General features: G+C 41.6%; 5 protein-coding genes across 6 annotated transcripts in view; all 5 read left to right on the top strand.

Annotated features, from left to right (window-relative positions):
- The window catches only part of LOC146975008 (glycine, glutamate and proline-rich protein-like), a 24,113-nt gene extending 11,562 nt beyond the window's left edge, over positions 1–12,551 (top strand). Inside the window, exon 4 of the mRNA XM_085798973.1 lies at positions 12,243–12,551. Within this exon, the coding sequence (XP_085655099.1) occupies positions 12,243–12,551 (309 nt within the window). The remainder of the gene's footprint in view (positions 1–12,242) is intronic.
- A 24,813-nt stretch (positions 12,552–37,364) lies between these two features.
- LOC146975007 (uncharacterized) lies at positions 37,365–41,265 on the top strand. Its single transcript, XM_085798972.1, has 2 exons — positions 37,365–37,482; positions 37,658–41,265. The coding sequence occupies exons 1-2, from the start codon at positions 37,383–37,385 to the stop codon at positions 41,263–41,265; spliced, it is 3,708 nt and encodes a 1,235-aa protein (XP_085655098.1). The 5' UTR covers positions 37,365–37,382.
- A 6,216-nt stretch (positions 41,266–47,481) lies between these two features.
- On the top strand, positions 47,482–50,061 carry LOC146975006 (lysozyme g-like). The gene is made up of 5 exons (XM_085798764.1): positions 47,482–47,522; positions 48,119–48,232; positions 49,287–49,498; positions 49,591–49,735; positions 49,828–50,061. The coding sequence occupies exons 1-5, from the start codon at positions 47,519–47,521 to the stop codon at positions 49,971–49,973; spliced, it is 621 nt and encodes a 206-aa protein (XP_085654890.1). The 5' UTR covers positions 47,482–47,518; the 3' UTR covers positions 49,974–50,061.
- A 2,912-nt stretch (positions 50,062–52,973) lies between these two features.
- Positions 52,974–62,098, top strand: LOC146975004 (lysozyme g-like). Its single transcript, XM_085798971.1, has 6 exons — positions 52,974–53,105; positions 57,657–57,823; positions 58,580–58,699; positions 61,425–61,627; positions 61,725–61,875; positions 61,959–62,098. The coding sequence occupies exons 2-6, from the start codon at positions 57,820–57,822 to the stop codon at positions 62,096–62,098; spliced, it is 618 nt and encodes a 205-aa protein (XP_085655097.1). The 5' UTR covers positions 52,974–53,105; positions 57,657–57,819.
- On the top strand, positions 52,991–54,295 carry LOC146975005 (lysozyme g-like). 2 transcript variants are annotated; one of them, XM_085798765.1, is made up of 5 exons: positions 52,991–53,105; positions 53,291–53,362; positions 53,540–53,742; positions 53,840–53,984; positions 54,065–54,295. In XM_085798765.1, the coding sequence occupies exons 1-5, from the start codon at positions 53,102–53,104 to the stop codon at positions 54,199–54,201; spliced, it is 561 nt and encodes a 186-aa protein (XP_085654891.1). In that variant the 5' UTR covers positions 52,991–53,101; the 3' UTR covers positions 54,202–54,295. The 2 variants fall into 2 exon arrangements, with proteins under 2 accessions (XP_085654891.1, XP_085654892.1); XM_085798766.1 differs by having other exon boundaries at positions 53,012–53,105; positions 53,301–53,362.
- Positions 62,099–72,089: the final 9,991 nt, after the last annotated feature.

Genomic DNA, 72,089 nt, shown 5'->3' with positions numbered 1-72,089 from the left:
ATATAGTTATTTTGGCCATCTAAATGTTCTATATGTTTCCATTCCTCCGTAGAGAGCTTTGAATCACCCTGTGTCTAAAGCCTACCACACACATAAAGATAATCGGGCTGATTATGCCCCGATTTTCCCCCTTCCAACCAAAGACAAAAATCGGCCGATTATCTTAAGCTCGTAAGATTATTTTATGAGATTCTCTTGTAGTGTGTGGTGTGTCAAGAGTCAAAATTCTCCCGACAATCAGCTTGGAAAACGTTCGGCGCCGATAATCGTAAATATTAAACATGTTCAATATTTACGATTGTCAGGGGCGATAACCGTGGCCGCCTCAATCAAAAGTCATCTTGTGTGTGGAAAGCCGGTGTTGTGTGGAGAAGTGCCTGCTTGCCGAGACAACACACAACACAACCCACAACACCGGCAATCCCACAGAGAGCCACGGTGCAGCCCTGGCATTACATGAGGTTCACACAGACATTCACGCATACACGGGAGATTTGATAGCCGATAGCAAAGACTTAGCGCTCGTAGCCGGCAACAGCCAGCAATACAGCAGCCATGTTTAAACGATCATGTGACCGCTGCTCACAGCCCGTCATGTGACAGCGCACGGCTCCCTATTGGACAGCCGCTTGACTGCTCGGCGTCCGGAGCCACAGACACACACAGATGGGATCGTTGTAAAGGCTGAAGTGTCCCGCTTTCATTAAAAAAAAAAAATTACGTCGCTCTCATTGTCCATTCCGGAAATAGACCCGAAAGAGTAGCTACAACGACACCCCTGGTATCGCTGCTGATGCCGCGGATCTCTTTCTGAGTTTTCTGACCAGAGGGTCGAGATTCTGAAAAATCTTAATGTGTGTGGTGTGTTGTGTTTGGAATATCGCAGCACACCACACACAATACGATCAAAACTGTCCAATCACAGATTTTTTATCTTCATGTTTGGGGTCTCTCACAGATAATAAATCGGTTGAGATTTAGAAAATATTTATGTGTGTACCAGGCATAAGTGGTTCCAGATAGATAAAGAGGCAAGGCCCTTTGCCTGTTACAGTCAGCTGGAGCTGTTTCTTGTAAATCACATGGTCCTTTTTTAACGCCCTGCTCCTCTGATATCCAGGGGAAAGGAATGCCTCAGCCAGGGAAATCAACCATTAACCACACTCATCCTTTAGAGTCATGCAGCATGCAGCAGCTCTGCTGGCCACAGCTCTCATACAAGTGGGCAATCCCTGGGGGCAAATATCATAGTATTCTGCTGCTATTCACCTGTGAGGACATTTAGGGTCAATGATCTAGACTTCTCTTACACACACTACAATACTCTCTTACACATCATCATCATTTGTTCCTGCTGCAATCGTTTTATATAACACTTGTTCAAATGTTTTTTGTGTTCATCTTTTTTGTCATTGTTGTGTGAGCTACTGGACTAACTTGAATTTCCCTGCTAGGGATGAATAAAGTATTCTCTATTCTCTATCTATCTATCTATCTACACACACTATTACAGTATTATACTCATATTCACACAGTGAGAGAGTTTAGTGGTGTGTGTGCATGAGTTTAGTGGTGTGTGTGTGTGCGTGAGTATAGTAGTGTGTGTGTGTGTGTGTGTGTGTGTGTGTGTGTGTGTGAGTGTGAAAGAGTTTGATTGAAACGGAAGTGAGTTTAAATTCTCACTTTCTGATTGGTTCTTTGCAACACTGCCAGAACTAGAAACTAAATTCAGTTCTGTGTTGTTGTTTTTTACATTGATCCATTCGATTGTTTTCCACCTTATAAAAATATAATCATATGGCATACAATATTCACAGAATTGAGGCATAAAGCAGTTATTATCCCCATTATCTTGTAGTGTATTAGTGATAAGACGTGACCAAAACATGGTGTTGTGATTCAGCCACAGCCGGTGTCCGCTGCTCAGGGCCATCACCGCCTGACGGCGGGGGACGAGCCGAGACTCAGTCGCAATCTTCTTCTTTTCCCTTCTTCTTCTGAGGAAATCCTACTACCCATTCATAAATAGTCGGAAAAAAACTTCACATACCAGACTTACTCCTCCAAGGACATGTCAATATTCCTCCTGGGGGGAATTTTGCTCAATTGACACCAAACTTGCTGGAGAGCATCTTCAGACTGTCCTCCACAAATGATCCACACAGATTTTTGATTTATCAAAAATTAAGCCTACCTTGCATGAAAATGTTTGACTGTAAACATATACCATCCAATTCTTGCTAAATACATTTTCAGTCTGCTCTCATGGGAACAACTGCAGTCAATCTAAGAGTAGCATTTTTAAACATCAGATTTTCTCTTACAGTATGATGCAAAACACTTATTGTTAAAAATAAATTACCAACATCTCCATGCTATCTAGATGCAATTTAGATACAGGACATCGCTGGTACCTCCCTCCCAGCACTACTCAACACAACAAAGAGAAGGACCTGGACCATTTAAATGCACTGGACTTATAGTAGAACATTCATTAAATGTGTGGTACCAAATTAAAAAAAAAAAAACATTTACAGTAATCTAACAAACACTACTATTTTTGCTCCCATTTGTCACAATCAGGCATTTCACCCCTCTCAGTCAGATTCTGTTTTCTCTATTTGGAAAGGGAAAGGCCTACTGTGAAAGACTTAACATAACGTATATGTTTTTGCCTCATTTGACCAACTTAAAGGCAAATTTGATTTACAACCATCTCACTTTTTCAGGTACTTACAAGTCAGGAACTATACTAGAGCAAACATTTTAAAATTTGAAACTTATAACTTATACTGGTTATTGCTAACACCAAACACCTTATACAGTATATGGAGAAAATTTGATTTGAGTTGTCAGGGACTTCAGACAGATTCCATCAGATATGGCAACCATTTCTTGATCATATCACACAGCAGAAAGGACCCTCCTTGATATCCTGATTATGTTTCAATATTTATTTGTCTGTAAATTTTCTAAGTATAATTTTATTACGGATGGCCATAGAAACCGTTATTACTGTATAGAGTACAGCTTTCACCCTTTTTTTCCCTCTAACCTGCTTTGGTGGAGGGGGTGGGAAGGAGGGGGTAATCGTTTAGGTTGTTATGTACTTTGATGTTTTGAAAATGAATAAATAAAGTATTTAAAAAAAAACAAACAACAACAACCTGACACCACCAATACCGGCGCGCTTTGGTTCTGCTATGTAAATAATATACAGTTCCCTTTTAACATTTGTGTGCTTTTAATTACATCCATATGAAATAACAAAAAAATGTATTCCCATATTTAAAACATTAATTATTTCTGTTTTTAACTCAAAAATAATTATTGATTGATTAGAATTGAATGTTGACCAGTGGAAAAGGAAAAGTTGATCTGCCATCTTCCTTACAAGTTCAAAGATTTAATGCGGCCAATAAAAGCAAGATGAAGACATACCATAAACAGTGTGTAATTGTAGCCTACAATAAATATTCAAGAGAGCAGTCATTGGCAGCCTTCATTTTTGTTACTTTTGGATCAAGTGATCAAATGCAGAAGCTTCTGCAAAGCTGAATTCTCTCTGCAAACAGAAACTGAAAGTAGGCTACTTTCAGTTTCTGTTTGCAGAGAGAGGATTCCGGGAAAGGGTGTGACTTACTGTGTGTGTTCATCCAAGGAGCTGTATAGAGCCAAGACAGAGTTGTTGGTTCCACTCTATCTGTGCTTGTTTCAGTGAAATTATTGATTGTGCTTATGGCTGCGATTTGTTATCACTTCAGCCTCTACAAGTTTACTTTTTAACTCTGAGTCTCTGAACACTGGACAGACAGATGTTGTTGTGAGTGACTGTAAGGACAGACTGGATCTTGTGTTTACTGCTGGTTTTACTGGTGTAGTGTGCGCCGACAATGCAGATGTTATCTCAAGTAATCATGCTCTGAAGCTCACAACTTATTAAAATGAAACACTCATTTTTTGAGTACTAACTAGGTCTACGTTTTTGGTCTATTAACAACCTACGTCAGACCGCCACAGGCTGACACAACAGCTGTAGAGAGAGGGAGAGAGAGAGATCATGTTTGCCTTCTGGCAAAAACAGAAACGAGCCGATTAGAAATGAAGAGGAAAAACCACAAATACATGTAAAGGAGACATTGTCCTGTCCTCAGAACCTGAGCGAGGATCAGATGGTGGCTCAGGTTTAGTGATGCATAAGGAAACAGCCACTGTCAGCTGCACATCTGTCAGCAGGTCTGCTCCACGCAGACACATCACAAACTTTATTTTGTGAGGACAGTTTTATAGATAGAGAGAGAGAGAAAATATTTTCTTTTTTATTGTTGCTTTATCTGTTTTCTTTTCTCGCCATGTTTTTAAAAAATGTTCTTATGTTCTTTTAAAGTCTGTGTAAAGTGAAATACGAAATTTGAATGAAAACATCATACATGTTAGAATATGGTTCTTGAAAACATGTGAAAAATTGATAACTATAGCCCTTAACTGTGGAGTTTGAGGATGAATTTGTTTTTGAGGAGCAGGAGAAATGGTGACGTAGTTAAATCCCAGCTGGAGTGCTGGCCCTGCCCCTAACAGCTCGATGCCAGCACAGCTATAAAACTGAGTGCGCATAGAAAATTAGCAGCAGATACACCCTTATCAGTGGGGGGACATGATACACAGACAACTATGAGGGCTGCTGCCATCAGCACGGGAGTCTCCGCTCGGAAAGGGTGTGACTTACTGTGTGTGTGTCTGATCCAAGGAGCTGTATAGAGCAAAGACAGAACAATTGTTTCTAAGCCTCATCTCTGGTAAGTACATGAACTCACTGAGTTGTTGGTTCTACTTTATCTGTGCTTGTTTCAGTGTCGAATGTCAGTTCTCAATAAGTAGTCACCTGTAAAATACAGATGATAGATTTTATTGATACCAATGCCATTATTGATTGTGCTTATGGCTATGATTTGTTATCACTTCCTGTAGATTCCCTGTGTACAGCGCAGTCAGCCTCTATAGGTTTACTTTTTACCTGAGTCTCTGAACACTGAACAGACAGATGTTGTTGTTAGTGACTGTAAGGACAGACTGGATCTGGTGTTACCGCTGGTTTTACCAACACGTTCTCACTCCCAGTGCGTCAACCCCCTGACGAACGGTCACTGTCCCTCCTCGTCACATGCCTGACTCATTAGGTACCCGTTTTTCGTCATGAGGTGACGAGCGGGGATTTCAATTCATTCCAATGCAACCCCCTTCGCGGCGATATGTGACGCTCAGAGTAAAGTGATCCAGCCGACCGGACGCGGCGCTGAACGACGCACTGAGCTGGAAAACTTTTTTTCCCCTTTGAAGCTTTATTGAACCTGGTGTGTCTGACATAGCTTTCATCCAAGCCGTCATTTTGGTTATTATTTATTTACTGATCTTGGCGTTGGTGCAGAATAATAAATAAACAAACAAACAAACAAACAAATAAATAAATTACATCCTTGTCGGAAGACCAGACGGGGTGGGGGTGTGTAATAAATAAAGAAAGAAAGAAATATTTTTGTCCCGTGCGTAATTGTCAAGATCCGCATTTCGATTAAACTCGCCTTTCTTCTTTTGTACGAGTTGTTGGACGACTGCATTTTCATTTCATTTACTTATTTCCCTGTCCTAAGTCATGTTTATGGATACACAGTTGAACATATTGTCATTTTACCCTCGGCATTTTCCCCTCACTTTGCTGAATATCTGTTGATTCATGTCATAAACACGTTTTGTTCATTAAAAATATGTGGTGTTTATTAAAAATATGTTGTTCATTCAAATCGGTTGTTGTTCATTGCAGAACAATAGAATATTAATACGGTGATTTATATACAGATATTGATCGCGCAGTGTGACCACAATCACTACGCACGGAGGCGTGAGGGACATTTGAAACAGCTGTATCAATCGTCCCTGCAGCGACTACTGACACTTCAACCTGTTTTGGCTCTAAACTTCAAAACTATGACACTGCATAGTTTAGGACCTGTTTATGTACGAATTCATCTGTTGTTAGGTCATATTATTATTGCATGAAACACACAATACAACTTTTGATCACAAAAAAACTACCGCACGTAACATTTTACTTTCCGTAGTAAAAAAAAACAGGTTCGCGCTAATAACTTTTGAATGGCGTGACGTAATTTCACAAGCTTTCCCAGGATTGGTCGGTGTTGAGTGCTGAACTAGAGGATGTGACGTCATTGCAACGGCGCCACCGGTCGCGACCATAGACTGCGACACTGCCATCTACGGCGTCTGGACGGAACTACAACACCTTAACAGTGTGTTTGTGATCATGAGGAGTGGAAATTAAGCCATGTTGATTTAATTCAACAGCATGTGAATAAACAGTGAGGAATCAGAACAGTTAGACAGCTCTTTTTCAACAAAGTCCAAATAATTCAAGTAACTCAAGTCATATAGGCCTTTTTTTTTTTTAATTGCAGAAAACAACATTTCTCCCCCCTTCTCCCTCCTCCCGCCCAGGAACCTTAGTTTATAATATAGTGTAGAATGAACCCGTCCACTGTAGTAATGTTTATGCACAACTGCACCACTTTAGCCAGCTCCTTTATTTCTGGTTTTACATTGGACAAACTGATTAAGGCTCCATTTTCAGGAGACACAGCTATTCTTTAATAACTTCCACATTCGTTGGGTTACGTTCAGAGGTTTATCAGGGCAGGGCCTAGGGTCATCCAGTGTTAGCAATTACAGACCCATCTGACCTTCACAGGGGTCACAGGTCAACTTTTCATGTGAAATTTGACGATTTTTGCTATCAATTCAGGCATAAAACACCAATACTTGGAGCTGGGAAGCTGAAATCTTTAGATTCTAGTCCAGACCTTGGAGCAGATTGACGGTGCCAAATATCAGAGCTCTGCTCCACTCGGAAGTGTCCAAAATGGCCAAAAAGCAGTGTTCATTTCTAATCCCCCATTGTGTACAAGACTAAATTCAACAGATAGTCTTTAATAACTTCCACATGCTTTGAGCTGGAAGTCTGAAAGTTTCAGGGTTTTGTCAGGGGCCTAGGGCCACCCATTATCTGAAATTTCAGACCAATCCCACATTCAGAAGGGGTCAAAGGTCAAGGTTTAGTGTGAAATTTGACGATTTTTGCTATCAATTCAGGCATAAAACACCAATACTTTGAGCTGGGAAGCTGAAATCTTTAGATTCTAGTCCAGACCTTGGAGCAGATTGAAGATCAGAGCTGTGCTCCACTCAGAAGTGTCCAAAATGGCCATGGTAAGTGTCAAAGGTCACAGGGGTCAAACATCAAAGTTAATCCTAACAAAACACACACGCTTTAAGTAATCATCATGAAATTTAGATGAGTTGTATATCAGAGAGTCCTCTATCATTATATTGTATTCCCATTGCTCTGGGGGCCACAGGGGGCCCCTGGGGGCCACTTCGCTTTCCCATGCTCTCACAGATTTGGGTGTCGGGTCAGTGGATAAGGGCCTCACAATGAGTCCACAGGCCAAGTTTCAAGTGATTCGGTTGGTTTCTATGGAAACAGCGGCCTCCTGGAGACAGAGGAATGCGGCTGTTTGAAGCCCCGCCTCTCGAAAAGTAATGGCTCAATCAGGACCGAACGCACATCAACGCGTTCGTCTTGGGCCCCCGGAACCACTGATATCAAATTCAGAACTGTACGACTTTTAGAAATATATTTCATCCATTTCAGCTTTTCTGACTCAGAAGGTCTCTCAGGCATTAAGTCTGAGACTCATTGTGAGGCCCTTATCCACTGACCCGACACCCAAATCTGTGAGAGCATGGGAAAGCGAAGTGGCCCCCAGGGGCCCCCTGTGGCCCCCAGAGCAATGGGAATACAATATAATGATAGAGGACTCTCTGATATACAACTCATCTAAATTTCATGATGATTACTTAAAGCGTGTGTGTTTTGTTAGGATTAACTTTGATGTTTGACCCCTGTGACCTTTGACACTTACCATGGCCATTTTGGACACTTCTGAGTGGAGCACAGCTCTGATCTTCAATCTGCTCCAAGGTCTGGACTAGAATCTAAAGATTTCAGCTTCCCAGCTCAAAGTATTGGTGTTTTATGCCTGAATTGATAGCAAAAATCGTCAAATTTCACACTAAACCTTGACCTTTGACCCCTTCTGAATGTGGGATTGGTCTGAAATTTCAGATAATGGGTGGCCCTAGGCCCCTGACAAAACCCTGAAACTTTCAGACTTCCAGCTCAAAGCATGTGGAAGTTATTAAAGACTATCTGTTGAATTTAGTCTTGTACACAATGGGGGATTAGAAATGAACACTGCTTTTTGGCCATTTTGGACACTTCCGAGTGGAGCAGAGCTCTGATATTTGGCACCGTCAATCTGCTCCAAGGTCTGGACTAGAATCTAAAGATTTCAGCTTCCCAGCTCCAAGTATTGGTGTTTTATGCCTGAATTGATAGCAAAAATCGTCAAATTTCACATGAAAAGTTGACCTGTGACCCCTGTGAAGGTCAGATGGGTCTGTAATTGCTAACACTGGATGACCCTAGGCCCTGTCCTGATAAACCTCTGAACGTAACCCAACGAATGTGGAAGTTATTAAAGAATAGCTGTGTCTCCTGAAAATGGAGCCTTAATCAGTTTGTCCAATGTAAAACCAGAAATAAAGGAGCTGGCTAAAGTGGTGCAGTTGTGCATAAACATTACTACAGTGGACGGGTTCATTCTACACTATATTATAAACTAAGGTTCCTGGGCGGGAGGAGGGAGAAGGGGGGAGAAATGTTGTTTTCTGCAATTAAAAAAAAAAAAGGCCTATATGACTTGAGTTACTTGAATTATTTGGACTTTGTTGAAAAAGAGCTGTCTAACTGTTCTGATTCCTCACTGTTTATTCACATGCTGTTGAATTAAATCAACATGGCTTAATTTCCACTCCTCATGATCACAAACACACTGTTAAGGTGTTGTAGTTCCGTCCAGACGCCGTAGATGGCAGTGTCGCAGTCTATGGTCGCGACCGGTGGCGCCGTTTGCAATGACGTCACATCCTCTAGTTCAGCACTCAACACCGACCAATCCTGGGAAAGCTTGTGAAATTACGTCACGCCATTCAAAAGTTATTAGCGCGAACCTGTTTTTTTTACTACGGAAAGTAAAATGTTACGTGCGGTAGTTTTTTTGTGATCAAAAGTTGTATTGTGTGTTTCATGCAATAATAATATGACCTAACAACAGATGAATTCGTACATAAACAGGTCCTAAACTATGCAGTGTCATAGTTTTGAAGTTTAGAGCCAAAACAGGTTGAAGTGTCAGTAGTCGCTGCAGGGACGATTGATACAGCTGTTTCAAATGTCCCTCACGCCTCCGTGCGTAGTGATTGTGGTCACACTGCGCGATCAATATCTGTATATAAATCACCGTATTAATATTCTATTGTTCTGCAATGAACAACAACCGATTTGAATGAACAACATATTTTTAATAAACACCACATATTTTTAATGAACAAAACGTGTTTATGACATGAATCAACAGATATTCAGCAAAGTGAGGGGAAAATGCCGAGGGTAAAATGACAATATGTTCAACTGTGTATCCATAAACATGACTTAGGACAGGGAAATAAGTAAATGAAATGAAAATGCAGTCGTCCAACAACTCGTACAAAAGAAGAAAGGCGAGTTTAATCGAAATGCGGATCTTGACAATTACGCACGGGACAAAAATATTTCTTTCTTTCTTTATTTATTACACACCCCCACCCCGTCTGGTCTTCTGACAAGGATGTAATTTATTTATTTGTTTGTTTGTTTGTTTGTTTATTTATTATTCTGCACCAACGCCAAGATCAGTAAATAAATAATAACCAAAATGACGGCTTGGATGAAAGCTATGTCAGACACACCAGGTTCAATAAAGCTTCAAAGGGGAAAAAAAGTTTTCCAGCTCAGTGCGTCGTTCAGCGCCGCGTCCGGTCGGCTGGATCACTTTACTCTGAGCGTCACATATCGCCGCGAAGGGGGTTGCATTGGAATGAATTGAAATCCCCGCTCGTCACCTCATGACGAAAAACGGGTACCTAATGAGTCAGGCATGTGACGAGGAGGGACAGTGACCGTTCGTCAGGGGGTTGACGCACTGGGAGTGAGAACGTGTTGGTTTTACTGGTGTAGTGTGAGCCGACAAGGCAGATGTTATCGCTGAAAGGAATCCTGGAGCTGGGGCAGGGCTTTACAAAGTTTCACAGTTTCAAAGGGACCCTCTGCCAGACTGGCGCAAAAAAAGTCATGAGGTCGGACTCTTACTGGTGTATTAAAGGGAGACGCTGACTTTTTTTTTTCCGTGTCTTGCCTCACTCCCGAGTCCATGACAAGCAGATAGACACCATCCTTTCGACTGTGCGTGCAGCAACAAGGGAGATACGGACATTAGCTTAGCTAAAACGTGTGGATGAATGGATGTGGATAAAGTGATATATTTACAGAGTTTAGAGCTAAAATGAAATCAGCTTCTGACTGCTGATTTCAGCTCGGGTAGGAGGCAGGCTAACACTACTTACACTTCCAGCGTTTGAGCTAAGCTAATTACGGGCGATATCTCCCTTGTTAACGCACAGTCGAAAGGATGGTGTCTATCTGCTTGTCATGGACTCAGGAGTGATGCAAGACATGAAAAAAAATGTTGGCGTATCCCTTTAAGGATAAAAGTGTCACAAAAAAGTAATTAAATTCCATTCATTTTTTAAATGTTCTTATGTTCTTTTCATGTTCCTTCTTTTATTGTTATTAACACTTATTAACACTTACAACTAGCTCCAATAATTGACCTATGGCTAAGCCCCGCCCCCTCCACTCACTCGGACAAACAGTCAACTTTTGGTGACAGGCTCTATGGCAGCTGTAGGAGACATTTCACAGGAGGCAATTGATGATTTGTGTGGGAACTAACTGCAGCTTCCGTGAAAAACGATGGAGGACTTCTTGCTGTGTCTTTTTCAGGTATTTTACTGACACAAGACTATCAAAGTACAACAAAAACACGACTACTAACAAGACAGAAACAAACTCCGAAACTAATCTCTTTTCTTTCAACTGTTTACAAATGACAATTTCTTCTTCTACTGTTTGTTTACTTGTAAGTTCAGAGGTCAACGTTCGAACAGTAGAACGCCCCTTGTGGTTTAAAAGTGCAACATCACATATCAGTATAGAAATCATGTACTTTATGGAACTTTACTTTTCCTCAGTACTTAACTTTTATCTTTTATCTATCTAATGTAATCAGGAAATATAATCTATTAATAAATAATGATATCTAAATAAATAATAATGATCAAGGATACAACATTAAAGGACAATTCCAGGTCTAAAAGAATGAATCTAAAGATTTTCAGTTTAATGTCTCCTGTTTTGCGGTAGTTGTATCTGTCCCCGCGTCCCCACGGCAGCGATGAATGGGTGTGGATGTAAGTTCCGCTGTTTAGGCTGTTTACAGCCCTCAAAGCCACAATTTTTTTCCACAGACAGCGTCAGATGGCGACTCAAACATGCACCGAGAAGTTTATTTACTTCAACAAGCCGACATGTTTGTAAAACTAGATCTAATTCAAAGTCTCCCGGAGTCTCGCGCGAGACCCAGTTGCCGTGCTCGGTGTGTTCAGGTGCAGTGGGAAAAGCTACCGTTTGTGTCATAAACACAGGAATATCAACTCTTTACTTGCTTCAAGTAAAAAAAACTTCTCGGCGCATCTTTGAGTCTCCACCTGACGCTGTCTGTGGAAAAAAATGTACACTTCAAGCAAGTAAAGAGTTGATATTCCTGTGTTTATGACACAAGCGGTAGCTCCTACTGCACCTGAACACACCAAGCACTGCAACTTCGGGCTCCCGCGAAACTCTGGGAGACTTTGAATTAGATCGACTTTTACAAACATGTCGGCTTGCTTGAAGTAAATAAACTTCTGGGTGCATGTTTGAGTCTCCATCTGACGCTGTCTGTGGAAAAAAAATGCGGCTTTGAGGGATGTAAACAGCCTAAACAGCAGAACTTACATCCACTCCCATTCATTGCTGCCGTGGCGATGCAGGGACAGACACAACTACCGCAAAACAGGAGACATTAAACTGAAAATCTTCAGATTCATTCTGTTAGACCTAAAATGATATGAAAATACACCCCCGAGTTGAATTCGCCTGGAATTGTCCTTTAAGGGCTCTATTTTCCTAGACTAGGTGCAGGCGTGGCGGATCTGCCCTGCGCTTCGCCTTCGCCTCGCCAACGGGGCGTGTCCAGGAGCAGTTTGCAATTTTCCTTCATTGCACGGTGAAGCGCAGCGGGGCGCATCCCGCCTACTTCCCTCCGACCGGCGCAAGTGGCATAGAGGGAGGAGAGAAGGCGTGGAGTGGGTTTAACACAGCTGAGTCAGATCTTCCTTCAAATGAGGTACTCTCCTCGCCTTTAAATCTGCCACACGCGAGGCGCAAGTTTGATTTCACTGTGGAAGAAGTAGGCAGCCGTGAGACGGGAGGAAACTGATGTTCTGGTCCGGTCCAAGCTCGCAGTGTCCGAATATATGGTCGCGCAAACAGACCTCATGGGCTGACTATGCAAAAGTAGTCTGGGAGGGAGGAGGTTATGATGTTATCCAGGTTTGCTCTGACATATTGAGAGCTGTTGCCCAGTAAAAAAAACAACAACAACACACACACACACACACCTTTTCCTTTAATAAAGACACTCATATTTATGGTGCGTTCCAGGCAGGCTTTTTAACCCGTAAGTCACGACTTCAAGTCACCAGTTACGAGTTTGTAGCGTTCCAGGCAAGTTACGAGTTACGAACTGGGAACTGGGAGTAGATCGATCTAGTACGAGTTCACAGGTGGGAAGTTACGAGTTTGACTGAACGTTCTAACGGGTAACCATAGGAACAGGTCGGAAAAACACGAGTTACGGGTTGCCTGGAACGCACCATTAGTAACCTATATTTAAACCCGTGTGCACAGATCACAACATAAACAAACAGCTGTGCGTAAAGGAGGCATCGCGGAGCGTCACTCTTTTTCTTTTTTCTTTAGAATTTACCTGAGATGGAGATGTGAATAATATCTGCTCACTATGATGCCGAGGCTGATTGTGGTTTGCTGTGAGAGATGATAGTTTATTTGTTTTCAGTTTTATTTGTTATGGTCGCGTGACGATGCGGCGCTGGCCCGCTAATAAATCAATAAGTAAATAAATAAATATAGCGGATCATCGCAACGGCACAGTGTGTAGTGTCAACACAGCAGCGACATGCAGTCATCACTGTCCTGCTCTTGGGACGTCCACGGCTGCTTTTTTGTCCCAGTTCCTCCCTGGTTTCATCTGTGTTAATTCAGTCAGGCTGAGTTTCCATTACGCATGCCGACAGCCTTTGATCTGTCATCAGTGTGACGGGACAATCGATATAGATATAGGTGTATGTGCTGATTCAGATAGTTACAATAAATAGTCGTTATTGTGATTATTAATTGCATTTAAATTAGTGCTGCACGATTAATCTAATCGCAATCGCGATGTCACGCCGTGCGATTACGTAATCGCACGAAAGAGTGCGATTGGCGATTTAAAGTCTACATAAATGTGCGACCGCGTGAGCCTGTAAACGGGACTTTAACTCCTGTAGTGTGTGGAGCGGAGCCGCTAATGTGTGCAGCATAGCAGACTCCGTCAGTAGTCATTAGAGGTAAGATCTTAAGCCCGAGCCCGAGCCCGAGCCCTACCCGACCCGAATTTCGGGTCGGGTCGGGTATAAAATGTCAATCATTACGTTCGGGTCGGGTCGGGCCGGGCTTCTCTCTCGCTGACTTTTTTTTTATTTTTATATATGTTTATAGAAATGTATAAACGATGTGTGGAGATACTAAACTGAGGAATACTTGTTATAAAATAAATAATTAGGGGAAAAAAAACAGAGAGGGCGCTGTAAGGTAATTGCTATTTAACTAAACAGGACAGGATGCTGAACTTCGTCAGATGGAGTTAGAACGGGCAGACAGAGAGAGGAGGGACAGGGAAGTGAGAAGCTGAAGTTAGACCACAGCTGTGACAGACAGGGTGACCGGGTGATGATCAGTAATGCAGCGCAGTCCGTGGTGGAAGATCAGCCCGACAAATACACACACACGTAGGCTACTATCAGACAATCAGCGATTGAGGACGATTATTTTTTTTCTTGCCGACAGTATAAAATAGCGAGCCTACACCAGCCACGTCCACTGTGCTCTGGCTCAGCTCAGCTGACCTGATCAGCTGAACTTTTAAAGTGCAGGCCAGAGAGAGAACTAGCGAGGCTCCTCTGACAGCTGCAAGTGCCGCGCTAGATTAAGGACGTACTCTGAGTCCTCACAAATAAAATATGAAATTTCGGGTTTGGTTCGGGCTTGGGCCTGCAAATCAAGTTAATTGCTCGGGTTCGGGTCGGGTCGGGCTTTAATCCCGCGGGCCTGGGTCGGGTCGGGCTGGATTTTTTAGGCCCGATCTTACCTCTAGTAGTCATGTGACCAGCAGGTCTGATCACGTGACTACCAGCTGGCAGACAGCGCTCCGTGTGCTGCAGGACCGTCTCCCCGTGATTACAGCAGGTGTGGAGCTTTAGCGTCACGGAGCGAACTGTGTTTTCCTCCGCAACATGTGCAGTGCGTTTAAAAAACGAGGAGGTATAGCTATGCCTGTTGGGGCGAACGACCAGAAAGCTCCGGTGTTTGGTTTTCTTTTAACTGTCTTTTTTATTTATTTTTTATTTTTATTTTACGGTAACAGCCACACTCATTTGCCGTCTCCTCTCGTCTCCTCCGTTGTGTGTGTGTGTGCGCGCGCGTGCGTGCGTGTGTCTGTCTGTCTGTCTGTCTCTGTGTTACCTGTGTACCTGTGTGCTGTGAGAGGAGGGAGGGGGGAGAAAGGCATTGTAATAAATGATGGCATCGCAGTAGACTATGAAACTGCACAAAAAGTTACCTATTTTTATTTAATACATAGATACTGTAAGGAAACACTTATTATTTGAGAAATACACTCTAAAATATGGTTATTTCCTGTGCTGTGCTTGATAATCAAGCAAATAGACTCCTTACAGCATTAATTTACAATATCGTAATCGCAATCGCAAATCGCAATATTTTCCACCATAATCGCAATCGCACATTTTTATCAAATCGTGCAGCACTAATTTAAATGTGCCTGGAACTGTGGAAACCTGCCTGTGAGGTCTTGGTGACGTGTCTGCACTGCGCTCTGGGCAGTCAAATTGCCACTGCGCTGGCTGCGCTTCGCCTTGCGCTGAGAGTAGACCAGGTTGGAGCTGGCGAGCTTTCGGCGCACTCTCGGCGCGGCCTTTTGGCAACAAATTGTCGCTGTGCCAAGCTGAATCTGTCGACACCTCCCCCTGCTGCACGACCACACCCATCTGGGCGCACAGCAGTCTGCCAATTTATCAAATCCGCTGCGCACGTTCTTGCACTGGAGGAAAATACCACTGCGCCGGCTGCGCCAGGGTTCGCCTCGCTGCGCCCCCCTGAGTTGCGCCAGGAAAATAGAGCCCTAAATATCATCTCGAAGTCACCAAAACTTAACTTAGCATTACTGCTATGGCTGTCGGTTGCCGCGAAACGCCGGGGTCCATGGCACTGGTCTGACCTTCCATTAGTTCGACCTCCCATTGGTTCGAACTCCCATTGGTCCGACAATCGGAGTAATGAGAGTTCGAACTAATGGGAGGTCCTCATTAGTTTGAACTGGACTAGTTATTAGCATTAGTCCAACTCTCCACTTTTACCGTTATGCATTTATATAATTATTAATATAGGCTCCACCTGTCAATAAGACACATGTGGAAGAAGAGGTGCAGTTTATTGTGTTTCACCAACGAGGAGCTGTCATTACGCACGACTTTATCGTATCGTATTTCTTTTAAGCCAGGGACACACCGAGCCGACCGTCGGGCGTCGGGCCTCATTGGACGGCGTCGGGAGCTCGTCTGTTTGGTGTGTTCACCTCCGTCGGGGAGCGTCGGGTCTTGTCGGATCTCGTCGGGGCCGATTGAACATGCTCAGTTGGGACTCGTCGGCCGTCGGGAGAGTAGACTCGTCGGGTACTCTACCCGAGATTAATGTTGGTCTCATTGATGAAATTAACTGTGGCAGTGGCATTAGTTTGTTTGAATGAACAGTGAGCAGAGCTGCCCCTGGTCTGTACTGGTCTGTATTTCTATGGGGGAGTCCTCGCCACTCAGTCGCTCTGGTCGGCAGTCGGGACAGTGTGTTTCACTTTTTCCTTTCTCCCGACGAGAGGCGACAGACTCGTCGGCCAAAGCCGTCGGCGTCGGGGCGCGTTGGGAAGCGTCGTGGCGGTGTGTTCCTGGCTTTACTCTGTACTCTGGGAGGGGGGGCTTTGATTATCAGTTTACACATCTTGATCAGCATTTATGATGGTTGTGTGCGATCTGACATGATCTGGCTCCTTTCTGGGCCGCGCGTGTGTGTGTGTGAGATGTGCGTTTCTGTGTGTTTCTGAGAGCTCTCTCTCTTTCAGTCATTCTCGTTATTTTGCTCTCTCTCACACACAGAGAGAGAGAGAGAGAGAAAGCTGCATGCTCCTATCAATGGAAGAGCTCGTCACAAAGTAGCGATGACAGTTCGAACTAACGGGACCACCCACTGGTTCCACCTCCTATTGGTCCGACTTGTGGTTGATTTTGTCTGAGTAACGGGAGGTCGAACCAATGGGAGGTCGGACCAGTGGGTATTTTGTCGGAGTAATGGGAGGTCGAACCAATGGGAGGTCGGACCAATGGGCAGTTCCCGAAACGCCGATAGCAACAGGCTAATTTCTGTTAGCCTGTCTATGGAGTTTTACATTATACGTTAGCATTAAGCTAGCGGACTTTATGCTTAGTTGTGATACTGGCTAACATCAAAACATCTCTGACAATATGTTGCCTCAAATACGTTGTTGATTTAACTTAGAACAGATGTAGACATCCTTGTTAAGTTTATCCAGGTTTAGTTGGTGTTGTGGTCTACTGCATAACTTTATCCAGAGCAGACACTTCTCTTGGTTGAGATGTGGTTTGGGAAAAGGTAAAAAAAAAAAAACACCCCGTCGCCTCTCGGGATATCTAGTGTCAGAGTTGCATGTACCCCATGCACACTGTTTGACCATTTTAAACTTAAAATGTCAAGAAAAAACATATAAAAACAAATGAAAACTGACTAACTGCAATGCATTTCAATGGACGTGGAAGCAGAGAATGTCCCAGTGTATGGGCTAGCTATGTGCACTGTGATTGGCTCATCGCGTTTGGGGGCGGGGCTTAGCCATAGGTCAATTGTATGAAATGTGCTATAAAAAATTAGGGGCCAGGCAGCATCAGCTGCCAGGACCCTATAGTGTTATTCTTCTTCTTCAATGTTTTTTTTTCTCCTCCTCTCTCCTCTTGTTTCTCCCCTTTTCCTCCCCCCTCTTATCGCCCAGTCATCCTGTTATGTCTGTCTTATTGTATTGTATGCTATATGGACGGGTTGATTGCTGTAATTTCGCTGTACGTAACTCTGTATAGTGACAATAAAGGCTGATTCTGATTCTGATTCTAAATACATTTCCAATTTGCTCTCATGGGAACAACTGCAGTCAATATAAGAGTGGCATTTTTAAACATCAGATTTTCTCTTATTTTTCTTTTTTCTTTTCTTTATTAGGATCCCCATTAGCACCTGCCACAGCATCGGCTATTCTTCCTGGGGTCCGACATACACACAACATACACATAAACATTCACATCAACACATAAGAAACATACATTCACATATACACATGAAAAACACACATTTATACATGACACAACAAAAACAAACAACAAGGCTCCCTAATAATGAACAAACCACAGAAAAAAATCTGACAAGACATTTGACAGACAACACAGACGTCATAATTTCTCTGCTCAGATTCCATTCAGTACTTCAATACCTTAAGTACAACCGCAAAGTAAATAAAAAATAAAATAAAATAAAATAACAACAAATGGATCATATAATAAGCATTGACTGTCTGAAGTAACTGCGACCATGCACTTCAACAACTCACACAAATACACTCCAAGAAAGAGGGTACAACCACAACTGTAGCGAGTCCTCTAATAACCTATATTAAATCATATTTCATTAAATTCTAAGAGATACTGTTTTAACAGCATTTAAACCGATCTTTGTTACTTTCATGAGCAATATGAACTGGTAGAGAGTTCCAGGCAACCATAGCTCTGTACAGAACTGTTCTCTGAATTATACCTGTTCTCACTCTCGGCAATATGAACCTCCCTTCTGATGTACTTCTTGTTCGATAACTATGTTGGGCAAAATGGGAGTGTAGTTTGTCATACAATAATTTTGGTACTTGTGTCACAAGTGTATTTCTTAGAAAATTCAACAAAGCATAGGTAGACCTATGTCTTATAGGTAGCCAACCCAGACTATCATACATGCTGATCACATTAGTTCGATAAGAACATAATAGAGCGCAACGTGCAGCTTTATTTTGAGCAACTTGTAATTTCCTCAAGTTCTTAACAGAAGTACTTGACCAAATTACTAAACAATAATCAAGTTGCGACAAAACCAAAGCATTCAAAACCTGCCTCCTGACATCTGGGGATAGAAAATTTGAAATTCTTTTCACTACTGACACTCCTCTTCCCATTTTGCCCACTACAGTATCGATTTGTTTGGACCACGATAAATTATGATCCAGAGTTACACCCAACAGATTTGTCTCATATACATGTTCAACCAAAATATTATTTATATTTAATGTAAGTGTTAGTTCAGGCTTGAACTGATACTTTGAGCAAAACAATATAGATTTTGTTTTGCCAACATTGAGAATTAATTTATTATTATCGATCCACTCAGCCACTAAATTTAATTCCTCTTGCAATATGTTGTTCAGTTCACCTATTAACTCATTGAGTGCCAGACCTTTTATAAAATGGTCAGTGCCAGGTGCCAGCGTTTTGGGGCATTCTGAGTAATATGTCAAGACCCAGAGAGTATTTTGTACTATGACTCTGAAAACACCAAACAGCCCAAAGGAAAGAGGAGACTCTCTATTTAACTAGGGAAAAAAACCATTTGTTTGTACCTTGTTCCATTCTTGATTTATCTAAAGTTGAATAGAGCCTGGTTGCACCAAAAAGACCACTTTTTTTCTAGAAAGCTGAGAAAAATGCATTTTTCTCAGAAAAACAGTGATTTATCCGTTTTAATTTTGGCTTCAAAAATATGTAAGACATCTGAAAATTTCATTTCACATGTTTTTTTCACCCCCCCCCCCCCCCCCCCCAAAAAAAAAGACTAAACAAAAAACATAACAACAACAACAACAACAACAACAAAAATACAACAAGTACGAGCAGTTGCTGCCCCCCTCAGCCTCTCCTACGCTCCCCTCCCCCTCCCCTCTCTGCCCCTCCCCTCTCCTCCTTCTCCTCCTGCTGCTTCCCCTCGTCTCTGAAGGAGGGAGGGAGACGTCGTGGCGTCTTCAGCCTCTCTGTTGGACGCGGCCGCGGCAGCGACGCACCGCGCTGATCTCTCGGTTCGTCGTCACGTCGGTTAGGCAGCAGCTGGTGAAACTGACTCCGTGATCCGCCTCCGCTTCGGCATTTTGGTGCTGATCATCTAGATGAGTTTACCTTTCCTGCCTCCTCCGATCACTTCATGCTGGAGCTATGCTAACAGCACCGTGGCTAAGCTTCCTCCAGCTCCACGTTACACTTGTTCCAGGCTCTGCCCGTCGTTTTCCTCTAGAAATAGAAACTTTTTCCGACTTTTTTTCTCTGTACCGATCGCGCTCGTCTTCTCCTTCCTCTTCACTTCTTGCTCTGATCTACAGTCTTCTTCGTTCTACACATCCCAGAAGCCCCAAAACTACTCACAGTGTGCGCGAGAGCGTCCCCATTTACCAGCCGCAGAAAACTGCATTTGACGTCTATGGACGTCAATGGCACTCAAGCGTTGGATTTTGATTGACGTCCATAGACGTCAATGGCACTCAATGAGTTAAAGGGGCAGTGGCATAAATTGTTGAATCATCCGCATAAATAGCGATGTTAGACTTCTTCAAAACAAAAGGTAGTTCATTAATAAATACAGAAAATAATAATGGTCCTAAACAGCTCCCTTGGGGAAGACCACATGTCACATGTCTCATTTTTGATGCACTTCCATTAAAATAAATAATTTGTTTCCTACTTGTTAAGTAGCTTTCCATCCATTTTAATGCAGTGACTGTAAATCCATAATGTTTCAACTTATCCAATAACAGAGAGTGGTCAATAATATCAAAAGCTGAACTATCTCAGATCTACCATTTATACGTAATGCAATCACACAGAAGGGAATGAAGGAAAATGAGATTATTAGAAATACCCTTAAAACCTGGCATCAGATACGTAAGCACTTTAGAATAATAGATCAGTACTCTATACTTGCACCCATTGTATGCAATCCTGACTTTGCACCCTCGTGTTTAGATGTAGGATATAAGACCTGGAATAATGTTGGAATTAATAAATTACAGGACTTGTTTCTGGATGGAACTCTCAAATCCTTCTCACAACTTATGTCTGAATTTGATCTTCCTCGAGCACAATTCTTTCGCTATTTACAACTTCGGAGTTATCTTCAGTCTATACCAACATATAAGAATGACTTGCATATTAACCCGTTGGAAAGAATATTGCTGAAGGCATCTTCTTTACAGAAAAAGGTTATAAGCTATGTTTATGATCAGCTATTTGTCAACATTCCTTTTATATATAGTAAAACTTCTTGGGGGGAAGAATTTGGATCCCATATTGACGATGACATGTGGCGGAATATCTTATTGAATGCAAAAAAAATTACATGTTCTAATAAGTCTTATGAAACTCAATATAAGATTATTCATAGATTACATGTCACCCCAAATATTAGATGTAAATACGATGCTACGTGTTCCCCATTATGTTTGAAATGCAAAAATAGTTGTGGTACATATAGTCACCTAATGTGGTCATGCCCCAAAATTGAAAGCTTTTGGAGAGCTATTCAAAACGAGATAAATAAAATTTTTGGGATAGCTATACCCTTAAATCCACACAATTTTGTATTGGGATTAGATTTTAATTATGGCTGTGGACACAAGTATATTCTTAGAGTTGCTCTTTATGCAGCACGCCTCACAATATTACAGAAATGGCTGGACGAAGATCCTCCGGATATAAAAACTTGGTACGAGAAACTAATGCACATTTTACCATTGGAGAGATTATCACATGTACTAAGAGGCTCTCTTGAGCAATTTGTAAGAGACTGGTCCCCACTGTCCATATTTTTGAAAGAAGAATGGTCAGAGGTTATTAGCATGGGAATTACAAATGTATCCCCCTAGGTGCGAAATTATTATAGTTTATTTAAAATAATATAAGGTTGTTATCGTCATTGATTTTGTTCGCTTGGTTTGTCTGTTTATGTTTGCTCGTCCCCTTTGTTTTGTGTGTTTTTTTTTTTGTAATGTCTGTTTATATGTCCTGTTATTGTGTTTTGAATTTTTTTGTATGTATACTGTATACATATGTATATGTATATGTATGTATGTGCGTATGTATGTATATATATATGTACATATATATATATATATATTTTTTTTTTAAAAGCTTTTTCGCCTTGCAAAATTGGATTATGTCTTGTTATGCCATATTTGTTCTTATGAATACTCTGGAATTATTACATCCGGATACACGGGCTCCTGGCTGATCGTGCACTTAAAGGTTTAGTCAGCGGGGGCGGGTCCGGGTATGGGAGCTGAACACGCAGCGGCCCGGGCCCGTCACTGCTAGGAAAGGTATAGTTGGTTAGGGTAGGTAGGTGAAGTTAGGTAGTTAGTGTGCGTGGTTAGCTGGGGGCTTGTGATCCCAAATTGTATATAAGGCGCAAAATGTTTATTTTCTATTTTTTATTTTTATTTTTTTACTTGTGTTTGTCTTGTTGTCTGTGTGGTATGATGAATTCCTTAATAAAAAGAAATGAAAGTGAAAAGCTGAACTCAAATCAAGCAACACTGCACCAACTAAATTTTTATTATCTAACTCCCTCTGCCAGTCATCAACCATCTGTGTCAGAGCAGTACATGTGGAATGACCTGATTTATAGGCGTGCTGATTTCCTGTATTTAAGTTATTCACTTCAAAATATGTTTGAATTTGATCAAAAATAATTCTCTCCATAATCTTTCCTAACGCTGGCAACAAACTAATAGGGCGGCTATTGGAACCACAGAAAGGTACAGCTGGGTTCTTAGACAAAGGAACAACTTTTGCTATTTTCCATGCCTGTGGACAGACACCTTTTCTAATACTTAAATTTATAATATGGCAAACAGGGACAGCAATAACATTAGATACCAATTTTAGAAATTTAATATCCAGATAATCTATGCCAGCGGGTTTATCCTTACATTTTTTGATTAGATGTTCCACCTCTGATACAGTTACACTTTCGATGTTAAATTTACACATTTTATTCTTTATAATCAATTCCCTAATTATTTCTACAGAAGTATCATTATTCGTTGATTGCATTTTACTTCGTAAATTATTTATTTTATCACAGAAATACTCACTGAAGTAATTTGCAATGAGTTCTGGTTTAGTTAAGAATGTTCCTTCCACTTCCAGAAATGTAGGGCTGGATTTTACTGCCCTTCCTGAAAGATTATTTACAAGTCCCCATAGCCTTTTCTTATCATGCTTTGCATCCATAATTTTATTTTCATAATACAAGTGTTTTTTCTTTCTATTGACTATTGTCACATGATTTCGCATTTTCTTATACACTTGCCAGTCTGACTCATAACATGATGCTACTGCTACCTTTTTTGCTTCCTCCCTCTGTTTAATGAGTTGTCTTAATTCTTCATCTATCCAGGGTGATCTACAATTCCTGACAGTATGTTTTCGAAGTGGTGCATGTTTCTCAATCACACTCAAAAATAAATCCATAAAAATTTGAAGAGCATTATCTGGATTGTCCTCGTGTAATACACATTCCCAAGACATGTTTTCAACATCATCTTTAAAGGACCTTTCACAAAAATTCCTCATTAATCTCCTGATTATTACTTTAGGCCCCGCTTTTGGAACCTTTGCTTTCCGGACAAGCACCACCAAATTGTGGTCACTACACCCGACTGGAATCGATAATGAATTGGAACATAAATTACTCCTGTTTGTAAATATATGATCGATAAGGGTTGAAATTTTAGTTCCATCTCTCCTCATACATATTCTTGTCGGTTTATCAACCATTTGTACTAAGTTATTTGCATTAGTTACTGAAAATAACTTCTCTTTAAGCGGACATAGGGGCATATTCCAGTCGATATTTAAATCTCCCAAGAAATAAATCTCATTATCAAAATCGCCCACTGTATCTAACATTTCACACATTTTCTCTAAATAATTTAATTTTGTATTTGGAGGCCTATAGCCACATCCTATCAGCAAAGGTTTCAAATGGGGTAGATTAATTTGCATCCATAGCACTTCAATATCATCATACATCAAATCATATCTCACTTTTGCTGGTATTTGATTTTGTACATACATTGCTACACCACCTCCATGTGCATTCCTATCCCGTCTGTAAATGCTGTACCCCTGAATTCCCACAGCTGCATCACTGAAAGTACCATCCAAATGAGTCTCTGATACTGCCAGCAGGTGAATTCCACATGACAAAATATCTTTGATTTCATTCACTTTATTTCTTAAGCTACAAATATTTAAGTGAGCCAACTTCAACCCTTTCTTGGGTAACTTAATTGAAGTCATCTTGGTCGTTTATTCTGTGTCTCATTTCCACCTATTTCTTTACATATGGGAGTCATAACTAAACACATACATAGTATAAAATCAAGCATACATAGACTGCAAACCATGAGTCCATGGACTAAGAGCCGGGTGATAACTCCATCAATTAATAATTTCATACTTAAATAAATTAAGGTATTTTACATAAAGCTGATAATCTCACTAGAGTTAAACAGGAAGAGCTCAACAACAGGTGGAATAGAGCTATACATCTATAAATTATAGTCATTCTATTAAATCATATTCTTCTTTATCTTTTCAACAAATTCCTGTTAATACTGTTTACATTATTTTTTTTTTTTTTTTTTAATAATTGTTCTTCGTGTCTTCCTCAGTTTATCTCACCTCATTCATTGTCTCATCTGTGAACAGACAGTTGATCCATGATTTATTTGTTTTTATCAGCCTTTAATCCAGGGCGTATTTCCGTTGTGTAGTACTTCTCCGCTTCACCACAGTCCTTGAAAAGTCTCGTCTGCCCGTTGTAGGTGACAATAAGTGTGGCCGGGAACAAGAGTCCATGTCTTACTCCAGCCTTATGTAGTCTGGTTCTGAGATCCTTGAAAAGAGCTCTTTTCCGGGCAATTTCAGGAGTTGCATCTGGAAATATTTTCACATGCATATCCCTGAAAATAAGCTCTCTTTTTTTCCTCGCCAACTTCAGGATAGCGTCCTTCGCCTCATATCTCTGCATTTTTACAATCATGGGTCTTGGTCCTGCAACTGACAACGGGCCAACCCGGTGCGCTATTTCCACAGTTGGCTCAAATCCGAGCTCTCCTTTGAACATCTCCTTGAAGCACATGATCATGAACGCCACAGGATCACCTTTCTCAATATCATTCTTCAATCCAAACACACGCAGATTCAACTTTCTGCTGTGTAATTCCATTCTTTCCATTCTGTCTTTGAGTTCTGCGTTTTCCTTCATTAAGTTATTATTTTGCGCTTCCAGAGTGGCTGCACGTGAATCAAGGCTTTCCAGCCCCTCTTCCATTTCACTTAGTCTCTGGCCACAGGTGCTGAGTTCAGTTTTTAATGTGTCAAACTGAAGCTGAAATTTATCAAACGCAGCCCCAATTTCTTCTCTCATTATGGAGCGTATCAGAGCCGGCAGCTCGGACTGGCTCACCTGCGAAGACTCGGCGTCCATGTGTTTTTCCAGCACAGCTGCTTCACCTGGCGTCCCCATTGAGTCCTGAGAGTCGTTACCGTAATTTGTCGAGTTTTTAGCCGCTCTCCTTTGATTTCTTCGTGGCATTTAGCAGCGCACCACTTTCAATATTTAGTTGCCACTGATAGAATAACTTAATGTTCACATAATAACCTTATTTTCCACAGTTTTTGACGAGGAGTCACCGGCTCTCAAAAACTTCACCAGCCACTTCCGCGCATGCGCAGTCCTTAAATTTTGATCATTTATGAACAGTGACCAATGTGACAGTGACCAATGATGCAAAACATTTATTGTTAAAGACAAATAACCAGCATTTCCAAGCTGTCTAGATGCAATTTATGTATTATCAGATTTTTGTTTAGATAACAGTATTTCTGACATTTTGACCATTTTTAAAATCTGCCTTGACAGCTTCTGCCTGGCTGATGACTCCCTGAGTCTATTTAATAAACCACACAACAAGCTTTACTTCCAGACAATTAGCTCAAAGAGTTAGGAGCTGATTTTTGGTGTCAAAGAGTGTGGGTTCAAGCCCTAGCAGCAGAGATAATAACACATAAAAATACCAGCTGGTCTTTGCTAAACAATTTAGAGACATGTAAGATGATGTTTGACAAATACATATCAGAATTTTACCTCAAAAACTGAATTTTGTTTGCGTTTCAAATCAGCCTGAACGACAGTGAATGGCTTACTCAATTTGTGAAGCCACTGTTAAATTGCCACTTGCCAATTAGCTCAGAGTGATAGATGATGGTATTTGGTTCCAGAAGTTGCTGTTTATAACCTCAACTGGTGCAAATTGGACATTATAAGGCCAACTGACTTTTGCCTGAATTTGCCTATAATAGCCCGGACCCGACCCATTGCTGTGCAGCAGCTATAATTACTGTTATTGTTGTTGCTTCTCCCGTATGGGGGTCATCCCTATGTTCCACACAGGCTTAAAAAAGGTTTTAAACAATAAATGTTATACACATTTTTATTTTTGTAAACATCTTAAACATGTTTGTATGTTCTTAAACATTTTAATCTTTATCTGTGTGCTTAAATATGTTTTTTTAAACACATTTCAACATCTGTATGTTTTTAACATCCTTTTTAAACACATTTTAACATCTCTATGTTTTTAACATCTATATGTTTTTAACATCTTTTTTAAACACATTTTAGCATCTGTATGTTTTCAACATCTTTTTTAAAGGGCCCATATTATGCAAAATCCACTTTCTACAGGTTTTGTAGTGGTCCTATGTGTTCCCGTGGCCTTTCTATGACGCCTGGAGGTGAAAAAAGTCTGTTCACTCCCTTCATTGATTTCTACACTTTTTTGAGATCGTGTCTCCAAACGGGCGAATTGGAAGTGCTGGCAGACTTGATGTCAGGATGCGCTGAACTCAAGTGACTCCACCTCCCGGTACTTCCTTATACTCCCCCTGGGCCAGTCTGGAAAAACGTGAGCTCCGCCCGCTGACACTTTTCCGGAACAGCGACACCCCCCCCCCCCACCCCCCACCCCCCAATCCACACACACGCTCTCTCTCCCTCCCCCCCGTCCGTCATTTGACATGAAGCGGTAGGCCTACGGGAGGAGCAGTCGGTACCGCGGTCGCCAGATGATCCTTTTGAATCATTGACTAAAAACAGCCGCCTGTCATTAAAAATGAAATCGCGGATCAGAGGGCCGGTTCTAGGCAGCATATATGAGGGGGCAGTCAGAAATGTGAAGGGGGCATCATGTGAACACATCATGCTCCAGCACTTTTTTTCCTCTGTGCTTACAGTAACTTCATTGAATTGGGTTGTTGACTATGTGTCCAACCCCAACCTGGAGAAGTGGATTGCACTTTGTCAGACCTCTACCTTCAGACCTGTCCAACTCGGGGCCGGGGGGCCAACCAGGGTCTTAGAGCCCAAATTTTTTACTGTTGTAATGCAAAGAGCCACATTATATGGGGGTGGGGGGGTGGGGTGCATATACCTGAAGATGCATTGCAAACCCAGAGGGGGTGAAAAAGCTGAGTAGCTAAACCCCTGTAGGGGGGTCTGGGGGCATCACCCCCAGAAAATTTTTGTGATTTTAAAATGTGAGTGAAGCATTCTGGTGTACTCTGAGAAGAGGAGGGTGGGGGTCTACTATGGTCAAGATTTACAAAACTGAAAGGTAGTCTTATGAATACTAAAAAAAAAAGAAAAAGGAACAGAACATTTTAGAAAAGAACACTGTTCCTTTTTCGGCGGATTTTTGTGCTACTGCAGATAATTTGGTCAACTTGTAGGTTACATGCTGCTATTCAGACATGCCGCTATTCCGACATTGACTTCTAATTGTCGGAATAGTGGCATTAACATTATTTTTCAAGCGTCCCACTATTTTTTTTTCATTGTCGGAGTAGCGGCACTTTACTATTTTTCAAACATTCCGCTTTTCCGACATTGATTGATTACGTTATAGTCAAACGTGTACTTCAGATTTTTTTTTTTTCATCTGAGACACTGTTTCTCATACACAAATACATAGGCCTATAAGAGAGAAGAAAAAACAAACCCGCCAAGTTTAAAAACACACCGGCAGCAGCGCCCACTGATCTGCAGCTACTGAGACTGTTATTATTCTGTCACCTGAGTTAACGAGGTGCACATGTGTTTGGAGCTGACGAGAGAATAAAGAGTGAGACAACGCGGCTCTGAGGAGGAACTGTGAAGGACTCAGCTGTAATGGAAAATGACCTAAACCGAGTCCAGTAGAGATGAGGTAGAGAGACGGTAGAGATGCCGTGTAGCCATCTCGCTTTCTTTCCCCCACCCTCCGCCCGTTGTCTTCATTGTCACTTTGTCACTTTGTTGTCACTCCACAGAGCGCACATGGCTAATTAATATGCACGTGCTGACCATATATGGTTTTGTCCAGGGGTTCCGGGAACGGAGGTGTGTTCACGTGTGCAACTGCGCACCATTCTTGGATCCAGTTTGATTTATCAAAGAGAAATTGCGGAGAGTTGTGCAGGCAGTTTGATAGATCTGAAAAAGGTGTAAATATTTTGGGTGTCTTTTCACCATAGGCCTAAGCAAAACATTTAGTAGCAGCAGTTTTACACTGCTTACTTACAGTTTTGATAAATGAGGCCCCAGGCCCTAAGCCCAGAGCCCAGACGCTCACAGCTGCAGCTCCGCGGCTCATCCGCGGCGCTGGCGCTGTCCGTGGTGCTGAAGGTGACAGGTTAACCCTTTATGGGGCACTCATTGATTGTTATTCTAGGACATAACAAGACTTAATTACAATTTTGACATTTTTCAAAATTTTTCATTTTCATGTAGAAATTGAAGGTCAACGAAGTGACCATTTTTGGTTCCTTGCCCGTTTGTGGTAAAGAAAAATTCCAATAAGTGTATGTATAGAAAATATAAGAAAAACACATAAAGTGCAAAAATTATTAAGTTTTAGAACATGTATGGCTTATAAATTGGAATTACTATAATATTATTGTAATAATAATAATATATATGTACCGTATTGACCCGAATATAAGACGATATTTTTTCCGTCAAAAAAAGTCTGAAAAAGACGGGTCGTCTTATATTCGGGGTCTAGATATTTATATGCAAATCAGCGGGTGACATCAAACAACGTCTGTCCAAGCAAGTCAGGGCTTTTCTTCCTCACTCACACACACAGTGACCTGGAGAGATGCAGCTGCGTCTGAGAGGATGATCGCGCGTGTGTGCACCAAGTGTGTGTGTGTGTGTGTGTGTGTGTGTGTGTGTGTGTTGCCCCTTCGCCACACAGCAGAGCGCTGCCACACAGTTACAGCTCAACTCGACTCGGTTTAGGTCATTTTAATCACAGCTGACTCCTTCACAGTTCCTCCGGGGGCGGGGTCGTCATATCACAGCGGCTACGGCCGCGTTGTCCCCGGGGACAGGGACACACCGGACACACCGGACGCGGAGGCGCCGAATAGCTGCGAAGCGCCGAGAAGCTGAGCCAGTTTCCTTTCGGGGCTCATGTTAAACGATTGTGTCGTTCACACCAGACGTCCTGCAGCGATCGTTTCGGTGTCTGGTCTATTTTGTGCGCGAGCTGCGAGCGATGGCGTCAAGCCAGGCAGGTCAAACAAAGAAACATGAGAGAATCCGCTCAACTTTCAAAATCAAAACAATTTTCAAAATAAAACACCGCAATTGATGCGTGTGCCTTTTTGTGTAAACAGAGCGCAAGAGAGATGGACACACACCTACACACATTCAGAGAGATCAGTGGGCGCTACAGTCTACCAGAACGTTATTTCACAGATACTGAAAACATGATTTTAAAAAGATTAATTTTTTCTTTGATTTTGTCTGAAAAAGGTATTTTTCCAAAGACAGGTCTTGAAAAAGGGGGGTCGTCTTATATTCAGGGTCGTCTTATATTCGGATCAATAGGCATTTGTATATATAATATGTATATCGTATTTTATACGATTATAAAGTCACTCAAATTCACTATTTATAGCTTCAAAATGTCTTGAAATTAGTTAAAATTATCTCTGAATTACTGAATGGTTATATAAAAACCTTAGACAACATTAATTAATCTAAAGAATTTTACACAACTGTTTATAAGTCATAAACTGAGAAAAATCACTCATATTCACTATTTATAGCTTCAAAATGTCTAAAATTCTCTCTAAATCACTGTTAAGTTATATAAAAACATTAGGCAACATTAAAACACAATTTCCTAAGTTTTATTGCCTTATTTGTGAGGGAAATGCACTTATATGGTTTGTTACCTGAATAGGGCATATGTCCAAAAACGGACACTTCAGTGTTTACCATAAATGGGCGTATGATCAAATATGGTCACTGCATTTTTCATGGTGTATTTTCACTCATTTCACTAACATCTCCACAAACAATACTTATGTCATGACTTAGCACAACTAATCAACTGTAAAATGTGTGAGTGTCATCAACTTAGCTTGATTAGTTGTGATGTATCGATCTAATTACTACCACGAGCCGAGCCGACTGAGCGTCTTTTTCCGCGGTCGAAAAAAAGAGAAAGTTAGCGGCATTCCTGGTCTCTGCTGATTGGTCAAAGGCTATGATGACGTATACCGTAATGTGGCCTGATCTTTGCTGATTGGCTTGGTGAAGACCACATGTTTCTTGCTCTTACTGACGGGGAGCACGGGGCGGAAATATAACATGTGCGGAAGTGTCCAAAAATAGTCACTTGCCCGGTAAAGGGTTAACTTGACAAACAAACTGCTGTTTGTTTTTGAGATTAAGAACATCACTCCCTCATTAAGAGAGAGAGAGACATGCCTGGGTATCGCAGCTGTAAAAAAAAAAGAAAAAAAAAAGACGACGTGTCGGAATAGCAGTATCAAAAAGTGTCAGACTACCGACATGTCTAGATAGAGGGATGTCTGAATAGCGGGCGGACCCCCAACTTAACTTCTTTCTCTGGTAATATACACATTTTTTGCGTAGAGCCGGCCCCGCTTCTCATCAGCGCAGCGGTCCGACTCCTCATCACGGAATGAGAGACATCTGAACGAGGAAGTCTCCTCTCCCGGTGCAAAACCACGTCAATATTCTCTGGTAACTTCTCATCAGTCCATACAACAGTGCATAGTTTGTGCTGCGCTCCTCAGTTTCACTTGTTTTTTTTATTTGACAGTTTCACACAGAACTTTCTGATGGTAGTAGGAGTCTCTCCATGTTTCTCCTTCTGCCACAGTAAAAAAAAGAAAGAAAGAAAGAAGGAACATTTAGCCTAAATTTTTTCAGACAAGATGCCATGTCTCAGAATTTTTTATTTTTTTTTTCGGAAATCAATGCCCGACCCCTGTCCCAATGTCAACACTGGCACATGTACCTGTAGTGAAAACCACACCCTCTCCCCGTGACAGGTGTGGAGTGGACGTGGTTTACACATCTTATTTGCATTTCAAGGTGCAGACACAGAAATGGCTTGTTCTCAGGAGAGCTCTGGAGAGCCACTTTTAGATTACTGAGATGTAGAGCGGCAGATTGATTTGGGGACAATACACTAGGAATACTATATGGTTGGACAACTTAGAACCATGTGAAATAGTTGAAAAACAGCATAATATGGGACCTTTAAACAAAGTTTAACATCTGTATGTTTGTAATATCTATTTTAAACACATGTTAGCATCTGTATGTTTTTAACATCTTTTTTAAACACATTTTAGCATCTGGATGTTTTTACAGTTTTTCTCGATTGCTAAGACACATTTCTTGAAAGCTGCTCACCTTTTCTCTAAACTGTGAACACAAACCCCAATTTTCAAGCTACATTCACAAAACCTCAGACTCTTCTTGCAAAACCAAACTTTCACCTCAAAACAGTTTAATCTGTGCTCAAAACTGAACTGTGTTGTCAAATTCTGCCCCGAGTCAATCAAAATTAAAAACACTACTGAGCAGTCACTAAACACTACCTAGAAAAATAGAAAACACAACGCTCAGCACATGAAGCTGTAGAAATAACTGTTTATTGTTCACTGTAGGCTAAATGCATGTTGCAAAACAAAAAACCTGTGCATTTAGCACTTGTACAAAAAGACAAAAAACAGAAATCATGTGCATTTACATGTAGCACTTGTACAAAACAAACAGAAATCGTATGCATTTGCCACTTGTGTAGTAAGCCCATGTAAAAAATAAAGCCCAAAAATATACACAGAAGTGCATTACTCAGCCACAGCATCATGTCTCCGTACTGGGTCAGGCCACAGGACCTCATCCACATCACAGGCCACATTTTGCCTGGCCAGGCAACGGGGGAAAAACCCCTGGCATGCCGTATCCAGGCTTGGCATGCCTCCACCCCTATGTCACCACAGGCTAGTTCCATGGCTGGGAGGAGATTCACCCTGGTGTAAGGTTGCCGGTCGTAGACCTTCCAGCGCCACGAGGAGAAGAATTCCTCAATTGGGTTTAGGAAAGGGGAGTATGGTGGGAGGCAAAGATTTATAAAGCCTTGGTTCATATTGAACCACTCTCTAACCTGGAGGGCTCTGTGAAAGCTCACATTGTCCCACACAACAACATACATGGGATGCTCATCCTGCTGCCCCAGCAGAGCATCTCGCATGTTGTTAAGGAAAATGAGGAGCTGGTGAGTATTGTAGGGCCCCAGGTTGGCATGATGGTGGACAACCCCATGATTGCTGATGGCAGCACATAGGGTGACATTGCCACCACGCTGCCCGGGGACACCAACAATTGCCCGATGTCCAATCACATTACGGCCTCTCCTTCTCCTTTTGGTGAGATTGAACCCAGCTTCATCCATGTAGATGTATTCATGGGGTCTTTCCATTGCATCCAGTTGAAAAACTCTCTGTAGAAATAGATATAGTTTTGTAAGTGATACAGAAAAAGTTATTTAGGCCACTACAGTAAATCACTACTTACAGTAATCAACATTGAATGTGTCTGGATATATACCAACCTGTACATACTGGAATCTTTGCTCTTTGACTCTGTCTGAGTTCCAATCAAAGGGCACTCTGTACAACCTCACTGATCTTTCACTTGCTACACCATTGATGAAAAATCATATGTTTGTCCCGTCAATGATGGATGAAGCTTTTAATGTCTGGGCAAGAAGTGGTTTATGTACATTGTCTGATCTTTATATTGAAAATAAGTTTGCTTCTTTTGCACAGCTGCAACAGAAATATGGCCTTAACAAATCACACTTCTACAGGTATTTGCAGCTTAGAGGGTTTGTGTCTTCCAACTCTGACTGTTTCCCACTGAGCCCTCCTGAATCTCTGCTTGAAACAATTTTGAAATCTAAAGTCAACATAAAAAAAATAATAGGCAGAATTTATACATTACTCAATACACATAACATGAACAGTCTGGACTGCCTTAGAATAAAGTGGGAAACCGACTTAGATCAAACGATTTCAGAGGAAACATGGCAAAAAATTATTCAGCGAATTTACTCTTCCTCTATATGCCTCAGACACACTGTGGTTCAATTCAAAATAGTCCACCGTCTTCATTGGACCAAAGATAGATTGTCTAGGATTAAGGCAGGTTTTGACCCTACATGTGATCGTTGCAGACAAGCTCCTGCTACACTAATGCACATGTTTTGGTCATGCCCTATGTTATACAGTTTTTGGCATTCTATCTTTGAGGCATTCTCCAGAATTTGTGGGAAAACAGTGCACCCATCTCCTTTGATTTCACTATTTGGTGTGGCTCCGGTGGGTGCTGCTTTTTCTGGGAACCACCTAAGTATGATGGCCTTCTGCTCTTTGTTGGCCAGGAGACTTATCCTGTTTAAATGGAAAGATGCTTCCCCCCCAACGTATGGCCAATGGATAAGGGAAGTTATGAGTTATGTTCATTTAGAAAAAATTAGATATACTGTAAGAGGGACCACTAGAAAATTCTATGTCATATGGCAGCCATTTATCTCCTTTGTGGAAGGCACGGCAGCTATTAACATATCTATGTAACCCAAATGTATGTTTTTTTTTTGTTTTGTTTTGTTTTGTTTTGTTTTGTTTTTGTTTGTTTTGTTTTTTTTTCTTCTTCATTTTCACTTCGTTATAGTCTTCTTTTTTATTCACCTAGTCTGTGTATGTGTCAATCTGGATGTATTGAAATTTTCTTGGGTTCCAGTACAAGTGGGTGGGGGGCACGGGAAGTTTGTTTGTTTGGACAGGAACTAATCTTGTTTGTTCCATGTGTGAATTGTATTTCTTGTATTTGTTATATTTGAAAAATAAAAAAGACCTTGATCAAAAAAAAAAAGGGCACTCTGTACAGCTGTTTCATGCGCAGTCTGTTGCGCTTGAGGACACGATCAACAGTAGTGAGGCTGACACTGTTGATACCCTCAAAATTTACATGGTCTTCAATGATCTTCTGCTGAATTTCACGCAGTTTAATGGCATTGTTCTCACAGACCATATCAACAATCAGGGTCTCTTGGTGTGGGGAGAACGTACCTGTCCTCCCACCCCCATGTGGCAGTCTTTCAATTCTACAAAAAGAGAACATGCAGTTACAAAAAATATACATGGAATACTAGGCCTACAAACAGTTAGACTAACCCTCCATTACAATACTACAGTACATTGGCACAGTGATGTACTGAAACATATATTTACTTACAGTATACTGTGGTACAGTATATACTGCAATATGTCATACAGTAATTTGCTCTCAACATTTACATACTGTACTATAATGTCAAAAAAGATAATTACCTGTTCTCTTCTCTAAATCTTCGGATTATGGTGGACACAGTGAATCTACTGATGTTTGGTTGCACCCTTTGTCCGGCCTCCCTCATGCTCATACCATGGACAAGAACATGGTCAATCACAGTAGCTCTGATTTCATCAGATATTACTGTTCTTTGTCTTCGCTGACCACCTTGACCACCTCGACCACCTCGACCTCCTCTCACACAAACTCTTCCTCTCAGATTTCTATCCATTGTAGTGCCTCACAAACCAGTGCTCTCTGCACTGGCTTTATATGTTCCCTCACATCATTAGCCACAAATGTGATCAATTTTGAGTTGTTGTGTTCAAGTGGTGACACCTGTGCTTTACTTGTGTTTGACTTTTGCCACCTGTGCTCAGCATTATGCAGCACAGGTGCATCACAATGAAAATGTGTTGGAAAGTTGTGTCTAAACAGGTGAAAAGTGCTGATGGTTTTGCCAAAAGAGACTGATTCAATCAGTGGGTTCAGGCAACTGAGAAATTGGTTCAGACAACAGGGTTTAGTGTTTTAGCAATTGAGAAAAACTGTAACATCTTTTTTAAACACATTTTAGCATCTATATGTTTTCAACATCTTTTTTAAACACAGTTTAACATCTGTATGTTTTCAATATATTTTTTAAACACAGTTTAATATCTGTATGTTTTTAACATATTTTTTCATATTTTAACAGTTTTTGTTTTGTTTTGCTTTTTACATCTTTTTGAATACATTCATGTTTAAGGCCTCTGTGCAATTCCTCAAATCAAATAATAAACAGATCAACATCTGAGATTTTTATCATCACTGTGAATCATGTAGCTACAGCGCTGCTTTTCATATCACGGTCTCAACATCATGCGTAAATCCTTTCCATTAACGGCAATAAACCAATCTTGCCACCTTATTTTGCTCACCTCTGTTTTAGTGGGAACATTGAGTCTGTGTATTTAATGTGCACAGGCGGTTGATGCGGGGATGCACTGTGGAAAGGAATAAACGCAGATCATCCTCTACCCGCAGCCGTGACCGGTACTTGATTTAATCATTGTCAATGCGGAAAACCCACACTCACACAAGTAAGTGGACGTGATGGGGATGAACACCTTTACAACCTTTTTGGTGAGGTGGGGGAACTCAGTCTCCACAGACAGCCAGAAGTGTGCAAGTGACACCTCACTCAACTTATGTTGTGGCAGAAAGAGGTGCATCAAAAGAGGAATCAGACGATCGAGACACAGGTATCAGATGGGGATGTCTTTATTCCAACACGGCCCCGTAACCAGCGTAGGGTCGACATATCTTCCAACATTACAAAGAGTGACATGCCTTTTTATACCAGACCCAGGATATGTGTGTGTGTTGGGAGTATTGACCTCATCCTGTTTATCAGAAGTTTTGGCAATCCTAGCCCAAAAGGGAAAGAGGGGGAACAGCTCAATATCATTTATCTTGAACTTTGGCTCTTATCACTATGTGTGTGCGAGTGTGTGTGTGTGTGTGTGTGGTGCATTTCCAAATATTTCCTGGCTCTCCTGATGTTTTTGTCATCTTGTTCTGCACTTGTACGGGTCATGGCGACCTGGCTCAAATCTCGGGTGTCCTGGGTTTCGCAATCCTAATGGTGCCTTTCGCGAGGTGATATGATTTGCACTTTTATTCTCCTACAGTTTCAAGTTCATATTAGAGTTCAGGTCAACAAGAGCCTCCTCCTCTTGCATGGTCAGTCCATCATGGGGTGTCACTGGGAAAGAAAACGGATTTGTCACCTACTGATTTGCCAAGGTCTCCTCCCCAAAATAGTCTCCAAACTGCTCACGCAACCCCTTCAAATGTGCAATGACCACTTGTTGCACACAGTCCAGTTGCAGTCCTGTCTTCTCCACAACATCTTCCAAGGTTGGGAACATTTCCAACGAGCCCTGTTCAACACGAGCACACCACAGATCCAACTTTTTCCTGAATGCAGAGACTTGATCGTGTGCATGTGGCACTCTTTGCCTTGCAGAGAGGTGTTCAGTGTGTTTATCCAGTCGAAGATATCAGACAGATAGGCCAGCATTGCAACCCACTTGGCATCCTTCATATGTTTCACCAGTGGGGAGTTGATTTCGGGCGAAGAACATGAGGACTTCCTCGCGCAGATCACACAAGCGGGTGAGGACCTTGCCCCGTGACAGCCACCGGACCTCGGAGTGCAGGAGTAGCTGATGGAAGTGAGCCCCCATCTCATTGCAGAGGGTGGAGAAGAGACGGGCATTCATGGCGCGTGATTTAACTCGGTTGACAATTTTTACTGCCTCATCCAGCGCAGCTATTTGGGCATCCTCTTGGTCGCCAACGCCTGGCGATGGATGATGCAGTGCGACCAAACAGCGTCGGGCGCAACCGCTTGCACCTGTTTCACTAGACCGCTGTGGCGGCCTGTCATTGCCCTCATGCCATCAGTACATATTCCACAACAGCGGCCCCAGTCAATATGATTTTCCTGAATGAAGTCGATCAAAGCCTTGAAAATTTCTGTGGCTGTATCAAAAAACTCCTGCGGCTTGGTCGTTAAACTTTGGTGCTTGGTTTCAGTGTGACGCTGGAGTTTACATGGTCGCATACTGTTGTTAGCTAGCACCTCTTTGCAGATAACACACTGTGGCAGCGGAGCATCGTCAGGACCAATACATGTAAGCCTAATCAGGGTCATACTTCCTGGCTGAGCTGGGGGGGTGGGGGGGTGGCTGGTGTCTGAGCGCCCTCTATTGACCAGCCACCACTGCTGACATCTGTGCTGAGTTTCTCTTTGGGGGGGTCAATAATTTTCTCTGTCTGAAGCTATTGAGGATTAGTTTCAGCTGCTGATAATGTCAGGGACCAAGCAGTAAGGAAACCGAACATAGTCACTCAGTGGGTTTTTATTTTACCCAAAAGACAACAAAATCAAACTTACAACTCAGTAGTTTTTGTGTTTGCTTTCCAGTTGAAACTTGGTGACATCATGGCGTCAGCTGGTTATGAGACCATAGAGATTGCAGCCCTTGGAAGACCATTCCAGCTTGGCATGCTGTATGACTGCAGGAGGGACCTTCTTATTCCAGGTAGGACCTGATGAATGTGTTCAGAGCCACAGAATCTCAATATGAATACATGTAAATATACAGCTTCAAAGCTATTGTGACAAACACTTCAGAACCTGTTGTATGTCATTTGGATCACAGACATTTAAGTTTCTGAAGTCTTTGTTGACTTAAGATTGTGTCATTGTGTCAACAGGTGTATCTCTGTGGGATCCAAATCAGCTGAAAAATAATGCAAGTGTGCATCACCAAAATAACACTGAGTTCAATGTCACCACATCAGATTCAATTGAAGACAAGTCAAATTCATTAAAGATCTCTGGCTCTCTGAGGATGAGTATCTTGGGTGGACTGGTAGATGTGGAGGGGTCAGCAAAATACTTCAAAGACACAAAGAAATCTGACAAACAAGCCCGCATTACTCTTCAGTACAAAACAACAACACGATTTGAATCATTAACAATGGCTCACCTGGGTCGTGGACAGGTGACTCATCCTAAAGTGTTTGAGAATGACAGAGCCACTCATGTGGTCACAGCCATCTTGTATGGAGCTCGTGCATACTTTGTGTTTGACAGAACTTCATCATCAGAGGACAATAAGAAAAAAGTGGAGGTGGAGACGGAATTCATGTTGAATGAACTGAAATCCAGTGGAAGGTTGGATGTGCCTTACAACAAAAATGAAAAAACAGTAGTAGAAAAATTTAGCTGCACATTTCATGGAGACTTCAAATTACTCTCCAACCCATCATCCTTTAGTGATGCTATGAGTGTTTACAGAGACCTTCCTAAGATGCTGGGAGAGGGTGGAGAACATGCTGTTCCTCTCAGGGTGTGGCTCTGCCCTCTGGTGGAGCTGGATTCAAGAGCAGCAAGACTCCAAAGAGACATCAGCAGTGCTCTCATCCAAACATTTTCAGAAACCATAGAGAGCTTGAACCAGACAGAGATGAGATGCAGTGACCTGATGAGAGACACCGCAGCAGCAACATTTCCTGCCATGAAAAAGAAGGTTCAGGATTTGATGCAGATGTGCAAACAGTACCAGCTGGACTTCATGCAGAAGCTTGGGTCAGGGCTTCCTTTAATCCGAAGGGGTGGAAAAGAGGATAGTGTCCTGGAGGAGATCCTCAAGGCACACCAGAAGTCACCATTCAACAGTAAAGACCTGGATCAGTGGCTAAAAACCAAGGAGAAAGAATCAGACACACTGAAGTCCTACCTTAAACAGTTGGTGGAACTAAATGTGAAGATGGATGATGAGCTGGATGACCTCTTGTGTCATGTAAACATCAGAAATGTTGTGTGCTTTTCATTTACCTCAGTAGAGCAGCCTGATAGTTTCCTGGTCAAACTGTCCAAACACCTGAAACCAACAGGAATGAAGGACACAGATGGAGAACCCTCTGATCTAACCGCCAGTGACTCAGACTGGCTCACCACTGATATCAGACAGACTATGAGGACACAACTACAACTGTTCAAAGAACTGAAGATGAAGAACAGCAGTGATGACACCAGATTCATATCTACAGCAAAATATGATGAACTTCATCCTGGGGCTTGTATTTTCATATATGAAGACGGATCTGAACCAGTCCGCTTTGTTCTTCCATCAAAACCTGCCACCCCAACAGCTGCTGCTGTTTCATATGACACAATAACAGTCAGAGCAGCACCTGAACCAGACCCCAGCTCTGTAGATTACAGAGTGGAACACAGAATCAAAACAGGAAACAGTCAGTGGGCATCTGAACCACTGAAGAAGAACCAGGAGGAAGTGACTCTGTCAGGGCTCAGGCCAAACACTGAGTATGAGATCAGAGTCACAGCTGTGGGCAAACTCAGCTACACTGTCAGCAGCAACATCTGTACAGCTGTGACCCTCATAGCAGCTGGTCCACCAACTCAGGTAAGAGTCACCGAACTGAAAGCACACTCGATCACTCTGTCATGGATCAAGCCATCCGTCCGAAAGTGTGCTGTAAGGAAGTACATCATTGAGTTCAAGGAGCAGAGCAACAGTCATTGGCAGAGCACAGACACTGGGGAGGAGGTGTACTCTTTCACTCTGAAGAACCTTAAACGTAACACGGTCTACTCCATCAGGATGTGCACAGACGTTGGTGTTGGGCTGAGTGAGCCTGGAGCAGAGCTCAAGATTCAAACTAAGAAAGAATTAGTGGATAACACAGAGTTCACTGTCCACCCAGGTGATCCACCTGTCAACCTGTTAAATCTAAATCCAGCAGGACCTGGTCAGGTCAACAAAAAGATTTTCGGAAGGACACCAGCCAAAAACGTATCAAACAAAACCATCATGGTTGTTGGTGCCACTGGATCTGGAAAGACCACCCTGATCAACGGCATGATCAACTACGTCCTAGGAGTTGACTGGGAGGACAACTACAGAATTAAACTGATAGGTGAAGAAACTAATAAAACACAAGCGTGCAGTCAGACCTCAGAGGTGACAGCCTATCAGATCTACCACAGAGATGGTTTCCAAGTTCCATACTCCCTCACGATCATCGACACTCCAGGGTATGGAGATACAAGAGGAATCAAACAGGACCAAAAAATAACAGACACAATTAGAGAGTTTTTCTCTGTCAAAGGTGGAATTGACAGCATTGATGCAGTGTGTTTTGTAGTTCAGTCGGCATTAGCTCGTCTGACACACACACAGAAATACATCTTTAATTCCATTCTCTCAATTTTTGGGAAGGACATTGCCAGTAACATTGTTGCTCTGGTCACATTTGCTGATACTAAATCACCTCTAGTCCTGGAGGCCATCAAAGAAGCTAAGATTCCATGCGCTACAAACCCTGATGGCTCTGTTCTCCATTTCAAATTCAACAATTCTGTACTTTTTGCCAAAAACACAGGAGCCAAGACTGGTGAGGACAACTATGATCACATGTTGTGGGAAAATGGGAAAGACAATATGAAGACATTCTTCACTCATCTATCCAGCATGGATCCCCAGAGTCTGACCCTGACGAAGGAGGTTCTCGAAGAGCGTAAACGACTTGAAGCGACTATTCAAGGTTTGCAGCCAATGATACGAATGAGTTTGTCAAAACTGGAGGAAATTAACACAACAAGCTCTGCACTCAAAAACCACGAGACCCACATGAAGGAGAACGAGGACTTTGAATATGAAACAGTGGACGAAAGTATCATACAGATTGATCTTGAACCAGGAACCTACGTCACCAACTGCCTCACTTGCAACTACACCTGTCATTTTCCTTGTTACATACCAAATGATGAGGAAAAAAGGGAGTGTTTTGCAATGGATAATGGATACTGCACAGTGTGTGTGGGACATTGTGTGTGGAGTGTCCACCGCAATAATTCATTCCGAATCGACACAAAACGTGAAACAGTAAAGAAGACATATCAGGAACTGAAAAAGAAATACGAGGAGGCGCTGGGAGAGAAGATGAGCAAAGAGGAAATCATGAAACAGCTGGAAGTAGAATATAAGCAGGTGCAGAGAGATGTCGTAGAAATGATGGACAAAACAATTAATTGCCTGAAACGTTTGAGAGAGATTGCACTCTGTCCAGATCCGTTGTCTACTCCAGATTACATTGATCTCCTGATACAAACAGAGGAACGTGAGGCCAAACCTGGATTTCAGCAACGAATCAAAGAGCTACACAGTGTCAGAGAGCAAGCAATTCTTCTGCAGAAGGTGGAAGAGGGAGTAGTGAATCTCACTGGAGAAGACAAGTCAAAGACGACATCTTTCTTCAAGGTGTTAGTCAATGGATTCAGTCGGTCTAAATAACTTGAAAACCTTCTGACTGCTGTGCTGCACTTTACATGAGAAAAAGTTGTGTGAAAAGTTTTTTTAAATCATATTGTATATATTTTGTTTATTTGAGAATATTTAATTAATTGTAAGGCTTATTATATATATATTGTTTATTTGAGAATATTTAATTCATTGTAAGGCTTATTATATATTGTTTATTTGAGAATCATTCATTGAACTTATTAGGCAGCACTTTACAACAGTATTCTATTTAAGCAATAACACACGAGAGGGAGTACTGTTGTACTGTGTATCAGCACGGGTGTGATTCGGTCGTAGAGGCACAAGGCCAGGCCGAGTGCCGTAGATAATCACACCATGCTGATATACAGTACAACAGCACTCCCTCTCGTGTGTTATTGCTTTTATACAACAGTGCTACGAGCGCATCTTTTTACTCGATCAGAACCGGTCGGAACTAACTGTTGTATAATTTTTATTTTATATTAAAGCAGAAGTAAGTGATATATTTGTGTTAATATAAGTCTTAAATAGTTATATCTTCCGACAGCAATCACTTCTATAGAGTGTTTGGTCTGAAACACGGGTCTGTCAGTCACTCTGCTCTGCTCTGAGCCGAAGAGAAAACATTTATCGTATCCTACAGTTTTTATCCAATGAGGAGAGAGAACGGCATGCAGGGCTGTGTGTGCAGCCAAGGAACGCCGTGAATGTGGTGACGTAGGGACGAGGACCAATAGATCCATGACGAGGGCGGGGGCTGCTAACTCCATCGGCTGACAAGAAGTTATGGTGCGTTCAAGGAAACTCGTATTTTTCCGACCTGTGAAGTGGTACCAGTTCGATCTGGTACGAGTTCACGGGTCGGAAGTTACGAGTGGTCGTTATAGTGACTTTCACCGGTAAAACAGGTCGGAAAAACACGAGTGGGTTGCCTGGAACGCTACAAAGTCGTAAGTTGTGACTTGAAGCTGTAATTTACGATTTCAAAAGCCTGCCTGGAACGCAGCATTAGCCAAAACGACCGGACCACTTACTTCTGCTTTAATATTTTGTATAATAATTACATTTGACTAAAATGTGTAAATTTGGTTTAGAAAAATTCTTAATAAACAATAAGCAAATTTATGTTTTGCATTTTTTTCCCTTACTGTACCGAAAATTAACTGAACCGAGACTTTCAAACCGACATTCGTATCATACCGTGATTTCTGTGTATCATTACACCCCTAATTTAAACATTGTGAGCTTCACTGCTTTGTTTCCATTTAGATTTTTGTGTTAATGTGACAATAATGCACCTTGTAACTTTGTTAAGAAAGGTGCAATACAAATAAAGTTGATTATTATTATTATTATTATTATTATTATTATTATTATTATTATAAATTTAAAACAGCAATTAATCTTTCCGTTTCTTTCTTTTTTTAAAGTATTTTTTGGGCTTTTTCGCCCTAGTATAGTCAAGAGAGAGACAAGAAACAAGAAACAGTGAGTGGAGGAATGACATGCAGCAACCACCTGAATCAAGATTTGATACAGATGCCTGAGGCGCCTGCTCTGAGCTAAACAACAACCCTAGACTTTCCTGATGATTAATTTGTTTTCTTTTTCAGCTTCATTCTTACACTTTTAGATTTGAAACAGCAAACATATAATATTATTAATTCATACACTTTATTTCAAACTGTGTAGTTACACTATTGTTTGTAAACTATCAGTATATTAAACATGTCATGGCTGAATATACAGTCTGACCTCTGAGGTGTTGGAGTGTGTTTGAGAGAGTTCAGTGTGATTGGTGTGAGGGACTCCTCATTACTTTAACCATTTAACCAAGCTGTCATTATATTGTGGTGATTACTGTATGTTGACATTAGTACCGGTAATCATATGATCAGTTCATCATTTTTTTGTGGTTTATTTCTTTCTCCTGTTTTGCTCTCATTTTTATTGTAACTTTTTGTTTTTATCCAGTTGTATTAAAGTGTCCTACATGGCTGCTGTAGAGAAATGATAGTTTTCTGTTCTCATGTTCTTCCTCCAGTCCAAAAATAACTCAGACAATCATTTTATTGAAATTTTGTTAATACTTGTATGTATTCAGGTCAAGCAGCTTTTACATCTGAATGTTCATGTCCACCCAGGGCCGGCTCTCGGCATAGACGACATAGGCGGTTGCCTAGGGCGCCAACTGCTGGAGGGGCGCCGCCAGTCACCCTTGGCCTCGAGGGAAAATAATAATAATAACCTAATACTAATAATTTACGTCCGGTGGCGCCCCCATAGTGTTTTCTGTGTAGAAAATAAACAATGACAAACATGTTCCTAAATTGTGTGTGTGGTCACGACGACACGTGTCGGTACAGTCACACACACAGAGGTAGGCTACCTGTCTGCTGTAGGAATGCTCAAGCCGTTTTCTTGTTAGAAACGCCACATTTTAATTAGATGTGTGGATACTTGGTTGCATTAATCCTTAAAGTCGGCGCAAATGCCGGAGCGTTTGCGCGACCGTCTTGAAATGTTTTTTTTGTTTTTTTTTTCCATATTTCGGTCATTTTACGCCGTAGAAAAGCGGTTCACTACTGTGATCGGGAGACTCTCCTCTTTCAAATACGCACACCCTTGACAACCTGTCAATCAAAACAACTGTGAAACGCTTCGAATCCGCAGAATCGTTAGGAGAGAGAGAGAGAAGCAGTGAGGATGATGACGGTGCTTCAGAGGCTGAAAGTTCTGACTCATTAGAAGAGGAAGATGATGGAAAAAATGAAGAGAGAGTTGAAATTTCAGCCTGCTCAGACAGCAGCAGGGCCACAGCTCAGTTCAGCTCCAGCTCTGTATAGGTACCGACCTGCTGAACTCTTCAAACTATATATATATTTTTTTACCTCTCAAACAGTTCCACAGTGACAACAGTAGGGTAGGCTACATTATATAGGCTAAATAATGTAAATTGTGTGCTTTTTTTTTGTCTGTTTAGTTGATATTTTGTTTGGAGAGAAAAAAATGAGCTAATTTCTCATTTAGGGCTACACACATCTCATGAAGTTTGAAATGTAATGTGAAGTCAATATTCAGCTTCTTTTATCTCACATTTGAGACATTTGGTGAAAATAGAATGACAGATATGCTCAAAAAGGGATTTCACAAAATTTCATTTTAACTTGTTTTCTACACTTATCTATTAGCCTTTATTCATACAGTATATTCCACTGCTTTTGTGAAGTCAAGACTAACCGTATACCCATTTCAAGCACCACAACAGGTTGTTAGGTTAGGTTAGTTTATTGGTCTCCACCAGGGAGAAATTTGTTGCGGAGACAGGGAACATGTTGCATACATAAAAAACACATACAGTACAAAAAGAACATCAAGTTAAAAGACTGGTGGAGTAAACAGACCACACTGGACAATCCTGCACATGCAGCAAGCTGATGTGAACATCATGCATTCACACCGCTACAGTAACTGTAATCATAAATATACATTCATATCAGCATCACATAACCTCAAACATACATTAATCCATTCACTCACATATGTCCATAGTTTGACTCATAGCCTATGTTCGTATACATATACAGAAACGTCACAATCATTTCCTGCTGTTGAGAAGCTTGGTTGATACAGGCACAAAGGAATGTTTGTATCGATTGTGCCTGCACAAAGGAAGCCTATATCTCTTTCCAGAGTTCAGGAGAGTATATTTGTTAGAGAGACACATTTTTTTAATGTCTTCATCCAGGATTTACTCAATGAAATTTTACTGATTGTTGTGCAAGTTGTGTAGAGATACACTGCTATGTTATCGTTATGACCATTATTGATCATTGTTGGGGGGCACCTGGGAGTAATCTCGCCTAGGGCACAAAAATGGCTAGAGCTGTGTCCACCAGTTCTTTGTGGGATTCTGGTAGATGCTGATTTGGAATGAGAAAATGATTGGCTTATAATCATGATTTTTATATTTTGTTTCATTTTGGGGACACTGGAGCATTTGGTGATTAATCATAAATGTGTGTCATGTATTTTAAATAAATATATACAGGATGTGACAGCTCTGGTCTGTTGACTGATTATTTTTTTCCATATGTGGTAAGATAACTCAGCCTATAAAGGAAGAACCTGGGGTCTGTTTCATAAAAGTGGGTTACAAAGTCTGAGTTAAAACCTGAACTCTTAGTTGACTAACCCTGAGGTCTTAAACTCAGAGTTTTGGATTTCAGAATGGGTGATAGCAGTTAGTTCAATCAACTTAATTCGACCCTCGATTCTGTAGCAGCTGCACTATGTATGTATGTGAGCTCTTCATCGAGACAATCGCCTAGTGTACGTGAGTATTAATCTTAAAAATTAAAAAATTAAAAACTTTGAGTGTTCTTCTAAATCAAAATTTAGCCTGTGTGTTTGAGCAGATGCAACTCAACACGCACAAACAAACTTGGCAGCAACTAAAGATGAAATATTTCATCTATCTGTTGACAAGCAAGTTATCAGAGAGAGGAGAATATGAGAGGAAAAAACACTCAAAGAGGTGAAAACGGCAACCAGGAAATGCCAGGAATCTCAGAATAGCGCCGCAAGTTTGTGTACGTCCCTCGATAATTTGATTGGTTTGGATTCTGAATCAATAGAATATACTTGCGACAAAATCGTCACGCTGCATATCAGGACACCTTTGCGCGAGTTTTTGTTGCCGCTTCGCTTGCTCGCTGTATGTCGGGACGAGGTGTCAGCCATGGTCGACGAGAGAATGAAATAGTGGAAGAAATGTTCGCGATGCCGCGACGAGGTGTTTTTTGCATATTGGACCAGCGTCAAAGCTGGAGCGTGTAGCATGACGCGATTTCATTTGACGCGCGTTTACATTGCGTTCATCGCCTTTGGTGGGAACACGGCATAACACTTCTTGCACCTCACAGTACAGGTAATAAACAAAAAATACACAAATTCACACATAACTAAAAAAAAAAAAAAAGGTCTAACAATAGGAATGCCTCAGCCAAACCACACCCATCCTTCTAAACATGCAGCATGCAGCAGCTCTGTTGGTCATAGCTCTCATACAAGTGGACAATCCCTGGGGACATATATCATAGTATTCTGCTGCTATTCACCTGTGAGGACATTTAGGGTCAGTGAACTATACCTCCATATGGAGAAAACACTGGACTGTTTGTGCTACATATTATTTCCTCAACTCTATCTGCTGAAGATCTTGTTTAAATGGATCACATCTTTCCCGCCTTGTATGTTAATTATAACTAACAGACAGAATATCTGTAGGACATGAGGGTTTAAACTACTGGAGTTTCAGAGATAAAAACTTTGAATACTCAGCTACATACACAAGTATCTATCCATATCTTTGGTGTAACTATGTCAATACATTTTGCCTTTAATTGACAGGACAATAGAGATATAGTACAGGAAATGGGGAGGCAAAAGAGGGAGAATGACACACAGCAAGTGGCTGTGGGCTTTTGAACCATATCTCAGTTATATGACTGTTTCTTTATAATCTCAAGTTTTCTTCAGCAATCACTGTTTTGAAGGTATCGATTTGGCATCGGTATTGAAATAAACCTTATCAATACCCAACTCTAGACTGAGGGTGTATATATTTTTATATATATATATATTTTTTTTTTACCACTGTGTGGAATTGAGCACCTAGAAAGTGATCTGGTGTGATTTCTAAAGTTTTTCTAGCTGTGTTCATTGAAAAGAGCAAAGGTTTAATGGGTCTCTTATCTGGATGTTAGAGTTTACATAAGACTTCACAGAATCATTATACATTCTGTTAGCCATGCATTTGCTTTTGACTGTATCATCATGACACAGACTGAAACTGAAAGAGATAATCAAAAAAGCAAAAGCAAGCAAAAATTATTTTGATGTTTAAACTGTGAGCTTTTAGCTATCATCAACTGCAACTGATTTGATGTAGCTTATTATAATTTATAAATATTCCAATATTGCACAAATGGGAACTGGAGTTTCCTAATAAAGACTTAGAAACCAGGAAATCAGCTGGTTTATTTGGGAGAGTGGGAGAGGTTCTGCAGGTGAATCACAGGCAGATCAGCAACATGGTCATTGTCTTTGGCTGGACTTGAACCTGAATGTTACATGTTTATTGGTGGGCGTGGTCATTTCTAGGTGAGTATATAGCAAGCTCCACACAGGTTAGTCTGAGCGACTACAGGAGCAGCAGTGACTCGTCTGAAGAGGTCATCTACACGAGGAAACAGAAGCAATGGGTGCGTTCTCTGTGTCATATATACAGTACATACATTACTGTGGCTGCTGTGTAAGAATGTAGAGAAAATCTGTGGTGGAAATGTACTGTGATTGGTATTCTCCTTGTAATAAGTGGTAACATAGTCTTCGAAGCAGTTGTAGTAAACCCTGGGGGCAGAGGAAGGACACTAGGGTGACCCACATACAGTACAACCTTGTTTACTAACTGATCTAGGTTCATATACGTAGGTACAACAACAACTGGGGTAGCCATTCGTCGAGTGACACATCTGACTTGGTTTATTGTCTGGGAAAGCTAGAAGTGCTTGCAGTAATGAAGTAACCAGAGCCATAAAGTGGGGTATAAGAAGGGACTCTCTCTCTGTTCTTGGGACATTACTCAGAGCTGCTATCTGCTGTGCAGTCCTGAGAACTGTTCCCTTCTCTATAGAGAATAAACTTGAGTGCATGCTACGTCTCCTGTCTTGTTCTTTGACTCTCCACCAGCAGAACCAAAATTTCCACGACAAATCTAAACTTCTCCCAGGTCCTCCTACTTCAAGTGCTCATGTCAATTTGCAGAGGAAACATATTCTAATAGCTCCATCATTTGTAGGTTCTTTCGCCTCTTCTATTCCTTCTTCTTCCTCCAAATACGGAGACATCAGTAAAGTGAAAACTACCGGAGCTTCATCTGTCACAGCGAAAGCAGACCATCAGTCATCCTCAGGTAAACACTGCATTGGTTTATTAGTTGTGATATTTGATACATTAAATATTCAAAAACAATGTCAGAGCAGCTGTCCTCCTGTGAAAATAATCTTGTTGAACAACATGTCTAAGTAACTTCATCTTATTTTCTGATATTCTCTCAAAGCCTAAAATCCCATTGGCCTTTTGTTGAGGTTACCAGGGTGATGCTATAATAATAATAATAATAATAATAATAATAATAATACAATACAATACAAGCAGAGACATTCCAAAACAACAAAATACAGAACATATTTAAAACAGGGCAGGACTTTACTAATGAAAAACCTAAGACCCATATGCAACAGTAAATAAGTGGGTCTTAAGCTTTGTTTTAAAAACCCCAATCGAACAACCTCCTGGCTGGTCTGTTCGAATGGAGCCCACTTTTCTTCGTCCAAAAAGACACACCAAAAAACATCCAAACACCTCCATACTGCTCGTCTGTAATGTCCCTCTTGTATTGAAGCCCCGACATGAGAAATTGAAGTGAAAAAGTGAAATTTGAATTTTGTGTGAACTATCCCTTTAACACCACAATGAATAAAGAAATCCCACATTTTTAAAAGATAATAAAATATATTATGACTGAAATATAATTACTTGAATTTCACGATGTCACACTGATGACTTTATTCTCATAAATGGGAATTGATGATTTTTTTTTTTAATATGACTTTTTTTTTAGTGTTATGGCTTTTCTCAAAATTGTAACTTTTTTTCTCAGTAATAGTAGCATGACTTTATTATTTGGAAGTTGTCTGCTCCACATGATGACTCTTTGGTGCATTCTGGTTTGTGTCAAGATGCTCACCCCCCTGTCACCTGTTGAAGTGTTGCCCATGGTCAGGAGGGTGATGCTCCCTCACTAGAGGTTTTCTTCTCTTCTCTGTATTTGTCACACACATGCACACATGTATTATATGGTGTGAGACTATAATTAAATGATGTAGCTTCTATGTCAGTGCAAACAGATGCATTTGTTGCATAAATGTAATGACCCTGTTTTCTGTTGGATTTGTCTCTACAAGGTGTCCGGGCCTCAGAGGACATGGCAGAGCATGACAGTGGCCCAATGGAAGATTACAAGAACATCATTTACACAGCTGCAGGAGAAAAATCCATCCATCCAGCTCTCATTGCTGCCATCATCTCCAGAGAGTCTAGAGCTGGAGAGGCCATCAAAGACAGTCGGCCTCGGCCTGGTTTTGGAGACGGAGGAAATGGTTTTGGACTGATGCAGGTTGGAACAACTACTGTTTACTCACATCCTCTTAGTAAAGATTCACATTACAATAACACAAATGTTCATCCCATTGCATTCACGGTCTGTAGTTTGATGAGAAAAGAAGTGGTGAGAAGGCAGAGGGTAAATGGAACAGTGTGGAACACCTCCGACAAGCCACTCAGAAGTTGGTTGAAAAAATTGGTGAAATCCAGGAAAAATTTCCACAGTGGAAGAAAGAGCAGCAACTGAAAGGTTTGTTTCACCCAATCATTCGACTTGTGCATCAACTTACTGTACTTCACATTTTGTTTGGCTCTGCTCTCATTGCTGTTTGGTCTCTGCAGGAGGGATCGCAGCCTACAACATGGGGGCTTCGGCGGTGGAATCTGACGACCCAGATGACGTGGATGAAAATACAACAAATAAAGACTACGCCAATGACGTCGTGGCCAGAGCTCAGTGGTTCATAAAGAATGGTTATGATGACTGAAACTGAAACAACAAAAGTGCTGAAGTGAATGAAGCATTATGTAATACATGATCTTCTATCAGAATATTACAAAAATAAACATGAATCAACAAGTTGTATGTCTTTGCTTATAGAGAATGATTGTGATGACTGAAACTGTTCACTACAGAAATTGTTTAAAGAATCTGCATCTGTTCATTTGGCTCAGTGTGAACTAAGTAACAAATTGCTGGATTTTCATTTTCTTTTAATTTCATTCATTTCAGTTTTTTCTGTTATGTGTAAATAACAGTAAATTGCTTCCTCTGATCTGTCTGTGGCAACTCCCTTGTTCTTCTACTCAAGTGCCTGTTCAAATGCCAGTAAATGATATCTGACTGCCACCTAGTGGCCAGTCGTTCGTTGATGCAGCAAGGTATTAAAAGTGAGGAGACTATTGAGTCCTGTAAACTCCACCTGCGCATCTCATCACTTTGTCCTTTGTCTCCATGGGGTTGACCTGGCGTGCGTGCTGCTGGGTTTCCTTTGTTTGGACAGTTGTTGTGGTTCCCTGAGTAAATTTCCTGGAATATGTATTGTATTTATGGATTATCCTTTTGCAGATTAGGTTCCCGGATGTCTTAAGGGTCAACAGGTAGATCACAGACAGAGCCAGCCCAAGGCATAAGCAAACTAAGCACCTGCTGAGGGCCCGATGACCACTGGTGGCCCCCAAGAGCAATCCACTTTCTGAAATGTGTAACCTCTGTCGACCCCTCGAGAAATCCTGTGTATTTACAAAAACCCTTAATTGTTGAGGTTGCACTTTAAGTTGTTGTTTCACATTGCTGTTGCAGTTTATTTAAAACCAGAAATAAATGATGACATGTTTACAGCAAATGCATTAGCTATTGGTTTATTTTGTTAATTTTAACTATATCACTTTGGGTTTGAGATCTTATTCTGGATCTTTTTACTTATCTGCTAGAAATCCTTTTGTGTTTTTTTATTCAATGGTACATTATTTAATTACTATGGATAGAGGAGGCAATTTGACACCACAAAAGTGTAAAAATAACACTACATATTTATCTGTGCAGTGTTAATCATATATCTCCACAGTTATTTAACCTGTAGTGTTAAAGCAGATATCAGTGGAATGTTTTTGTTAATATAAGTCCTAAATAGTCCTATTTTCCGTCAGCAATCACTTACATGAAGTATTTCAGCCTAAACACGAGTCTCTCCGTCACTCTGCTCTGCTGTAACCCGAGGAGAAAATTTTCCTTGTGGGATACAAGTGTTATCCAATGAGGGGAGAGAACGGCATGAAGGGCTGTGTGTGCAGCCAAGGGATGCGCGTGAATGTGGTGACGTAGCACGAGGACCAATTGATGCCTGACAAGGGCGGGGGCTGCTAACTCATGGTGCGTTCAAGGAAACTCGTACTTTGTGTTTTTCCTTCCTGTGAAGTCATACCAGTTCGATCTGGTACGAGTTCACGGGTCGGAAGTTACGAGTGGCCGTTATAGGGAACTTTCACAGACAACAGGACGGTAAAAACACGAGCTACGGGTTACCTGGAACGCTACCAAGTCGTAGTTGTGACTTGAAGCTGTAACTTACGGTTTCAAAAGCCTGCCTTGAACACAGCATTAGCCGAAACGGCCGTGCCGCTGTTATCTGCTTTAAGTTTCATTATCACTGTGTGACGGGTATGGAGTGAACCCAATTGCAGCACAAATGAACCAGGTATTCGTATTTAAACAGTCTTTATACAGCAGGTTAAAGCAGGTACACAGCAGACCAGAGGATGTGAGCTGGAGAGGTGAAGCTGATCAGGTGGGTCTCTTGGTGAAGCCGGAACAGGCCAAGAGCCAACCAGCCACAGGCAGACGAGGAACAGAAAACAGGCAGGCAATACTCGTGGTCGGAGACAGAAGGCTGGTGGATTTACCGGGGCTGAGACGAGAGGCGATGGTCGGAGGCAAGCCGGGTCGATACCAGGTAAGTAGTCCGGAAACAAGTGCTGGAGAGTCAGGCATGGGAGCGAAGACAATCTGGCAAAGAGTGAGTGGAGTGAGGCTGCATATATACTGGCTTGATTGGAGATGGTGAGCAGGTGAGAGCAGCAGGTGAAAGCTGTTAGACTGATGAGGGGTGTGGCTGAGCAGCAGAGCAGGGGAGGAGCAGAGCAGACTGTGACACACTGTCTAGTGTTAGCCAGTGATAATTTCTTATTTTGACTTAAAGCAGAAGTAAGGTGAATGTTTGTGTTAATATAAGTCTTAAATAGTTGTATCTTCCGACAGCAATCACTTCTATAGAGTGTTTGGTCTGAAACACGGGTCTGTCAGTCACTCTGCTCTGCTCTGAGCCCAGGAGAAAACTTTCCTTGTATCCTACAACCTTTATCCAATGAGGAGAGAGAACGGCATAAAGGGGCAGTCCTCTCTGTGTGTGCAGCCAAGGGATGCGCGTGAATGTGGTGACGTAGGGACGAGGGCGGGGACTGCTAACTCCATCTGCTGACAGGAAGTTAGTCAAAACGACCGGATCGCTGACTTCTGCTTTAATTTTACTCTCACAGACTTTTGTGTACAGTGTGACAGTCCATCACTTGCTAGATAAAATATAGTAGTTATAGTACTACTTACAATGAAACCTCTTTTTGCTGGACTGATTTTCTCTCTCACAAAGTAAGAGGAAATTTCCACAGCACTCCATAACTGGCATCCAGACCATCAGACAGCGACACCAAGCAAAACTCCAAAGATATTTGAAAACAGTAATAAACAGAGAACCATCCAACAAGCACAACTTGTTGATACCACTCTGTCATTCACAACCTCCCTCCCCATCCCCTAACCCGCCTCTGTCCATGACCCAGTAACTGAGCACACAACACAGACCACCAAACACTCACACACACAAACAGTATTCACAAACACTTTCTGTTTCTCTCTTGAACGTACCGGCCCACATACATCCTCCTCCCTCCAGAGTCCTGCTCCTCCCACCTCCCACCAAAAACCAAAAACCAGCTAAACCTCCAGGCTCAGTATCTCTTGTGTTGTCTTGTGAGTCTGACACAGAGCGACTACAGGAGCAGCGTTGACTTGGCTGACATCCCCGTCTGAAGAGGGCACCCACCCGAGGAAACAGGAGCAATGGGTATGTTCTATGTGTTCTCTGTGTTATTTCGTTGATAAATTATTATTGATTTATTATTAACTAAACTTCTCTCAGGTCCTCCTACTTCAAGTGCTTACGTAATGCCAATATGCAGAGGAAACATATTCTAATAGCTCCATCTTTGTTCTTCCTCCTCTTCTTGTCCTTCTTCTTCCTCTAAATAGGAGACATCAGGAAAGTGAAAACTACCGGAGCTTCATCTGTCACAGCGAGAGCGGACCATCAGTCATCCTCAGGTAAACACTGCATTGGTTTATTACTTGTGATATTTAATAATAATAGATATTCAAAATTGCCCATGGTCAGGGAGTGGATGCTCCCTCAGTAGAGGTTTTCTTCTATGTCAGTGCAAACAGATGCATTTGTTGCACTAATTTAATGACCCTGTTTTCTGTTGGATTTGTCTCTACAAGGTGTCACTGCATCAGAGGCCATGGCAGAGAATGACAGTGGCCCAATGAGAAAGTACAAGAACATCATTTACACAGCTGCAGGAGAAAAATCCATCCATCCAGCTCTCATTGCTGCCATCATCTCCAGAGAGTCTAGAGCTGGAGAGGCCATCAAACACACCGGAGGTTTGGGAGACCATGGGAAGGCTTTTGGACTGATGCAGGTTGGAACAACTACTGTTTACTCACATCCTCTTACAGTAGTAGAGAGTCTAATTACAATAACACAAATGTTCATCCCACTGCATTCACACTGTGTAGATCGATGAGGGAAACAGTGGTGTGAAGCCAGTTGGTGAATGGGACAGTGTGGAACATCTCCGCCAAGCCACTCAGATGTTGGTTGATCATATTCGTGTAATCCGTGATAAATTTAAAGATTGGAGCAAAGAGGAGCAACTGAAAGGTTTGTTTCACTCACTCAACTTACTGTAGCTACTTCACATTTTGTTTGGCTTTGCTCTCATTTCTGTTTTGTCTCTGCAGGAGGGATCGCAGCCTACAACATGGGGGGTCAGAATGTAACATCCAAAAATGTAGATCAGCACACAACAAATGGAGACTACGCCAATGACGTCGTGGCCAGAGCTCAGTGGTTCATAAAGAATGGTTATGCCGACTGAAGCTGAAACAACAAAAGTACTGAAATGAATGAAACATTATGTAATACATGATCTTCTATCAGAATATTACAAACATAAACATGAAGCAACAAGACTCAAGACTCAAGACAGTTTATTGTCTTTTCACACAAATGTACATGCATAGGCTGAAACAAAATACTGTTTCTCACCAGCTTCTCGGTATCTGATCATCTTCAAACCTCCGACTTTCATTCTTGATGAATGAAAACATTCGCCGGTCCAAGAACTTCACCGTGCGCGTGCAGGCTCATGGGAAACGTAGTGTGAAAACACTTTGCTTTCCAAAACTCCTTCATTGTCCCTTTAATGTGGCTCGTCTGAACATGTGCTCAGACTAGAGGTCTTCACGGGTCCAATTTGACGGACCCGAACCCAAATGGACCCGTGAAAATTGGACCCGGAGCCGACTGGCCCCGAGCTTTTATTGTAAATATGAGTTCCGAACCCGAGCCGAACCCTTAAAAACCCGTGGACCCGAAATGCCCGAGTTGCTTTATGATTTAATACAAGTTGTCTAGCGTTAAATAAGACTTGTTTTTATAAGCTATTACTTTCTGTTTCTTACCTAAACGTAGTCTTCTTCTACCTGGTTCCGGCTGCGGCTGCGGCCGCTGCCAGCCCCCCCCCCCCCCGGCCATAACGTGATGAAAACAGAAATAAATCCACGTCGTCATTTTCTTGTTCAGATGGTCATTGTAATCCTTCTTCTTAGACATTGCTAACGCCAATCCACCGGTCATTTCCTCTTGTTTAATTAACGTTATCATTTTGGAGTTTCCATATGCTTTGCGGAGCGTAACGTTACCGCGGTAACAACACGCTACGGCAACTCGATTGTTTAACCATAACGTTACGTTAATAAACAAACGTTTTTACTGCCCTGAGTCCTGACCGAGGCTCTAACTTCTGCTTGAACTGTCACCTTTGACGTCATCATCAGAGTCGTGTAGTTGTTTTGATCACGTGACAGAAGTCACACAGGCAGCTCAGCCTCTCATTGGACGGAAGGGGGAGGGGGGGGTGATTGACAGCTGTGACAGCCAATCGCCGGGTCCTCTCGGGTACTGTAGGACCCGGCCTTTCACAATAAGAGCCCCGAGACCCGAGGCAAACTCCACCGGTTCCGACCCGGCCCCGGCGTCACTTCTTGTGAGTGGACCCAAACCCGAGCCGGGTCGGGTCGGAACCTCGGGTTTTCGGGTTGTCGGTTTTTTCCGAAGACCTCTAGCTCAGACTGTAAAGTTAGCTTTTTGCTAATGTCAGTGTGCAGGAAAACAATCAAATTAACCAAACACATCTGCATTGTTTCTATGGAGACATCATGGAGGCTCAAACTACTGGAGCTTTAGAGAAAAGTGCTCAGAAGGTCAGGCTGGGAGACTCAGGGTCCAATTTGTTGTTGGGAGAAAGCCTGTGTGTCTGCATTAAACAGACAAGGCCCTTTGTCTGTTACAGTCAGTGGGAGCTGTTTCTTGTAAATCACATGGTCCTTTTTTTCCGCCCTGCTCCTCTGATATCCAGATCTGAGAGAGGAAAGGAATGCCTCAGCCAGGGAAATCAACCACCACACCCATCCGTCAGAGTAAACATGCAGCATGCAGCAGCTCTGTTGGCCACAGCTCTCATACAAGTGGACAATCCCTGGGGGCAAATATCATAGTATTCTGCTGCTATTCACCTGTGAGGACATTTAGGGTCAGTGAAGTAGACTTCAATACAGAGGAAACACTGGACTGTTTATGCTACGTATGCATTATATATTTGTTGTTTGAATGGATCCCATCTTTCCAGTCTTGTACGTTAATTATAATTAACTAACAGACATTATCCGGGGCGGTGTTTAGCTCAGTTGGTAGAGCACCCGCCCCATGTGTTGAGGCTGTAGTCCTCACTGCAGGTGGCCGAATCCTGCGCCGAGTGGCCCTATCCTGCGTGCCATTTCCTGTCTCTCCTCTGACTTTCCTGTCTAATAAAGGCAAAAAAGCCCCAAAAATATACTTTAAAGCAGAAGTAAGCGATCCGGTCGTTTTGGCTAATGCTGCGTTCCAGGCCGGCTTTTGAAACCGTAAATTACAGCTTCAAGTCACAACTTACGACTTTGTAGCGTTCCAGGCAACCCACTCGTGTTTTTCCGACCTGTTTTACCGGTGAAAGTCACTATAACGGCCACTCGTAACTTCTGACCCGTGAACTCGTACCAGATCGAACTGGTACCACTTCACAGGTCGGAAAAATACGAGTTTCCTTGAACGCACCATAACAGTCCTCGTCCCTACGTCACCACATTCACGGCGTCCCTTGGCTGCACACACAGCCCTGCATGCTGTTCTCTCTCCTCATTGGATAAAAACTGTAGGATACGATAAATGTTTTCTCCTGGGCTCAGAGCAGAGCAGAGTGACTGACAGACCCGTGTTTCAGACCAAACACTCTATGTAAGTGATTGCTGTCGGAAGATATAACTATTTAAGACTTAGATTAACACAAATATATCACTTACTTCTGCTTTAACCCTTCTCTTGTGTTCAGGTCACCGGTGACCTGTTTTCAGGTTTTAAATGCATAAAACTACCACATTGATTTGTTTATAGCATCAAGGCTTTTTGACTTTGCCAGGAACCTCTATTTAAACAAAATAAAACATTTTTTTTCCCCCACAAAATTCTAAAATGCTCTGGTTAAAATTATGACATTTGTGGCCTAACAATGTAACCAAGAGATGAGAAACAAATGGGATGATACATAATTGTTTTATAGTGTGTTTTGCAGCTGATTTAAGACTCGAGTCAAAACTGACCCCCCTGACCCTAACACCATAGATGGTAGCAGAAAGCTAAGACGAAGATTTAAAAAAAAAAATTAATAATAATAAGGATGGTGTCTATCTGCTTGTCATGGACTCGGGAGTGAGGCAAGACAGGAAAACAATGTTGGTGTATCCCTTTAATGAAAAACATACTTTTGAACGAAATAATCGATTTTCATGAATAGATAACAGGAGAAGTTACACAATGTCCCTTTAACACTGCAAAATGTTCTGTGTGTAAACTGATGTAACCTGGTGCACACTCTCACAGACTTTTGTGTATGACAGTCCATCTCTTGCAAGATAAAATATAGTAGTTTTAGTACTAATAGTGAAACCTCTTTTTGCTGGACTGATTTTCTCTCTCACAAACTAAAAGGAAATTTCCGCGATACTCCATAACCATTATCCAGACCATCAGACAGCGACAACCTCCCTCCCCATCCCCTAATCCCCCTCTGTCCATGACCCAGTAGCACACAACATAGACCACCAAACACTCACATAAACAGATCACTTATGATACACATACTGCACACAATGACACACACAATGAGCACTTTCTCTTTCTCTTTCCCTCTCTCTCTCTCTCAAACGTACCGGCCCACATACATCCTCCTCCCTCCAGAGTCCTGCTCCTCCCACCAAGCTTAGAAGGGCAGAACCCCGAGCTAAACCTCCAGGCTCAGTATCTCTTGTGTTGTCTTGTGAGTCTGACACAGAGCGACTACAGGAGCAGCGTTGACTTGGCTGACATCCCCGTCTGAAGAGGGCACGAGGAGACAGGAGCAATGGGTAGGCTATGTTCTGAGTGTCATATGTATACATTACATACATTAAGTAAAGATAGATGGGCATTAGATACTTGGGGTAAACCAAAATTGCGTACTTACTGTGAAATAAAACAGGTAGGCTATTTGGCCCAGAAAACTATGTTTTGTATAATTTGTCTAAAAAGAAAAGATCCATGTGTGCTCAATTGAGAGCTGGTATTCTTGGTCTTCATATCGAGACAGGCAGATATGTTGGCACAGCAGAAGACAATAGGATTTGTAATTTATGTGACATCCAAGAGGTGGAGAATGAAATTCATTTTGTGTTCTACTGTCCTTTCTATGATTCTATAAGACAAACATTTTTCTGTAAAGTAGATCTAAATAAGGAATTTGTGTGGTTAGACGATGCTGAGAAGCTAAAAATTTTCTTTATTTCTTGAAAAGGCTTGGGCAATGAGACGAAGAGCGATATATAGTTGAATACTGAAAGTAATCTGAAACTGTTTATTTATGTCACACCTGTGTGGCAGGTAACACCAACAGGAAGGACTGTCTAGTTTTTGTTTTTGTATTTGTTATTGTGTCTTGTAATCTCATATGGGATGGGCCACAGTGGTGGCATGACACGAAAATAAAACATTCATTCATTCATTCATTCATTACAGTGGCTGCTGTGTAAGAATGTAAAGAAAATCTAAACTTCTCCCAGGTCCTCCTACTTCAAGTGCTCGTGTCATTGTGCAGAGGAAACTTCTAATAGCTTCATCATTTGTAGGTTCTGTCTTCTCTTTCTTCTCTTCTCCTCCTCCTTTCTCTAAATACGGAGACATCAGTAAAGTGGACACCGATGGAGCTTCAGAGAAAACAGCGAAGGGGGACAATCTGTCATACTCAGGTAAACACTCCATTGGTTTATTGCTTGTGCTGTTTATTATATTAAACCTGCGTGATGAAACAAAGACAATGCCGGAGAAGCATGCGTGGGAGTATATGTAGTAAGTTTGGTGTCTAGGTGCCTACGGCTCATTTGTAAAAATGGGCTAACTTGCCTTGCCTTGTCTTACAGAGGGAGTCAAAGACGTGCCATAGTAAGACACATACATGAAGGTGGGGATTAGCATTTTGTGATATACGTGTTATAGTGAGACATCCCTGAAGACGGGGATTGGATCGATGTAAGACCGCACCATGATATCTAGACAAATCACAGAGGTAGATCATAGTCGAACCATCATCGTCAACTCTAATCATAAATAAAAGACAAAGAGATAAAAGATAAAAGTTAGTCTAGAACAGGCTCCAGTTTATGACCATTTGAAAGGGCATAAACTCTACTGCACCAAAGCTTGGTCTTTTCCAATCATCTTACGAAGCTATTCTGATATTTTAATGAGAAATTTTTATAACTTTGGTGAACAATTTGTATAACTTTTGAACACATTTGGGTACTTTTATTTGTATTATTAAATGTTGGAAATAAAGATCCTTGATTGCAACTGGCCCTGTTTGTGTCAAAGCCAAAATATTAAACAAATCCTAAAAAAAAACATTAGAAAAATTAACATTGATTGATTCCATAAAAATACATGAGCGATTTTGAGTATTGGGTCCTACCACTAAGTGATCCATATTGAAGGTTGTGCTTTTTATTGAAAGACACAATTTTTGTTGCAGTGTTTGGTGTCAATATAAAGGCAGCACATTTGAAAGTTCTTCAGAGACAAAATGGCTGAAACAACGAACCTAACACAGGAAACACGACTGATTAGCACGTGCACACATACAGAGTAGGGCCCAAGGGCTGCTTGAGCCCCTTCCCTTTTTTGCCTCGTATTACTGTAAAAAGTTTTCAATAGCCTAAACAAATACATTCCTGTTGTGCATGGGGATGTAAACAACGGCGCTCTAAAAATGCCACGGTTATCTACCGTAGGCTACGCGTTTCCTTGTAATATACACGGTAGTATGTTGTTGGTGTGTGTGTGTTGTCTGCTGCTGCTCCTCCATCTCTCACTGAGGGTCGGGGCTGCCCCGCGGTGCGTGCTCCCCAAGGGGGCAGTTGTCGGTCTGAGAAGTGAAGCTCACTTCTGCGTTCAACAAACTGCAATCCTCTCTTCTTCCTCTGGGGGCTGGTGTCAGAAAGCAGCATTCTCCATAGACCCCCATGTTAATATCACTGACTTTACATCCTCAATAAACATGATCAAAGCCTGGTGTCAGAACGTTTTTTGGTCTCAATCGATAGTTTCTACCCCCGCACACACTCTGAGGGGGTTAACTCTTTACTGTTATTAGGTTAAAACTCTGGCCAATTAGGGCGCGGAAACGTTGAGTGACAGGTCCGAGCAGCTCCGTGGACAGCTGCTTCGAGGCCAGTGGGCGGGTTCTCGGCCGGCCAATCCAACATGGCGCTGTTCAGGCCGCCATATTGGAGTCACAAAAACGACTCCCCAAAACCAATGGGGGACGTCACGGACGCTACGTCCATTCTTTTTACAGTCTATGGTGCTCCCTCACACGCACGACCAGAGAGAGAGAGAGAGAGAGAGAGAGAGAGAGAGAGAGAGAGAGGTACAAGCTGCTGCCTCATCCATAACTCTGTGTTTGTTGTACATAGATGAGACGTGACAGTGGAGCGACTTAAACCTTTGTCCACCAACATAACTTCCTTGTCGATACTGACAAGTCGCCGTCCACTTATTCAACGAGCTTAATATGAGTCATAATTCAGAAAAGCACCCATTTGTGTTTGTTTAGCTCACTGCTTGATAAGAGTTAAGTATGCCCCCCCCTCCTCTGTCTAACATCACCTGAATGTAGTGAACAACAGCAACAGGAGGAATCACTCACTCCGTTTGATTTCACTGACTATTTGAATTAGTTTCCAGATGTTGAGTTACCGGTAATTGTGACGTTGCTGTTGTAAATATTGCTGCTGTTCTGAAATATGCACAGTAGTAGTCACAGTCGTCATTTCTTGGTTTTGTCACATATAAATGTGTAGCCTGTACTTCTATTTTATTTGCACTCACATGATTTTTTTTTTCTGCAAGCCATGTTAATGTGCACCCAATACCCTATTGGCCTTATATTAGCCTACCAGTTCAGAAGTCATGACTCTGTTTCGGGAAGTTGGGAAATTGGTCCAGCGTGTTGACTGCAGTCCTGAAGGCGTGCAGGATTTCTCTACAGACTAAATAGTAACTGTAATTTCATTTAATTAATCAATTTTGATATTAAGGCCTGAAAAAAATTGTACATACTGCCCTTTTCTGATGTTGAGCCCCTGCCCCTCTATAGTCATGTGCACGTCCCATACAAATTCTCAGTCGTACAGCTGCCGCCAGATAGCCAGGAAGAGCAGATGCATATATTATATATTGCTGTACATAAATATAATTTTTTTTTACCTTTTTCATTAGATGTGTGACTTTTTCTCACAATTATAAATGTATTCTTATGAATGAGATTTTTTTCTTCTTGAAATGTGATTTTCCTCTGGAAATATTGTGACTGTTCTCAAAATTATTACTTTTTTTTTCTCCGTAATAGTAGCATGACTTTATTATTTATTACACTAATTTGATGATCCTGTTTTCTGTTGGATTTGTCTCTACAAGGTGTCCGAGCATCAAGGGCCATGGCAAAGAATGACCGTGGCCCAATGAAGAAGTACAAGGATGACATTTACACAGTTGCAAAAGAAACAGACATCCATCCAGCTCTCATTGCTGCCATCATCTCCAGAGAGTCTAGAGCTGGAGAGGCCATCAAACACACCGGAGGTTTGGGAGACCATGGGAAGGCTTTTGGACTGATGCAGGTTGGAACAACTACGGTTTACTCACATCTTCTTAGTAAAGATTCACATTACAATACAATAATACAAATTTTCATCCCATTGCATTCCCACTCTGTAGGTTGATGTAGATAAGGATGGAGGTAACCATAAACCTGAAGGTAGATGGGACAGTATTGAACACCTCTGCCAAGCCACTGGCATCTTGATTAATTTCATTGAGTGTATCCAGGAAAAATTCCCAAAGTGGAGCACAGAGGAGCAACTGAAAGGTTTGTTTCACTCACTCATTGGACTCTGTGTGCAACGTCACAATTTGTTTGGCTCTGCTCTCATTTCTGTTTTGTCTCTGCAGGAGGGATCGCAGCCTACAACATGGGCGATGGGAATGTTAAATCCAAAAATGTAGATAACTACACAACACATGGAGACTATGCAAATGATGTCGTGGCCAGAGCTCAGTGGTTTAAAGAGAATGGTTATGATGATGACTGAAGCTGGAACAACAAAAGTGTTGAAATGAATGAAACACACTGTTAGAATTCTACTAAAATAAACATGAATGGACAAGTGTTATATCTGTGTTTACGTTCCGTTATTATCTCATAGCGTGGTGAATGTGCAGGTCACAACTTGTCCACCAGAGCGTTTTGGAGTTGTTGGATTGTGTATTTGATGAGTTTGATGAGGGAAACCAAGAAATCCCATTAGCCTCCGTAGTGTAGCTCTGAGCAGCTCACGGCTCTGCTCCGCCGTTCTAAAAATAGCTTGCACCGACAATTAAAGGTAACAAACCTACTGCTATGACTATAGGGATTATGGCAAAAATGTTGAACTATCCCTTTAATGTGTCTGAACATGTGCTCAGACTGTAAAGCACAAGGACCGAATCCTTGTTCTTTTTGCTAATGTCAGTGTGCAGTAAAACAATCAAATTAACCAAACACATCTGCATTGTTTCTATGGAGACATCATGGAGGCTCAAACTCCTGGAGCTTTAGAGAAAAGTGCTCAGAAGGTCAGGCTGGGAGACTCAGGGTCCAATTTGTTGTTGGGAGAAAGCCTGTGTGTCTGTGTTAACCGCTCAAACACCGGAAGGTAGTTTTATCTGGGGCAACTTAAGGTCATGCAGGGCACAGACAGAAAGCTCCACTGAGATTAACTCATAGGGAAACCTCCCTCATCTGTTAGACTCTTTTTCACTTTCACTTTCACTTTTTTTTTTTTTTTTTTTACATGTTTTAATATCTTCAATTTTTTGTTGTTATTTTGGCCATCTGAATGTTTTATTATTCTGTATGTTTCGTTCCTCTGTAGAGAGCTTTGAATCACCTTGTGTCTAAGCGGTTACAGTCAGTGGGAGCTGTTTCTTGTAAATCAATGAAATGAATGCCTCAGCCAGGGAAATCAACCATTAACCACACCCATCCTTCAGAGTAAACATGCAGCATGTAGCAGCTCTGTTAGCTCTCATACAAGTGGACAATCCCTGGGGGCAAATATCATACTATTCTGCTGCTATTCACCTGTGAGGACATTTAGGGTCAGTGAAGTAGACTTCCATACAGAGAAAACACTGGACTGTCTGTGCTGTGTATGCATTATTATTTCCTCAACTGCTAAAAATCTTGTTTGAATGGATCACATCTTTCCAGCCTTGTACAGACAGAATATCTGTAGGACATGAGGGTTCAAACTACTGGAGTTTCAGAGATAAAAACTTTGAATACTCAGCTACATACTCAGTATCAGTGGCGTGCACTGGGGGGGGGGGGGGGGGGGCAAGGGGGGCAGTCGCCCCCCCTAAAGTGCCCCTGGGAGCCAAAACACGCCTTAAAGTGCCCCCTTGGAAGCCAAAACGCGTGCTAAAGTGCCCTCTAGGAGCCAAAACGTGTGCTCGCTTCAGTGGCGAGATAGCGCTATGTGCCCTTTTTTTCCCAATCGCCCCTGCCCTTCAAAAAGTCTGTGCACGCCACTGCTCAGTATCTATCCATATTCTTGGTGTATAATGTGTATACTATGTCAATACATTCATGTGAAAAGTCTGAAGTGTTCCTCACTGTCCCATGCACCCTTACTGACTAGATGAAGTACATTTCTTGACTGCAGCAGGAGGGAGCAGCTGATTCAGTCCACTCATACACGCATCACCTTTCTTCACACTTTGCTTTGCTCTCATTTATCTGTGTCTCTGCAGGTGGGACACCAGCCTACAGCATGGGTGATGGAAACATTACATCATATAATAAATATATATGATGTTGTGGCTGGATCTCAGTGGTACAAAGACAATGATTTTGACAATCAAATGGTTTGCAACAAAATCCTGTGGAAAAAAACACTTGTAAATGATAAATGAAGCATTGGAATATGTGTAATTTGGTGAAACATCACAAACAAACAACTACAACAAGAAAATGACAGAAAAGCACAAATGCGCAATGTGACCTTTCACTTGCAGAACAGTGATATTCACGATAGCACAGTGTAGTTAACTGCTCTGCTCTTGACACATTACTGATGATGCCTTACATTAATTCTAGCAGTTTGTTTCCATTGCTTCTAAAACATGAGATGTAATGAAATCACAGACATTAATGTTACTTCTGTGCACTGTAGATGGAAACTTCCATCTGCACATAAACCTGGGAGTTCTGCAGAATAGACATAAAACTACTCTGGTGTACATTTCGTAAGTAAGCTTGACTCTTGAATCTCAACACTTTGGTCCTTGAAAATGCATTTTGTTTTTTACTAATTTTACTGTTTCTTTATCATCTCAAGAATTCTTCAGCAATCAGCAGTGCACTACAATATTACTACAAAAGGAAAAGTGAAATGTAAGAGAATCAAATTTTATATAAATGATGATGATTGATTATATTTTTTGTTAGTTGGCAGAATTTGCTCTCTGGCCTGTGAATTGGGAGCTCATTAATGCATCAAGGATTGAGAATCAACAGGATTATTCCCAAATCTCCCGACATCACACAATGAGAAGGAGTTTTCTAAGACGTCCTTTCTGAAAGCTGCACTCATTCACTGCTGTCCCTGGTTGACAGAGCTGTCACATGAGGCGGGGACAGTGTTTCTGCACAACAGTGGGTCCTGCTGTGAAGGCCTGACCTCGGAAACCAGCTGATTTATTTCTCACCGGTGAACTCCTTCAGTGTATGTACGCCCTCTGCTGGTAAACAAGACAACAGCAGCAGTAGTGAGTGTGTGTTCCCTGGCTGGGTTGAGAAACTGTAAGTTGAGGTGATTTTTTTTCAGGTGACTGACAAACAGCAAAAAATATTAATGTGGCCTCTACATTTTGCGTGCATAGCCTCGGTTTGAATCATCTTAGTGCATTGTACTGTAGGGCCAGCCGTACATTCACTCAGTAAGACACAGTCAAATCAGCTATTGGCTTGCTATTAACACATTTATTGAAATCCACTTAAAGTTTGTGTAATACATAGAATGTACTTAGCTGAGAAGTGCATGCACCCAAAAGATATATTTTTCAAACTTAGCTTTTTGTAATCCTTAAGGTGTCTAGTAAATTAATTTTGAGCGCAAATTATTGTCCCATGCATATTTTTTTTGACCACCTTTTGTGGCCATCCTGGATTTCCGACTGTGAAAAATGAAAATTTTTCTTTCTGTCTTGGCATGAGGAATTGGTAGAGACGAAGATTGCCATGATTAAATCATTTATGGTACAAAAGAACTCAAAAAAACAACAACACAACTACAGTGATGTGGACATAATGACTATGTTGGTTGTGTGTGTGTAAAATAATGAGTGAGGATAGACATTAATATTCTAAAATGAATACCTTTATAAATGTTGATATGAATACGCTGAGATATTACACAATATGAACAGTAGTAATAGTCTGAATATACTGAAATATAAAAGCAGCACATTAAAGCAGAAGTAAGTGGTCCGGTCGTTTTCGCTAATGCTGCGTTCCAGGCAGGCTTTTGAAATCGTAAATTACAGCTTCAAGTCACAACTTACGACTTTGTAGCGTTCCAGGCAACCCACTCGTGTTTCTCCGACCTGTTTTACCGGTGAAAGTCACTATAACGGCCACTCGTAACTTCCGACCTGTGAACTCGTACCAGATCGAACTGGTACGACTTCACAGGTCGGAAAAATACGAGTTTCCTTGAACGCACCATAACAGTCCTCGTCTCTACGTCACCACATTCACGGCGTTCCTTGGCTGCACACACAGCCCTGCATGCCGTTCTCTCTCCTCATTGGATAAAAACTGTAGGATACGATAAATGTTTTCTCTTCGGCTCAGAGCAGAGCAGAGTGACTGACAGACCCGTGTTTCAGTCCAAACACTCTATGTAAGTGATTGCTGTCGGAAGATATAACTATTTAAGACTTATATTAACACAAATATATCACTTACTTCTGCTTTAAAATAGCACTATCGCAAATAGAGCAGTAATAGCAATAAAAAACTGAAATATGCAATAAATAGGTCCAGAGGAGCCATAACTATCTGTACACAACATATAGCCAAAATGCAGAATTCCTTTGTGTTATGAGACATGCTATGTAAAGAGGACGAGGATGTTTATATCTGATAGGCTGCACCACCGGCCCCATCTAGTGGCTGAACAAAGTATTGGAATGTGCAATAGTGCTACTTTAAAGAAATCAGCCATGCAGAGTTATGATAAGAATTCAATGTAAATACTAAAGAACCAATAATAATAATTATGTGCAACCAGTGCACTCCTCCAGTGATCAGAGTGATGCCCCATGTGAAAGGGCCCACACACACCCGAGGCCACACTCTGGATCTGGTTATCTGTAGAGGTGTTGACATTACATCTGTTGATATCAAGGACTTGGCTCTTTCTGATCATTTCTGTGTGTTCTTTGACTTACAGATAACTCCGGACATGCAGTTACCCTCTGTATCTGTTAGAAAAAGGTTCATAAATGATAATACCAGTGTTAAGTTTATGGAGGCTATAGTCATGTCACCAACTGTGAGTGCAGAGACAGTTGATGAACTCCTGGATAATTTCAACTGCAAAATCTCAAATGTCATTGATACCATTGCACCTATTAAAACTAAGATGACCTTGGCCAGACAGAGAACACCATGGAGGAACACTTTGATGGTAAAGGCTCTGAAAACAGAATGCAGGAAAGCTGAGCGTAAATGGAGAAAAACTAAACTTCAAATCCACCATGACCTCTACAAACAAAGTCTTTGTAATTTTAACCATGGGCTATTCAAGGCTAGACAGCAACACTTTACTGAAATGATTAATAAGAATATCAACAACACTCGTGCTCTGTTTGCTATGGTTAATAAGCTTACAACCCCCCCAAAAGAGATAGTTTCAGAACTCTTTTCCACAGAAAAATGCAATGAATTTGCTTACTTCTTCAATGAAAAAATCAAATCCATAAGGCTAAATATCAACACAAATCAGCAAAATAATACAATGATGCAATCCCTAAAATCACCTAGGAATAAATCAACTGTAATGTCAGAGTTTAATACAGTTGACCAAAAAACCTTAGAAGAAACAGTTCAGCATCTTAAAACATCGACATGTTGTCTTGACACAATACCATCTGACTTTTTTAAAACTATTATAAGCTCTGTCCAAACAGATCTGCAGCAAATAATAAATTGCTCACTTCAATCAGGCACGTTTCCTAAACCCCTGAAAGTAGCTGCCATCAAGCCGCTCTTAAAAAAGAGAACATTGGATACTACCATTTTAACCAATTACAGACCCATCTCAAATCTTCCCTTTATAGCCAAGATCGTTGAGAAAGTGGTTTTTAATCAACTCAGCAACTTCGTAAACTCCAGTGGACTCTTTGACAAATTTCAATCAGGCTTCCGACCTCACCACAGTACAGAAACAGCTCTTATTAGAGTGTTAAATGACATAAGGTTGAACACTGACTCAGGCAAGGTGTCAGTTCTGGTCATGTTGGATCTCAGTGCTGCGTTTGACACTGTGGATCACAGTATACTGCTGGACAGGTTGGAAACCTGGGCAGGACTCAGCGGGACAGTCCTAAAATGGTTCAGGTCCTACTTAGAGGAACGGAGTTATTTTGTGACCATTGGTAGTTATCAATCCGATCGAGTGGCTATGACGTGTGGAGTTCCTCAGGGGTCAGTCCTTGGACCCCTTCTGTTTAACATGTATATGCTGCCTTTGGGTCAAATTCTACAGAACTCTAATGTCAACTATCATAGTTATGCAGATGACACACAGATATATCTTGCACTGTCTCCAGATGACTGCAGTCCAATAGAGTCATTATGTCACTGTTTAGAGCAAGTCAAAAATTGGATGAGCCAAAATTTCCTTCAGTTAAATCAAGAAAAAACTGAGGTCATTGTTTTTGGAAATAAAGAGAAGAGGGTTGCTGTCAGTAAACACCTTGAGTCACTGTCTTTAGAAACTAAAGACCAAGTCCGAAACCTTGGCGTGCTGATAGACTCAGATCTGACCTTCAACAGCCAGATCAAATCAGTTACCAAATCAGCCTTTTATCAACTTAAGAACATATCCAGAATTAAGGGTTTTATGTCCCAAACTGATCAGGAGAAGCTGATTCATGCTTTTATCTCCAGTAGACTTGACTACTGTAACGGTCTTCTGACTGGTCTCCCCCAAAAAAGTATCAAACAGCTGCAGCTCATTCAGAACGCTGCAGCTCGAGTTTTAACCAGAACAAAGAGATCAGATCACATCACCCCAGTTCTTAAGACCTTACACTGGCTCCCAGTCAGCTACAGAATAGATTTTAAAGTTCTGCTCCTGGTTTACAAATCACTGAATGGTTTAGGTCCAGAATACATGAAAGACATGTTAGTAGAGTATAAACCCAGTAGAGCTCTGAGATCTACTGACTCAGGTCAGATAGTGGAGCTCAGAGTTCAGACCAGACATGGTGAAGCAGCATTTAGCTGTTATGCTGCTCACAAGTGGAACAAACTACCAGCAGAACTGAGATCAGCCCCAACTGTGAGCACTTTTAAATCCAGGTTAAAAACATTTCTCTTTTCATGTGCTTATAGCTGAGAACTTTAAACTTATCTATTTTTTTTTCTTTTACTTTTATTTGCTCTTGCTTTTAACTCTGTTTTTAGTGTTTTGTTTGTTTTTATTCTGTCTTATGCTTCTTTTTTTAATGTTTTGTCTTTATGTAAAGCACATTGAGTTGCCTTGGTATGAAATGCGCTATATAAATAAAGATGCCTTGCCTTGCCTTGCCTTGCCATGACTGATTTTTCACCTGTTCGCTTGCACTTTTTGGGGATTGTGTCATGGTAATACAGGGTTTTCCACTGGTTTGTACAATGTCCAGCTGTGTGAAAACAGTAGCACGTCCCTTCCTCTTTGTCTCTCCTCAGATTTAAGTTTTGTGGCTTCTTACTTGTGAAGGTTTTATGATGCACTTATTTACGATAACTATTGTGTGAAACTTTGACACACACACACACACACACACACACACACACACACACATAGAGCAAGGAGGACAGAGAAATTCAACAGACTCATGGACACAGAGCTGGGAAAATATGTTTGTTTTTTTAACACATGATCCACAGAGATCTTCCATCAAAAACAAGAAGAAAAACACAATAATGCGTTCCTCTGACAGACACAGGATGTCAGTTAGTGCTGGAGGCCCCGGGTGGAGATGCTTTAATGTCCGGACGTTAAGCCACTGGCTGGCACTGAGGAAAAACTCTGGTAATGAGATAATGTGATCCATAACAGTGACTGATGCAAACCATCAAATGGGAAAAACAAGAATGATTAGGGTGTCTGCTGGCTGCGGAGTGTGCAACTTCTGTCTGTACTGTGTTACACAGTGTTCAGCACAGGGTTCAAGTGACACAAAGGACTCGACGTGTTGGAATGAAACATGTTGCTGTAATAAAATGAGAGATTTCTGTAGCTTGGAAAATGATTGCCAAGGTTTGGGATAATATACTCAACTTAAAAACATATATAACATCTAATCATTGCCTCTACCTTTAGCTGGAGGTCGCTGTTTGTTGTGATCTATGTCCAAATCTCACCACGCTTGAAATCTCGTTCTGAAGTCGCAATAACTTGCGGCAAAACACCGGTGGGGAATACTGTTACCTGACTGAGGTGAAGAGAGACGACCGGAGTGATTTTCTGTTACCAAACACTGTTACTTTAGTTTTAAATAAAAGGTTTAAAAAAAAAAAAAAAAAGTCATGGCTGAATTTTTGCCCGATGTGGACGACATGAAAGGGATTTCTAGCATGGTGAGATTTGGACACAGATCACAACAAACAGCGACCTCCAGCTAAAGGTAGAGACATACGTTCATTTCTCCTTTCTAGTATGTTGTCAGACACTCAGTGTAACTATCTGAGCCTGTCAGTGTGAAAACAATGCCCGTTTATAGGGCGAACTTTGACGGGAGCCACTTGCCCGGTTGAAGAGCGTTTCTTGTTTTTGCTCCACTGTGCTTCAACAACTTTTCAGGCAGAGTACGAACAGAGTTACAGAAAGTCATGGAGTCATTACTAGGCTATAGTTCAACAAGAGAACTGTTGTTCTCATTCATTCACTTTCCGGCTGTTTTCACACAAACTCGTGCAAAAATGACACATTGTTTCATTTTTCAACTCATAGTATTAGCCTACGTTTACACACGTTTGTTTTCGTTAGTTTGATAGTTTCCTTTAAACCGAACTGTCAGAAAACGAAAGTCAGCTGGTAATTTGGTTTTCCGTTTCAAACCAAAAACCAAAAAACCAAAATTCAGGCTGGTTTTTTGTTTTCTGTTTTTTTGTTTTTAAAACGAAAAAACGAGGAAACCAAAATCAAATTACGGTAAAATTTTGATTGTCTTTTTGTTTTTGATCTTAAACAACACATTAACGCCGATGACAGACCGGAAGTGTCGGAACTTCAAAATAAAAGCCCAGTGAATTGCGTTATAGCCACAGACTGTAGATGAATGGCCTATAAAAAAAAAAAATTTCTTTGTAAATGTTGTGTTTTGAGCACATGGATACATTTTCACAGCAGTGTTTATTTTTACACATGAGTGACAAGCTGATCGTTACATAGTTCATCTTCCTCATGTATGTTCTCCTCGCTGCGCTGCAGCGCTTCGCTTTTCTTCCATTCAGTCAGATCATTTTCACAACGTGTTCTGCGGCCCGTCTCCGGTCCCAACCGGGCTCCGGAGGCTGTCCCTCTCTGAGAGGGTGAGGTCAGCTTCACTCCCGCATTAACGCCGATGACAGCCTGGAAGTGTCTGAACTTCAAAATAAAAGCCCAGTGAATTGAGTTATAGCCACTGTACTGTAACCTATAAATCGCCTATGAAATCTTTTTTTTCTTTGTAAATGTTGTGTTTTGAGCATACGGATCTGTGTTTATTTTTTACACATTAGCGGCCAAGCCCATCATTAGTTCATCTTCCTCACGTGCCTCGGTCTGTCCGTTGCGCACGCTGCAGCTCCCAGGTCAGTCAGAGCATTTTCACAGCGTGATGAGGTCAGCTTCACTCCAGTCAGTCTTCACAGACAGTCCACTAAGAGTTTCTGAACATTTCCTCCTCAGTTTGTCCCAGGCGGCGGCAGATAGTTTTTAATTTTTTTTTTTTTTTTTTTATGGCTTGAACGCCATTATATGAGACCCGGCTATTAATTGAATACCGGCTGATTGTTTTGTTATTTGTGGAATATAGCTATATTACGATCTGCTGCAGTAACGTTTGCCACCTTATGGAATAATGCTGCATGAGGCTGGGTGATAGACCAGCTCTTCTCAGAGACTCAACCCGACCCTGAGATCTCCAACCCCGGGCATATTTGGCAGGTGGCAGCGGCCCCTTTATGGTTCTTTTCTACTCTTTTCAGTCACATGAGATCCAGTCCCAGACCTCGGCTACAGTCCGGGATTTCATCAGGCTCCCTTCCCGGCACAGGGCACTCTATTGGCAGCTTAGATGAGGGGAATCGCCGTGCGTAATGGTCGCGCGTAATGACAGCTCCTCGCCGGTGAAACACAATAAACTGCGCTACTTCTTGCATGTTTGTCTCATGACATGGTGGAGCCGTCACAGAAGTCCGCTGTGAAAATGATCTGACTGAGTGGAAGCGAAGCGCTACAGCGTGCGCAATGGAGACAGAGACCCAGCGCAGCGAGGAGAACAGTACATGAGGAAGATGAGTTAACGATCAGCTTCGCTATGTGTAAAAATAAGCACAGCTGTGAAAATGTATCCATGTGCTCAAAACACAACATTTACAAAGAAAAAAAAGATTTTATAGGCCATTCATCTACAGTCTGTGGCTATAACGCAATTCACTGGGCTTTTATTTTGAAGTTCCGACACTTCCGGTCTGTCATCGGCGTTAATGTGTTGTTTAAGATCAAAAATAAAAAGACAATCAAAATTTTACCGTAATTTGATTTTGGTTTCCTCGTTTTT

Source organism: Trachurus japonicus, chromosome 14, assembly GCF_045865225.1.
Source record: "Trachurus japonicus isolate A0001 chromosome 14, Traja_1.0".
NCBI lineage: Eukaryota > Metazoa > Chordata > Actinopteri > Carangiformes > Carangidae > Trachurus > Trachurus japonicus.
Note: the sequence above shows the minus strand (reverse complement) of the source record. Positions and strands in the feature narration are given on the sequence as shown.

Bases quoted from the DNA above. Each gene is read 5' to 3' on its own strand.
- LOC146975005 (XM_085798765.1), top strand. The intron at 53,363-53,539 runs GTAAACACTGCA...TGTCTCTACAAG, and splicing joins GGACCATCAGTCATCCTCAG to GTGTCACTGCATCAGAGGCC. The intron at 53,985-54,064 runs GTTTGTTTCACT...TTGTCTCTGCAG, and splicing joins CAAAGAGGAGCAACTGAAAG to GAGGGATCGCAGCCTACAAC.
- LOC146975006 (XM_085798764.1), top strand. The intron at 48,233-49,286 runs GTAAACACTGCA...TGTCTCTACAAG, and splicing joins AGACCATCAGTCATCCTCAG to GTGTCCGGGCCTCAGAGGAC. The intron at 49,736-49,827 runs GTTTGTTTCACC...TGGTCTCTGCAG, and splicing joins GAAAGAGCAGCAACTGAAAG to GAGGGATCGCAGCCTACAAC.
- LOC146975007 (XM_085798972.1), top strand. From the start codon at position 37,383: ATGGCGTCAGCTGGTTATGAGACCATAGAGATTGCAGCCCTTGGAAGA. The intron at 37,483-37,657 runs GTAGGACCTGAT...TTGTGTCAACAG, and splicing joins GAGGGACCTTCTTATTCCAG to GTGTATCTCTGTGGGATCCA.
- LOC146975004 (XM_085798971.1), top strand. The intron at 58,700-61,424 runs GTAAACACTCCA...TGTCTCTACAAG, and splicing joins GGACAATCTGTCATACTCAG to GTGTCCGAGCATCAAGGGCC. The intron at 61,628-61,724 runs GTTGGAACAACT...CCCACTCTGTAG, and splicing joins AGGCTTTTGGACTGATGCAG to GTTGATGTAGATAAGGATGG.